A 72089-nucleotide genomic window follows, 5' to 3' on the forward strand; every position below is an offset into this window, starting at 1 on the left:
AATTCTATTATGAAAACATTCTGCATCCCACTTTGAAAGGCAGCGTCTGGGGTCTTAAAATGCTAACAAGCGGCCATCTAAGATGCATCAATTGGTCTCAACCCACCTGGATCAAAGGAGAATGAAGAACACCAAGGTCACGTGATAACTAAGAGCCCAAGAGACAGAAAGGGCCACATGAACCAGAGACCTACATCATCCTGAGACCAGAAGAACTAGTTGGTGCCCGGCCACAATCGATGACTGCCCTGACAGGGAGCACAACAGAGAACCCCTGAGGGAGCAGGAGATCAGTGGGATGCAGACTCCAAATTCTCATAAAAAGACCATACTTAGTGGTCTGACTGAGACTAGAGGAATCCTGGTGGTCACGGTCCCCAAACCTTCTGTTGGCCCAGGACGGGAACCATTCCCGAAGACAACTCATCAGACACGAAAGGGACTGGACAGTGGGTAGGAGAGAGATGCTGATGAAGCGTGAGCTAATTATATCAGGTGGACACTTGAGACTGTGTTGGCATCTCCTGTCTGGAGGGGGGATGGGAGGATAGAGAGAGTTGGAAGCTGGCAAAATTGTCACGAAAGGAGAGACTGGAAGGGCTGACTCATTAGAGGGAGAGCGAGTGGGAGTACGGAGTAAGGTGTATATAAACTTATATGTGACAGTCTGACTTGATTTGTAAACGTTCACTTGAAGCTCAATAAAAGTTAATAATAATAAAAAAAAGAACTACTTCAGGTGAAGGGAAAGACAGCACACAATACAGGAGAGGTCAGCACCACTGGACTAAACCAAAAGCATAGAATTTTCCTGAATAAACTGAATGCTTCAAAGGCCAGCGTAGCACGGGCGAGAGTTTGGGGAACATGGTTTCAGGGCACATCTAAGTCAACTGGCATAATAAAATCTATTAAGAAAACATTCTGCACCCCACTTTGGAGAGTGGCATCTGAGGTCTTAAGCACTAGCAAGCAGCCATCTAAGATGGATCAGTTGGTCTCAACCCACCAGGAGCAAAGGAGAATGAAGAATACCAAAGAGACACGGTAATTATGAGCCCAAGAGACAGAAAGGGGCACATAAACCTGAGACTATATCAGCCTGAGACCAGAAGAACTAGATGGTGCCTGGCCACAACCGATGACTGCCCTGACAGGGAACACAATAGAGAATCCCTGAGGGAGCAGGACAGCAGTGGGATAGAGATCCAAGATTCTCATAAAAAGACCAGACTTAATGGTCTGATTGAGACTAGAAGGACCCCGGTGGTCATGGCCCCCAGACCTTCGGTTAGCTCAAGACAGGAACCATTCCCAAAGCCAACTCTTCAGACAGGGATTGGACTGGACAATGAGATAGAAAAAGATGGTGGTGAAGAATGCACTTTTTGGATCGAGTAGACACTTGAGACTATGTTGGCATCTCCTATCTGGAGGGGAGATGAGAGGGTAGAGGGGGTCAGAAGCTGGTGGAATGGACACGAAAAGAGAGAGTGGAGGGAAAGAGCGGGCTGTCTCACTAGAGGGAGAGCAATTAGGAGTATATAACAAGGTGTATGTAAATTTCTGTATGAGAGACTGACTTGATTTGTAAACTTTCACTTAAAGGACATTAATAAAAAATAAACTTAAAAAAAAAACTGTGGTGTTGGCAAAGAATATTGAATATGCCACGGACTGCCAGAAGAACGAAAAAAATCTGTCTTGGAGGAAGAATAGCTAGAATGCTCCTTAGAAGGATAGCGAGACCTTTTCTCAGTTAGGACATGTCATCAGAAGGGACCAATCACTGGAGAAAACATCATGCTTGGTAAAACAGAGGGTCACAATCACAGACACCAAGGGTTTGGATTTCAACACATGTTTTTGAGGGACACAATTCAATCCATAATGCAGAGAAAGGCAAATTTAAATAATGAGACATCTATTTTCACTCTCTAATTAGAATGTCAAAATTCAGAAAGCTGAAGAATGTCAATTATTGGCCAGAAAGCGAGCTTATCAATGTAGCCATTCTTGTGGGCCATCTGGCAGAGCTCAGTAAAATTAAGTATATGCTACCCATTGACCCATTGACCCTGCAATTCCACTCCTGGCAATTATCCCAAAGCAATTATCCCAAGGGCCCCTAAGGGGCCGAGTGCGCAGATGTTCATCATGGCACTGTTTGTGATAATGCAGAGCTGAACGCCATCTGGGTGCGCAAAACTGGAGAAGTGGATGGGTACAATGTGGATTCCCCACGATGCAGGATTTAGAAACAATAGAGAGGGTGTATTCACATCTAAGTGGATAGGTCTTTAAAAAAAAAAAGTACTGAGGGGAAAAATAAACAATATCCAAAACACAATATGATTTATATAAATTGACAAAAATGTGTGTTATTACAAGAAAAAGTCCATTGCCATCAAGTCTATTCCAAGTCCTAGAGACCCCATATGTGTCAGGGTAGAACTGTGCTCCAAAGGGTTTTCAATGGCTAGTTTTTCAAAAGTAGATTGTCAGGCCTTTCTTCAAGTCGCCTCTAGGCGGATGCAAATCTCCACACTTTCGGTTCACAGCTGAGAGCTTTAGCTGTTTGCACCACCCAAAACCTGTTGGTGTCCAGTCACACCAGCTCAGGGACTCCCTTATTACAAGAACATGTTCAAATAAAACGTGTAGGAAACACTGCAGGCGTGCTGCCCATATCTTAGGTCTTATCACGGCTATGCTCTCAGACAACTTCCTGCTGTCGTTACCTGCATCTCCTTGCCTGCAGGCCTTCTTCAAGCCTCTCATCCCTTGGGCAGGGTAGGCGGAAGTGCTGGGGATGAAAAGTCCCAGGAGCAGACCTCAGCCAATTCCTGAAGAATACTTTGGTGTATAAAGCTGGTTTGTTCCGGGTGAGATAACTCAGAAGCATATGTCCCATGTTGTCCTGTGGGATTGAGCTCCACTTGCCTACATTGGAGTAGGCTTCATGATACATCCTTTATTGGCTGCCTTGCCTCTCCTGTCGCATTTCCTCACTTCCCTTTTGATATTTCCTGCACCATCCAAATATCCTACTTATCCTCACTTCTTTGCTTTGGACAGAACCCAAATTAGGACAAAAGCATATACATCCAATTCCATAGAAAGATGGAGGATCAAGAATGGGAGCAGGGATGGGTTAAAATGGAATAGATTGCAAGATCAAAGAAGAGGTTTTCCCTGACCAATGACCATAGTGTACAAAAACTGAGAAGCACAAGTAACTCAGTCCTCTCATTTGAAGGCTACAAACAAAGGAAAGGAAAAGCTCTTATTTCACTGACTCTCAAGAAGTGGCCAAGAAGGATGCTGGATTCAATTTGAATTTTTAATGTCAAAATTCTTTTCTTCCCCCTCTTCCTTTTTTTATTGTGGTGAAAACCAATACATCTACCACATTTATAACTCAATGACATTGATAACCTTTTTTATGTTGTGCCACCATTTTCCCTATCCTTATCCAAAACATTCCACCACCATTAACACAAACCCAATGCCCCCGCCAAACAAAAGCTTCTCCCTTCCCCCACCCCCCCACCTCTGACAACCATTAATAATCTTTGGTTTCTATATATTTGCTTATTTCATATAAGTGAGATAATACAGTAGTTGTCCTTTTTTGACTGACTTATTTCGCTCAGCATAATGATTGCAAGATTCATCCAGGTTGTGGCATACATCAGGACTTCATTTCTCTTTACTGCTGCATAATAATCCATTTTTTCAGAAGTAGCCTGCCAGGACCTTCTTCCTAGTCTTAGTCTGGAAGCTCCGCTGAAACCTGTCCACCAAGGGTGACCCTGCTGGTACGTGAAATAGCAGTGGCAAAGCTTCCAGACACAAGCAATGCACAAGCCACCACAGTTCGACAAATTGACAGGCACAGGGTGGCATGTTTCCATGTTATCAGAAAGGACCAGCCTCTGGAGAAGGACATCATACTTGGTAAAGTAGAGGGGAGGCGAAAAAGAATAACCTCAATGAAATGGATTGACACAGTGGCTGTGTCAACAACAACAACAACAATGGCAGAGAATTGTTAGATTGAAAGACTTGATATATTGCTTTCATAATTGAGGATTTTAACTTTGGTTTAATTTTTGGAACCTTTTGAATGGTTTGGGGGGTTGCAATTATAAAACACTGAATAAGAAGCACAAAGCTTCTGATAAATTGGAGTTTAACACTGAAATTGCCAAATATATAACAATGTTGTTTGTCAGGTGCCACCAAGTCAGCTCCGACTCAGTGACCCTATGTACAACAGAAGGAAACTCTGCCTGGTCCTGCGCCATCCTCACAATCATTATGCTTGAGCCCACTGTTGCAGCCACTGTGTCAATCCATCTTGTTGAGGGTCTTCCTCTTTTATTTTGACCCTCTACTGTACCAAGCACGTCCTTCTCCAGGGACTGGTACCTCCTGATAACATGTCCAAAGTACGTGAGACTAAGCCTTGCCATCATTGCTTCTAAGGAACATTCTGGCTGCATTTCTTCCAAGACAGATTTGCTCATTCTTTTGGCAGTCCATGGTATATTCAATATTCTTCACCAACACCATAATTCAAAGGCATCAATTCTTTGGTCTTCGTTATTCATTGTCTAGCTTTGACATGCCTATGATGTAAGTGAAAACACCATGGCTTGGGTCAGGCACACCTTAGTCCTCAAAGTGACATCTTTGCTTTTTAACACTTTAAAGAGATCTTTTGCTGCAGATTTGTCCAATGCAACAAGTCATTTACAATAGTAAAAGATACAAATTGAGAAAATAAATAAATTCACATAGTAGGGCTCCAAATGTAGAAAGAGAATTCTGTATTTTGTTTTTATCGTTTTGTTATTATCGGAAGAGTCACTGGGAAATCACGTAACTTGTGCTTTGGGATTCTTGGTTGTGTTCTCCTGAAAGGAAGGCTATGATTTCTTTTTCTTCTCAGATGGCTGGTGTTCCGGCAATGTTGAAAGCCTGAATACTTTAGAGTTTATTCCAAATCACTGGGTACCAAGTCAATTGCAAAAAGAAAAAACAGATTTCTGAATTTTCCACAACAGTGTATTCTAAACATAATAAGATAAAACAATACATAACATAGTATAGTTACCGAAAAAAAGGGAAGATTTAGTCAACGGGAAAAAAAATACTGAATTAATAAGCTCTCACATTAGAGCAAAGAGACCTGGTGGCACAGTGCTTAAGTGGTTGGCTGCTTACCAAAAGGTTGGTGGTTCAAACCCACCAGTTGCTCAGAAAAAATGTGGCAGCCTGCTTCTGTAAAGATTTACAACCTTGGAAACCTTACTGTGCAGTTCTACTCCGTCCTATAGGATTGCTATGAGTAGAAATCCACTCGACAACAATGGTTTTGGTTCGGTCACATTGGAGCAAAGTAAAAAGACATTTAGTAGAGTCTCTTGGTGGTGCAAACAGTTTAGCGCTCCAATTACTAGCCAAAATCAGAAGCACCTTGGAAGACAGGCCTGGTGTTCTGCTTCCAAAAGGTCGCCACCTTGAAAACACTACAGAGCAGTTCTACTTTGCACACATGGGGTCACCATGAGCCGGAATCAACTGACGATGACTAACAACAACAGCAAAGTGAAAGCATCAACACGAATTCATGAAAAACATAGGTCTCTTTTATTTTTAGCTAAGCTGAAATAATTACTCTGACAACTAGAAATGGATCTGTGACAGACGCAGGAACTTCCTTAGGGCAGACGCTCAAAAGCTACAAATGACATTTCCCAGATGCCTTTGTAGCTAGGGTTTGAGATGTCTCAGCTCCTGCCTGTCAGACAAGCTCAAATGGATTGAAGTCGGAACTGACAAAACCAGGGCGTGAAGCATCCAATTTGCAGAGTAAGTCATGAAGCAGGCAGCCTGATTTGGGAACCCTGAAAATGGAGTCAGCAGCTTCCTGACTGGGAGGGTCCTTGTCATAGCACCTTTGGCTGGAAGTTAATGCTACACGCTCAGCCCAGAGCTTCTCTCGGTTTTGATTCCAGAGATCGGAGGTTCCAACCCAGCCGAGGGGATGAACATGATCCGTCTAAACCGAGTTTAAAGTAATCCCATTCCCCTTTGCCACTGATTTCCAGGAAGGTCTGTCTGAGATATAACGGGCCTCTCCTGGGAGCTTCCCTCACAAACTGTAGACGGAGCCCTGCAAAGTGAAAGGCTTTTTCTGACCCTGCCCTTTCCTTCCTGTGTGGGGACGCCTGCATGGATTAGGGTGAAGAGATGAAGAGTCAGCCCTGAACCACCTTTTCTCTGTGGGGATGCCTGTGTGGGTTAGGGTGAGGAGATGGAAGAGTCAGCCCTGGAACCACCTATCTTGTGTGGGGACGCCTGTGTGGATTAGGGTGAGGAGATGAAGAGTCAGCCCTGAACCACCTATCTTGTGCGGGGACGCCTGTGTGGATTAGGGTGAGGAGATGGAAGAGTCAGCCCTGGAACCACCTATCCTGTGTGGGGACACCTGTGTGGATTAGGATGAGGAGATGGAAGAGTCAGCCCTGAACCACCTATCCCCTGTGTGGGGACGCCTGTGTGGATTAGAGTGAGGAGATGGAAGAGTCAGCCCTGAACCACCTATCTCCTGTGTGGGGATGCCTGTGTGGATTAGGGTGCGGAGATGGAAAGAGTCAACCCTGAACCACCTATTCTCTGTGGGGATGCCTGTGTGGATTAGGGTGAGGAGATCACAGTCAGCCCTGGAACCACCTATCCCCTGTGTGGATCAGGGTGAGGAGACAGAGTCAGCCCTGGAACCACCTATCCTCTGTGGGGATGCCTGTGTGGATTAGGGTGAGGAGATGAAGAGTCAGCCCTGAACCACCTATCCTCTGTGTGGGGACACCTGTGTGGATTAAGGTGAGGAGATGAAAGAGTCAGGCCTGGAACCACCTATCCCCTGTGTGGGGACGCCTGTGTGGATTAGGGTGAGGACATGAAGAGTCAGCCCTGAACCACCTATCCCACGTGGGGACGCCTGTGTGGATTAGGATGAGATCATAGTCAGCCCTGGAACCACCTATCCCGTGTGGGGACACCTGTGTGGATTAGGATGAGGAGATCACAGTCAGTCCTGGAACCACCCAGCTTTGCATTTGTCTCTTGAGAGAACGATTAGTCTTTATTGCTAAAGTCGCAATTAGTGGGGCATTCGCCAGGATCCGGATGTGTTTCAAGTGGAAGTCTTCTAGCTTTGTGCCACTACCTTTGAGCAGGAGGCTACTGAATACAACCACTGTGTGATAACACATCACAGAAACGAATCCCGGAACATCTGATGTGCTTGGTGAATAGTCAGATGTCTGAGACAATGTGAAATCTGCGACTGCGTGAGAGAAATACACAGCCGTCTCCATTTCTCTGTGTGTTAGGGTCCATACAACAGAATAAAACAAAGACTTTTCAACATGTAGGACATATTTAACAGAGAATTTTAATATACCACCCAATACTTTGAGGGCTGCATCAGCAGGCTTCTGCGCCCACTGGCTTCCAGAGCCAGATAAGAAATGGGAGCTTATTCCTTCAACCCACTTCCTGCTGGGCCACAGGATGTCAGTGGCTCCATTTCTCTGTCAGACACAGATAACCCTTGATCCAAGGTGGGTAGTATCTTCTCAGTTTAACTCTGCTGGAATCTTGGTAGATATACGCTTCAATAACTGCTCTTCTGCTCCTCGATCACCCCCTTTTGAATTTGCCATCTGTTTTCTGACAGGACCCTGCTTGGTAGATACTGACACGGTCACTGATCCGTTCAACGTTATTACTGAGCAGCTGTCATACGCCAGGCACTGCAGGGGCTTCGAATGCGTCAGTGAACAAAACACATAAACATCCCTGCTCTCATGGAGTTTATATTCTAGCTACACAAGGACACAACTGAATTCACCTGGGGAGGATCTTTTTTTATTATATTCTGTATGAAATGTGTGTTTAAAAGGGTAAGCACATAGGCACAACCAGTTATTAGCTCTGTGACATTAGGCCAAGTAGCAACCTGAGCCTCGAGGCTCCCCAACTGTAAAATGGAAGCCAATACTACCTACTTCATAAAGTTGTTTGTGTGAAGAAAATAGGAAATCACTATTTATTTAGCAGAGTGCCTAGAAAAAAAGTGAACACTAAACACCAACTATGTTATAGCAAGTCCAGCAATACTTTGAGAAAACTGTGGGATACGGTTATGGATTGAGTTCTGTCCCCCCAAACATGTGTGTCAACTTGTCTAGGCCATGATTCCCAGTACTGTGTGGTTGTCCTCCATTTTGTGATCTGATGTGATTTTCCTGTGTGTTATAAATTCTAACTTCTATGATGCTAAGGAGGCAGGATTAGAGGCAGGACACAGTTCACAAGATTAGGTTGTATCTTGAGTCAATCTCTTTTGCGATATAAAAGAGAGACGCCAGCAGAGAGACAGGGGGACCTCATACCACCAGAAACGAGAGCCAGGAAACCAGCGTGTCCTCTGGACCTGGGGTCCCTGCACTGAGAAGCTCCTAGACCAGGGGAAGACTGATGACAAGGACCTTCCTCCAGAGCTCACAGAGAGAAAGCCTTCCCCTGGAGCTGGCACCCTGAATTTGGACTTCTAACCCACTAGACTGTGAGAGAATAAATGTTTGTTAAAGCCATCCTCTTGCGGTATTTCTGTTATAGCAGCACTAGATGACTAAGCCAGATACTGAAAAGAGCAACTGGCTTGGTGCTAAGTAAAAAAAAGGAGGGGGGACAAGCCCAACTGTCTTCAAGAGCCAGGCAGGTGACACAGATGTGGGACGAGGGTAGACAGTCCTCTCTTCCACAAAAGAATACATTCTCTCCCATTTTTCTTGTATCACTCGACTTCCTTGGCCTGTTCTATTTGCCAAAAAGAAAATGAATACAGAGAAACATTGCTGAAAGAAAATAACTTGACAACTGACATTTAGCCTCGTTATGTATGCTCACATAATGTCCTCAAATCACATACGCTTTCATAACTCAACAGTTAGGTTTTCAAACTACGTATGTTCAACTCATTCATAGTAAGAAGTTGGAGGTATATATGCTTCTGTGACACACTCTAACCAGAAAGCATAGTGTTAGAAACTGTAAGTCATCAGAAAGTTATTTAGAAAACTCCTAAATTTTAGAAATTGATAAATAGAAGAATGTGGTAAACCACCTCTAGACACATACTATGATAAAGTATAACTCATAACTAGATTTCTAAATTAGGAAAATTTAAAGTATGTCATAATGATGTAACATAGTTAAACCTTCCTAAATTAGCTTGTTGTGTACATAATGATAGAAATCTCCCTGAGTTGGCTTGTTGCATACATGACATGATAAAGGAATTACGACATAAAATTATCTCCCTGTAAGGTGGCCTTGAGACACCAGGTAAGTCATAAACAACCCCATAGTCTTCAACTTTGAAGGAAAAATGGTGACATACTAGTCTTTGTTAAACTTGACGTCATGTAGCCCTTATCAAGTAAGGCCCGAGTTAAAAATTCACATCCATATGCTGGATTTTGGCTCCTGCTTTGAGAGAAGAAGGAAACCCTGGTGGCGTAGTGGTTAGGAGCTACGTCTGCTAACCAAAAGGTGGGCAGTTCGAATCCGCCAGGCCCTCCTTGGAAACTCTATGGGGCAGTTCTACTCTGTCCTATAGGGTCGCTATGAGTTGGAATCGACTCAACGGCAATGAGGTTTGGATTGAGAGAAGAGAAGAGGAAAGGGACCCTCCTACTTAGAGTCTGACATGCTTTCAAGAGGAGACCCCACCAGAGACTAAGACTCTCTGTCAACCGCCACCAGCCTCGGACCCTGGTTATGAGGGACCTCTGCCAAGTTCTAGCCACGGTCAGTATTCTTCCCAAGAACCTTTCATAAAAGGTAAAAAGCCTGAAGTCTACAGCCTGGGACTCTAACATTGTCACTGCTGATTCTGACTCTCCGCTTCTCAGTGAAGGTCGTGAGGTCTTACTTGAGTGCCTTGCCCTGACTACCTTGCAATAAACTAAATGAGTTTATGCCTGACAAACCTGAGCATTTCCTTACATCTTGAGATAAAATCATACGAGTATCTCTCAATTAATTTTTAAGACAAAATCCTTTAAGACAAGCCTCCACACCGAGGTCAATACAGGGATTGGCGAGGACAGAGGCAAACCCGAGTCCATATTCTAACTAAAGGCAGAAGCTGTTTTTCTACTTCTGATGACTAAAATCATGCGGACAGTTAAGGCCAATATTGCCAGATTTTCTGGTTTTTCAAGACTCAGAAATCCTGATTGTTACACGAAATCTCCCACTTAACATTTGCTCTAATTCGTGATAAACAACATACAAGTCAAACAAAAAACATCTGCAGCTGGAGGGCTGCCAGTTTGCATCCTTTGAGACAGACAGACCCAGATTCAAGCCCTAACTTTGCATGTAAGAGCCGAGGCTCTCGAGAGTCACTTCAACCGTACTGAGTCTCTCTCTTTACTCATCTGTAGGTGGTAACCACTCACAGGGTTGACAGGAGGGCTGAAGGAGGTTAGTGAAGACTCGTAGTAAAGTGCCACACAGATTTGGAAGGTATTAGCTGCCCCTTGGCAATAACAGCACGTGGGATCCTGGATCATACGTTTCAAAAAGCTTTTGGTACCCAACACCCTTGTTTTAGTGTTTGCTACTGAGAAGGCCCGGGTCGCAATGGAGTGTCAACGTGTGGATGAGACCAGACAGAGCAGGTTAGCTGGCATTTTTACGGCACTTACCTGTCTCTTTGCATTTCAGCAACATATTTATTAAGACCTATCAGGGCATAAAGGGTGGACCCCTGGGAAAGTCGAAGTTCTAGTGAACGTCAGTTACACATTAAACTAAATACTTCAAACTCTAAGCTGAATTTTTAACACATAAAGACTTATCAAATTTTGTATCTTCGAGAGAGAAAACATTCACAGTGATAAGGACAGTAAGGTACGTTTATTTTCAGACAGGGACTGACATCCATTTGGGTGCTGTAAACATGAGTTACATCAGTACAGTTCTGCTCGGTTAGACAACACCAGCTCTCTCTGCCTCCTGAAGAAAGGATAAAACTGCCCAGAGAGCAGGCGGCTAGAAAGCTATGGGGTTTTCAGTTTAACAGTCTTAATAGGGGCATGGCTTGCTGGATGTTTTTAAAAAGTTAAATCACTTCTTAAAACGAGATACACAGGTATTACATACCTTTACCTAAACATAACCAATAACCTGTATAGCTTAAAGCATGCATAATCGAAGCACGCTACCCGGATCGCTGTGTGTTCCGTAACAAGCACAACTCACGCATGACCTGCACGACCAACACACACAACGTGTTTTTCACAAACACGTCAACAGTGCCTTCAAGAAGACAGGAGCTTTTTTTTAATTACACACTCGTGGCCACGACAAAATGTTCGTATGTGTCAATAAAATTGCTAAACTGGTGCACGAATTCTACCACGACACAATAAAAATGATGGACTGTGGGTGTCAGCAGGGAGACAGGACACTTTATCAGGCCGTTAAGGAAAGAAGGATCCGACCTCAGCACTCTGGAATCCCACCCTAGGGACTGCTGCAAGGGACCTCAGTGACCCTGTAGCTGCAAGGATAATCTGTGAGGTGCCCACATCTAGCTCTTATCTTGAGGGAAAACGGGATTACTATCTTACCTTGAAATCTGCAGAGAAACACCAAGGAATTAGGGTCGAGTCTGGGCACCTATCGGCAACTTAGTCCATAAAAAACAGCTCTAACGTCTAGACAAACCTAATTACGAAAAACCTAACTTATTTTGTCATACGAGTAATATAAATCTTTGAAATGCTCATTTTAAGATAGCTTCCTTGATAAAAAATTCTTAGAAGACCTAACCTAAATTACCCCACATGCACACATCAGGGTAGGTGAATTTCAAGGCAGGTGTTTATTTTTTCATAATGAGGGTCACGAATCCTTGACAGTGCCTTTATAGGATTTTGCCACTAGATGGCACCATTGTACACATAGTTTTAAAATTTCACTGCACACCAATCAGTACTTTTCCATCTTAGGTCAATTCTTTCCAACAAAGAAGAATATGATTTTGAATAAAAAACACAAAATGTGAACATGTGAACAGAAAGAATCAATGCTGACAGCCACATTCACCAAGTGGGCACTTCTAATATGAAGTCACTTCAAGTATTCCATCAAAGCCGTCTTCCCTCCTTCTCGACAGCTTGCAATGCCTTGACCCCAAAGAGCCCCTTCTTGAAGGAATGCTAAAAATGGTGCAACATGGTTAGGCTTACAAGAATAAACCATAACAGTCAAAGAAATTATGACGGCAAAAATCTCCTAGAGACGGGATCGAGGTTTTAAAAATACTTTGTGGCTACTCGAAAATTACTACTAATGAAATATAAAGTTAGTATTTTGCTTAGAGAAACAGGACTAGACAAACAAAAAACATTTGCTACCTCATTTTTTATAAAATTATTTGTTCGAGGAACTTCATATTATCGCACGTGCCGTTATTTGGGTCGGCACTATTAGAGTCCCGGGTTCCAGAAACACCTACTGCTGCTTCTTCTGGGGTATCTGACCATTGGCCCTTCCTGGTTGACAGCTTTTTGTTTCTGGCTGCGCAAAGTTCCAATCCACTGGACTGAGCAGTTGTTGAGTCTTCTTATGGGTCCAGTATGGATTAATGATTAGTGTGAGGAGGGCCAGTCCAACAAGGAAGAGAGCAAAATGAGGCAGATACAGGCTGTTGACCAAAGCATCCCAGTGCCAAAAACACACCCACCACATGTGGTAGGTTAAAATCATGCGGCAATGGAAAAGGTGGATCATAAGCCACTGATTCAGCTTCCAAAACAGAGACTCCGACCAGCCGGCCTGCAGGGGAGACAAAATAAACGCAGATTTCAATACAAAACAGCCAAAACTGGGTTTTGTTTTATTTTTTTTTTAATTGTGGTAAATATATAACAAAGCATTGACCATTCCAACATTCTTCACACGTACTGTTCAGTGAATTAACTTATTATGTCCATCATGTCGTTCAACCAACACTCCTATCCGTTCCCCAATTTTTTTTCAACATCAAAACTCATTCTTAACATTTTAAAAAAGGGTTTAACTACCATTAATTCACTGAGCGTAACAAGTCCACTTAAAAGCACAGAATTTTCTTGCTCAGGCTTTCATTTCACCGGGGCTGCGACATACTAGCAAATCCCACTCCTGCCGCCAACTTCAAAGATATCAACATTAATTAAATTCTCACTTTTCACTTCTCTGACACCAGCTGCCGATGCAACACTTCTCTCTCTGACCCCAGCCACTGGGAGCTAGGTTAGAGCTCATAAGTTAAAAAGATGCCATTTTTCAGACTGCCAAGAAGGCTGACTCTAGCCGCAAGCCTGGGAGTCTCCTCTGGGCTCCCTTACTTCTGACCTGCTGGCTCCCACTACTCCTTTGGGTTTGATAATTTGCTAGAACGACTCACAGAGCTCATAGAAAGTGCTATGCTTATGATTACAGCTTTAAGTAGGAAAAAAGGATACAAAGAAAGAGATGTATAGGGCAAGGTTTGGGAAGGTTCCCAACGCAGAGTTTCCGTATCCCAAAAAGGGACACACTACCCTCGCCAACCAGGAAGCCTACGGAGCTTCTGTGTTCAGAGCTTTTACTGGGGGTCTCATCCCGCAATGGAAACTCCAGCCCTTCTCCCTTGAGGTCCATCAGTATTACCAAGTGATCAACAGGTACTGCGTGTGGGTCTCCTCAGCCTGCTTAGTCCCCACCTCAGAGTCAACTCATCACCTCACTGAACTCATTAGTTAGGTGTGGCCTGGAGTCTTATGGAAGACACTTAGATTACCAACATCCTAAGGGTCAGTTCTCTCGAACCAAGGACAAAGGCCAACTCGCTTTAGGTAAAGCTAAATTTTTTATCATACAGGGGCTAACTTCTGAAAGAAGGCCATTCTCTCTGTATAAGAGTATGTGTTTCAACAGGTGGCTTGATGCTTGCTTGCTATTCACTTATTACTCTTCTTGATTTTTGCTCCCTAGATCTGTCAACATTTTTTTACCTTGAATTTTCACATAATGAACAAACAAGCAATACCTGTTTACTACAATGAAAAGACCTATGCCAGTCCTGTTATACTTGACCCTGGGAGAAAAGGTAAGTTTAAGATGAGATACATTCCCCCCTGCCTTTCTTCCCCCCCTTTTTTTTTTTATAAAATAAACACTTTACCCTAGTAGCCCTTGAATACAAGCCAAAATGAACTTGTCTTAAAAATTACTCTAAATCTGCATTAAAGGGGTTTCTAGTAGTCATAGTTCAAACTGAATAGGAAACATGAAGACCAGAAGCATAACCCTGTTGCAGCTACAGCTGACTCTTCCCAGAGCGTGGGCACGAAAACCAGGACCTAACGTTGTACGAGTCAGTACAGCCCTGCAGTGGCGATGGGTCACTTTTGTGTGGCCTTTCTTGCAATGGTCTTGGAATTCCTACCCAGGTCATTGGGTGTGACTGTGCAGACAGGGACTGCAAAAGAATCAATCAGTTCTGCCATCCTGCTAGGGCTGAAATGAGCCACCCCAGTGACGGGAATGACAGGATCTCACCATCACCAAGGAAGAATGGCCAGGAGCAGAGTGTGCCCTTTGGATCCAGAATCCCTGCACTGAGATGCTACTGGAACCAGGAGACAGACAGAGTGAGCTGTAACCCTGAAGACGGTGGTAAGTGGTGGCAGGAGAGACCAGCAGGAGACTGTTCGGTGGGCTTCCCAGCCCATGGATCGAGAAAGCTGAGTGCCTCTGGGCAAAGACAGAGGGCCAGGGAGAGGTGTGCCTGTGAGCACAGCTGGGAAGAGGCTGTCCTGATGGAAGAACTGTATCCTAAGGGTTCCTGAACCTGAATTGTAACCTGTTACTTCCCTAATAGATCCCATAATCATGAGTACTGTCTGTGAGTTCTGTGTAGCTATTGCAATGAATTAACAAACCCAGCAGAGAAGTAGTGAGTGCCACAGGAGGGACGGATGGTGTCAGCACTGGTGAAGATGGAGAGAGGAGCCATGTCTGACCTCCCCCTCACAGGAATCAGCCTTGGGCTGTTGATCTTGATCCCCCTGTGAAGTTAGAGGAGGTCAGACACTGTGCCCACACTGTTTTTACAAGCTCAAACCAGTGAGTCTTCCGCACAGCATTCTCTCTAATCTCCCTCTCACTCTGCCCAAATCCAAGCTGCAAAGATCTTCCTCGGCAGCTTCATGCCACAGCGTATCCTTTTCTAGGATGGGGACACTTTCTTATATTTACAGAAGGAAACTTGGTAGTTGGGAATAGAAGGGGCACAGGAAGTAGTGACTTTCTTAAGATCAAGCAAAGCAAAGCTAAGGGCTGGTGCAGGTCAGGGCAGCAGACGACAACACAGAATTCAGAAAGAGGGACTTACTTTACAAGAACTAACTTTGCAAAACCTTAGAAGGGGAATATGACAAACCAACATCTGAGGTATCAAATTAAAAAAAAAAAAAAACCTAATCTCATGATGTCATAAAAATGTGCATGGACAGCTCTGATAAAGGAAAAAAAAAAAAAAAGAATGCAATGGAATCAATGACTTCAGGGATTGTTTTAAAAAGGTACAGAAAAAAAGGAACTTGTTATTTGAAATACAGTAAGATTGCCAAAAATCAGCTTCCTAAAAGTTCTAAATAGATCTGACATACCCATGCTTTTTTCTAGTACTACTGATAATTAAGTTATCTGCATATATATAGCCAAAAGAAATATTCTAACTTGTACTCTTCTTTTGATAAATATTAAACACTTCAGGTAAATTAGGTACTACTAAAAAAATGTGAAGAGAACTAGAGGAAGAATAGGTCAAGGCTGAAAGATCCACTGAAGTGAGAAGCACCTGTGTATTTAACACAGGAAAACAGAAACACGTCTTTGCACGGTTTCTGCAGTGCAACTCCAGACCCCTGCTTGCAGCTTCACTCATGCTCGACGGTCTTCAAGGATGCTCGGAACTGCTCTCTCAGCACACTCCACTTTCAGAAACACCCTAGGCTGCTTTTCACAAACAACCAAGCACTCAGTTTGCCTCTACCCAGATACAAATGAAGAACTACAGGCCTGTGTGGTGCTAATTCAGGACAGACTGCAACCACGTACCTCACAGGGACTCCTGCACTGCCGAAGTCTGACGCACTCAGGACAAGACATACCCAAACCCACCGCCATCAAGTCGATTCCAACTCATAGTGACCCTGTAGGACAGAGTAGAACTGCCCCATAAGGTTTCCAAGGCTGTAAATCTTTATGGGGGCAGACTGCCACATCTTTCTCCAGCGGAGCGGCTGGTGGGTTCAAACTGCCAACCTTTCAGTCAGCAGTTAAGCGCTTAACCACTGAGCCATCAGGGCTCCTGGAGTAACTGATAAACCAAAAAAAAAAAACCTGTTGCCATCGAGTTCATTCCGACTCAAACCCATTAAAACCCGCTGCTGTTGAGTAAATTTCAATCCACGGTGACCCTACAGGACAGAGTAGAACTGTCCCAAGGAGTTTCCAAGGAGCGGCTGGTAGATTCAAACTGCTGACCTTTTGGTTAGCAGCTGTAGCACCTAACCAAAATCCAAAAGCAACAGAAATAAGTACAGCTCCACCAAATTAAAGAGGACAGAGAAATGGAAGAAGGAATGCACTCAAATCGAAAGAATCTGTGTTCACCAGGTTAATGTTTCAGATGAAAACCAATCATGATAAGTTAATACTTTAACATTTTTCCATATTTGTAAAATTATAGGCTTAGGCTAATGGGTAAGTTCTTTGAGGCTCTTTGCATCTCTAATGTCGGCATCACAAAGGTAATCAATTCTCAGTTAGCAATTGATGGCATGTCCTGATTTGCCTAGAGCAGTTCCTGGTGCCCTTTTTCACTCTCAAAAGTGTCACAGTTCGGGTGATAAAAATTTAGACTTGGTATATGCATATTCTTAAATCTCACCACTCACTTCAGACACAAAATGGCGGCAGCAGGTGACACTGAGACTCAGAAGATGGATGAGTGCTCAGTAGCTTTAACGGTGCAAAACGGGCCTACACTTGGCAACAGTTTGACTCTTAAAATGAGTCAAAACAAAGTATATATTTTCTTTCTTTAAATTTATTTTTAGTGCCTATGTGAAACTATTAACTTAAAGGGATACTGACAAGGTATTGAATAAAGAGGGGAATGTTATATTCTTGGTAGAAAAATATTACAGATAGTCCCCGACTTATGCCGTACTGGAGTTACGATCAACCGCATTTAGAGCTGTATTTATCTATTTTTTTTGGGTACATCTTATTAGTAATATTATCACAAGTCGGAATTGACACGACGGCACTGGGTTCTGGGTTTATCAGTAATATGTGTAACACACGACATTAAAATATATCTATAAGGTTATATGTAATGTTTCCAGCCCTCCAAAACAAATAAATACTGGACTTACAAAGATACTGATAATAAAAGGCAATAATAGTGAAAACTTGGGGGAAAAAAAAAGAGGTATTGAACTTATGTCAGAACTGACTGATGACAAGAGTCATTGGAATGGAACCCCATCATAAGTCAAGGACTACTGATACAAAGATGTTACATGATCCCTCCCTAAATTCGTCTACAGATTTAGTCCAATTACTATTTTTATTAACAAAATTTCAAAGTTCACCTGCTAACCCCATGTGCATAAGAAGCCCTGGTGGTGCAGTGGTTAAAGTGCTCAGCTGCTAACTGCAGGGTCGGTGGTGTGAATCCACCAGTCACTCTGCAGGATAAAGATGTGGCAGTCTGCTTCCATAAAGATTACAGCCTTGGAAACCCTGTGGGGCAGTCCTACTCCATCCTACAGGGTCGCTTTGAGTTGGAATCAACTCGCCAGCAATGGATTGGATCAAGGGCACTGATCAGAATTCAAATATAAGTTTCAGGATTTTCTTGAGGAGTCAGGGTAGGTGGTGAATTTCTGATTCAAAAACCTGAACCTCACTTCTAGGAGCAGCCCAGAAAATTACTGAAACCAAATACTATATTATTACCACATTTTTTTGTCTAATTTTATGAACTACACAATTAGACAAAATAAATACATGTTTCTCAAAGACAAAAACATGTAAACTTTGAAGCTTTATATGTCAGATTCCTCACATGGAAAAGGTTTCCCCTTCACAATAGCCAGGAAGCACCGTAAAGGTGCAAACAGTAGAGCACAAGTGTACCCTAAGGCTGCTCCAGGTGATGCTCCTCCCGAATCACCTCCACACCTCGTTCAACGAACAGGAACCAACTTCACCAAGCTTAGCCTTCACTTCACAGATAACATGTACTTCCCTCCACATTTAATGTTTCGGCTTTTCTCCTGGAAAAGCTTTAATTAAAATACTGCCTTGTAATCAACAGCATCTTTGAATAGAGAAAACATAGAACAAACAGCAGCTAATTTTTTTTTTTTTAAATTTGGTGCTGGTGTTGTGCTAAGCACTTTACATGTGTTATTCATTTGCATATACGCTTTACTCATTTCATATTCAAGACAACCCCATTTTCAGTCAAGTGAACAGAGAGTAGACAAAGTAACTTGCCCAAGTCCACAGAGTCAGGAAATAGGGGGGGTGAATGGCCTCCGATGGTAGCCCAGTGCATACAAATGTCTCATTTCTGCCAAAGGACGATCCTGCCACTCAGTTAACGATTCTGTCGTTATAGAATCAACTTATAGTTTTGAAATGAACTCAACAGAAATGCTGAATATTTTAAGGAATGAATTTAACCTCCAGATTAAGTCATGTTTCTATTATATAATCACATGCCAATGACCATGGAATCAATTCTTACTCATGGTGACCCCATGTGTTACACAGTAGAACTGCTCCATAGGGTTTTACTGGCAGCACTCGTCTTCCTTTCACTTAGCCATTCCCTAAAGATTCATTTTTAAAAGGGTACTTTTCCATTATTTTCCTAACTTACTATAAAAGCAGTCTCCTTAAATTATTAACACACACAACAGAAACATCAACTTCTCTGCATGTAATTACATGAAATTTTAGAAAACTCAAAGCTTCAGAACCCAAAGTTCTCTGGTCTTACTCAGGCACTAGAATTTCTGTATACAGATGTCACCAAGTGCTTTGAGGAAAGCTGTTGTACAGTAACAAAATTTGCAACATAATACACAAAGATTTGTATGCTTTGTGTAGATTTATATAGCTTCGGACCTCAGTAGTTAGTATACATATTGCATATGGAAAAAAATATATATATAACTGACAGCGTTTTCACATCATCACATTTGCTTTATGGATTAGTAATTTTGTAGATGAATTATATTTAGATGTTTGAGTCCTGTGTAGTTTTTTTTTTATTTCTAAACATTTCAGAATCAAATCTGAAAAGAAAAAACTACTGCACTGGAGGTATAAACCCATCTTAAATTAGTGATAATATTTTGTCCTGATTTATATTCTTTACTATCTTATCAAACTAGAGTTTCATGGTGGGTGGATTCTTTGGATTCGGATGTCCAGCTATCCAAGAATTTGGCAGCTTTATTAAAAGCTTGAAAAGCCTTCAATATTTTACACACAATCATTTACTTATAACCCTTAGTAGTATCTGAGCTAGAACAAGAACTAAAACTATCTGGAAATGCAGGCCCTAAAGTGGTACAGTGGTTAAGAGCTTGGCTACTAACCAAAAGGTCAGCAGTTTGAATCCACGAGCCACTCCCTGGAAACGCCATGGAGGCAGTTCTACTCTGTCCTATAGGGTCACTCTGAATTGGAACTGACTCAATGGCAATGGGTTTGGTTTTTTTTTTTTTTTAAAGCTATTTAGTTTTTTTTTTGGTCGGGTCTAGTCTCTGTAGCACTGTTGGCTTTAGGAAGTTAACATAATTACTGGGACCAGGAGCTATGACTTGGATGACCCTTTTTCCACTCTGTACAAACAGCATCCTAATAACTTTAGAGAATGTGGCAAAACCCAAAATAAGGTCTCTAACTCTAGTGGTAAGCACACTACCTCGAGCCTTCCTCCTGAGAGATCGGGGTGCTTAAAAGAACCGCCACACCTTATAGAGTAAGAACTGCAGGTAACACCCCTACTGGCCTCTGCTTTCTTCTATTCTGACTACTAGCCCAGCAGGCGGCTGTCTCCACTTTTGGCTCTAAAAGGAGCTAAGATAAAAATCTGGAAAAATGCACACAGAACGTCCAACACTTATCACCCCAGAGGAGTGAAAGTGAGGCAGGAAAGACATCCCCTTTATTTTTAAAAAACTTCCAGCAAAAATACAACAAAACTTTGAGATAACAAACAACCTATTTTCTCAAAACATAAATTATCCAAAATAAGTCCATTTTCTGAGTTTTAGTTTCAAGTCATTACTGCCACTCAGTGATGGCTTTACATTTATTTAGCACACAAATGCTGTGCTACTCGTCTGTCTTTTGCCAGAATGTGCTCCTTCATCCACACTGACTATAAAAACCCTTGGTGCTGTGTTCAACGCTAGAGAAACAAAGTCAGAGTCACAGTCCCTGCTGCCAAATCCTCAAGAAGGTTCCACCTCTGCGGTGAGAACACCCACGAAGACAAAGCTGGGGAACTGTGTGGTGTGGGCGCTAACGAGATGTGGACAGGGTACTTACAGGGGTACCAGGTCACAGCATCTTACCTAAAACGACGCCTGCACAACAACCAGGAGCTATAGCCCACTGCCGTTGAGTTGATTCCAACTCATAACAACCCTCTACAGTACTCATCTTTTTCAGCACAGGAACTCAAAGGGCAGCTGGGTACATTAAGTGACTCTTTCAGTCCATCCATGGTTTCTGTTTACACTTCTTCCTTTCCTCAAACCAAATCAGACCTGTTGCCATACAGCTGATTTTAACTCACAGTGGCCCTGTAGGACAGAGTAAAATTGTCCCACCGGGTTTCCAAGGAGCAGCTGGTGGATTTGAACTGTCGACCTTTTGGTTAGAAACTGCGCTCTTAACCACTGCGCCACCAGGGCTCCCTTCCCTGCAGAAGGCTTACCTAAATCACTCCTGTCCCCAAGAACCCCACATCATCCCCCTAAAACACACACTCAAGATGGTCTCTCTAGGCTCTTAAGTCTAACCAGTTGTCCGTGCCATTTATTTTTCATGGCCGCCCTAGAGCAAGGCTTTATACCGGTAGTGATTTTTGCTGAACTAACCCTTGTATACACTCAGATAAAGCCTCACCTTGGTCCCACAGGCCACACAGGCTCCCACTGGGGACCCTGCACTCTGCACACCATTCTGTTACGGTACGCACTCTACCTGGTACTACACAGGACAGCCCTGGGGAACAGCAGGAAGCTTCTTCTTTGAATTTTCAGGTTCTCGCACAGTGTCTAAGTAGCACTGGTGATGCAGTGGTTAAGTGCTCAGGTGCTAACCTAAAGGTCTGTGGCTTGAATCTACCAGCCGCTCCATGGGAGAAAGATGTGGCAGTCTGCTTCTGTAAAGATCACAGCTTTGGAAACCCTACGGGGCAGTTCTACACAGCCCTACAGGGTCGCTGAGTCAGAAATGACTCAATGGCAGTGTGTGTGGTTTAGCTTAGCACAGTGCTTCATACATAACTCGTATTCAATAAATGCTTCTTATATATGAATGGTCTGGACCACTGATACAGACCATTCGTATTTTTTTATGAGTCAGAATCGACTCAACGGCAGTGGGTCTCGTTGGTTTTTGGTACCACTGATATCACCTTGGATGTACATGGCAGGAACGGTATGTCATACTTCTTCTGTTTCCTCTTAGAGCTTACCACGGTTGGTGTTCTATACACAAGAAATACTCAACGACATAACTTTTATGGAGACTGCATTAAAAATTAACAACCAAAAAAATAGCATTTCAGGTTTCACATGAAATATCCTGTGAACAAAGTAATGTGTTCCAGAAGATGGCAAAAATCTACACTACAAAAATAATAATAAAAAAAAGTTTAACATGGAGTATTTAGACAACATAATGAGAATCAAGGTCATACACAAAAGATCACATTTTAAAAAGATATTTTCAAAAAAAAAAGTAAGTAAACATCACCAAACATGCTAGACAAAGAACTATGCTAGGTCCCCAATACTTCCAGTCACTAGTAAAATAGCCTTATTCAAAAACAAACCAAAAACACATGTGCGTATGCTTAAACATTAAGATTTAACAAAAAAGCATGTGAAAGAAAGTTCATGTTTTCTAGGGCTTACGAGCACCATCTACTAAATTATAAAACCCACAGTTTTCTTTTTTTATGGAGCTGGAAGCCTTAAAGATTCGTTTAAAATTAATAAAATGGAATTCGGCCAGAATGTGTTCACTACTGAATCTGCCTACTATGATTTGGTCTGCTGACGAGTTTACAGCATGGTCCACAACAGAGTTCTAACCACTCACACAGACATTAAATGAATACTCAGCCCTTCAAGTTCTGCCGACAATGCCAGAAGCAGCAAATGAATCCCATGTTTTATGAGAAATGCTTACCTTTAAGAGCATCCAGGATATGCAGGTGAAGGGTGTGCTCATCTCCAAGAGCAAGGTTGTCATCGCTAGATAGTGGCCAGCTTTGAGATTGACAGCTAGGCCAAGAAATCCAAAAAAGGCAAAGAGATGGTGGGTAGCTAAAAACAAATCAAAGGTCCGGAAAAACAAGTTGGACAGGTGAACTGCTACGTTTTCAAAGAAGAAGAATCCAGTGGCTGTTGCCACACTGAACCAACTCCAGTTCTGCTGGTTAAGTGCTTTATCAGCGTGAAGAACAGGGTCCACCAGCAAAACCCACAAACCTGCGGCAATACTCTGAATGCCAAAGACAGCGCGAGTGGCTGCCAGATTCCAGAAGACCTTTTCTTTGGCCACTAAAGAGTGGTAAGTGGCATTCAAAGAGGAAGACAGCTGGTGGCACACTATGAAGACACCCAGGTAAAAGAAAAAACCAGCTACCGCTAGCGTTAAGCGAATTTTCCATGAAGCATAGTCCAGATCAAAAATGCTCTTGGATGTGGCTCCACCGTTTTCAAGATTCATTGTCCTAAATTTTTTATCAAAAGAGTCTTTGGGTAAATACAGGGCTTTGGGGCCCTAGACTACGTCTTATCCGAGAAAAAAAGTCAGAGCAACTGTTTCTGTGATCTTCAGGCATTTGTCTTTGATCTGAAGAGAGAAAAGATAATTCACTTTATGTTGTGTAACAGAAGCTAGAACACATCACTACCCCAGTACCAAAAATATTTTCACAAAAATATATTGTTGTTAGGCGCCGTTGAGTTGATTTAGACTCATAGCCATCCCATGTGACAGAGCAGAACTGCCCTATAGGATCTTCTCAGGTGTAATCTTTACAAGAGCAGATCAGCAGGTCTTTCTCCTGCAGAGACACTTAGGTGAGTTTGAACCACCAGCCTTCCGGTTAGCAGCCAAGTGCTTAGACGTTGTGCCACCAAAAAAAACTCCTAAAAAGATATTAAATATATATCTATATATTCAAATTCTTTACCTTACTCTTACATGTTTACAAAGACACATGAACCTAACAGGATAGCATTCATTAGCAGTATATGAGAATGAATGAAGAAAATAGAGATACAGCCCTCAACTACAGGTATGAATGTCACTACCACAAACACGAGGTCTTCTACCCTCCGCTATGCTGTTGTCGGCTGCTGTTGGGTCAATTTCCACTCATGACTACAGTGTTACCCAAATTAGTCTCTAGCTTTCATGACCGTCTGTTGATTAGTTATACAATCCATATTTTCTATAGGATAGAAACCATTTAAATAACCACACAGAAATACACTTTGTTATTTTACCTCCAGAATCCAAGAAAAGAACATTGCCTTGGCACCCTACAGTCTGTGTGGCAAAGATATTTAGGAACGTACCAAATTTCAACCACAGCACAAGGCAAAAATACAGGCAGTGGTGCAGGTACATGTGGGTTCAAATCCCTGCTACACTGCTTATTAATTATGTGGTCTTTGAATTTCTCTGAGGCTGTTTCCTCACATATAAAGCACCACCATGAATGGGGCAGTGTTTTGTTCTGTTGTACACAGGGTCACTATGAGTGGAAGTGACTCAGTGGCACCTAACAACAACAACATGAACTTCAAAGGTAATTATGTAAAAGAATTACTAATACAATGTCTACCATAGTAGGTATTCAAATGGGTGCTTACGTATTATAACCATCATTCAGATGTCCTTATTAAAAATACCCATTGCCATCGAGTCAATTCTGACTCATAGCAACCCTACAGGACAGCGTAGAACCGCCCCATAGGATTTCCAAGGAGCGGCTCGTGGATTCAAAATGCCGACCTTCTGGTTAGCAGTCATAGAGCTTAACCAGTGTGCCACCAGGCCTCCAAATATCCTTAAACAATGGGGGGAAAAAGAAGTCCCCCGTTCTAGTCTATTACCTTGCATAAAGTTTAACTCCTCTGACTTCAGTATTCCCATCTGAAAATGACAGCACCGGATTAGATCTGAGCATGGTGATACCACGTATGTAAACCCTGTCGGCACCATGGTTAAGAGTTTGGCTGGTAACCAGAAGGCTGGCAGTTCAAACTCACCAGTCGCCCCTTGGAAACCCTGTGCGGCAGCTCTGCTCTGTCCTATGGGGTTGTTATGAGCTGGAATCAACTCGATGGCAATGTGCTTTTGATTTTTATGCCCATCTTCAGACAACCAGGACAGATATCATTAACTGCTCAAGCGCTCTATTAAATCCACATAGCACCTCTCTTCCCATGAAGCTCCAGGTAGCTATATTCCTAGTCCATGAGAGGTACACTGCCAGGAGGATCCTATTTCCCATCCCTGGACTAAATAATCTTAATGGCTTTCTCTATCTCTCACTTTCAAGGTGGTGACTCTTCTAATTTTAACCAGGAAAAATGAAATCCTAAAATGAAAAACACATACATGACGACTGAATAGAGGGAGGGCCACAGTACAGTTTATCGGTACGCTGTTTTAAAAATTCCCTTTACTCCTAGTAACAGTCACAGTCTCCAAGGAAGGAAAAGACTGTGAACCAGACGGATGTAATCACCTATTCAAAAAATAAATCCCATTAAAATAAATCAGTAATTTTTCTCTGCGATGATGCAGAAATCATGTTATGGTTTGTTCTTTTTTTTATATTTCTGCTACTCATGACCAATCCATTTCTTATTCTAACTTAAGTTGGACAAAATTAGATCATGTAAAACGCTTCAAGTTTTATATTCAACGAACTCAAGAACCTTCCTGCCTCTACAGTCATCTCATTTGTTTCATACCAGTTTCTTGTAGTAACACTAGGACAACGTTGTAAACAGTTTGCTTCTGTTCTTCATTTCACTTTTCTGACTGAAGCCCGACAACGACTTCCCAGCGCCACTAGAAGGAAGTCTGAGCTCCTGCTGCAATCCCCACCTACCTTCTCTCACCATCCACACACCTCGCTCTCTGCTCTACCCTTACTGAAAGCCTTTCAGTTCTCTGAAAATCCCACATCCTCCCCTACCTCTGGGACTCTGCACACGATGGGCCTTCTACTTAAAATGTCTTTACTTTGCTTCCCCTCTTCCCCTTGGTCAATCCCTTGTGGCCCTGCAGGTCTTAGCTTAAATGCCATTTCCCCCAGAGCCTTCCCAGTCGAGAGAAAGTACCATTGACTAGGTTAAGCACCTCTGCTACAAGCTCCGAATGTATAACCCTGTATTTTCCCTGTTACAATAGTTTACATGCGCTCTGATTGCTTATTTAATTCTAATCTTCATTAAAGAGCAAGCTTTCCGAGGGCATAGGCTCCACCTGCGTGTCCGTCACTGCCTGGCACAGGGTTGGCACTCATCAAGGGACATCTGTTGGATAAGTGAACAGATTTTACCAAAAGGTCAATGGTTTGAAACCACCCTACATTCCGTGGGAGAAAAATCTGACAGTCTGCTTCCGTAAAGATTTACAGCCTTGGAAACCCGATGGGGCTAGTACTCTGTCCTAGACAGTCACTACGAGTCGGGATCGACTCCATGGCAGTGGATTTTGTTTCCATTTTTTTTTTCTTTTGGTCCGTTTTATGTAAGTTTGAACTTGTTTGCAAAACTGCAAAAACCAGAGTCTCAGATTTTCAAAACCGGAAGCAATCTCTCAAGTTATGCATTCCAGCCTTTTGACTAATAGGGAGGAAACCAACACACAGCATAGAGAGCCCAGAACCAGAGACAAAGCAGCACTAGGAGCCTGGCTTCAGACTGGCCACTGGGTCCCTTCCCCACCCACTCCCCTTCTCACTTCCCACCAGTTCTGTGTGGGCTCACCACACACCGCACACTCTCCATCCACATCGAGTGAGTAAAGGGCAAGCCTGGAGAGGAACAGAGCAGCCTACTATGCAGATCCGACCCTCAGGTCCATGGGAGTAGAGCCCACTCACCCCAGCTCAGGCCTGACTGAACTGTGAGGCAACAGTACAAAGCGCCCCCAGCCCGAAGCCAGCCCCCCCAGGGACTGCACTCTGGTTCCCCTTTTCCACAAAGGCACAAGGCACACCCACACCTCTCCTCTGTGGTACAGGTGCTTCTCTCAGATGCTACTGACTCACTCCATTCATTAAACTTGGGGATAACCTATGTGAAAAACAATAAAGTCATTGTTCAGCTGAAGTGGCCACTGTTACCACATTTTCTGCTCCAAGGATACAGAAGATACTAACCTGTTTAAGCATGTGCTGAGTCTGATTTCAGGGGCCTAGCGCAAACTATAAAGGAATTCTTTTTTTTATAACTATCAAACTTTTAGATTTCATAATGGTCATATAACCAAAGGCAAAACAGTAGATGTGTTTATTTTCCTCTGTTTCTCCATTCTGGCTTCGATATAGTCGAGACCTTTATGAGGGTCAGCAGAAGAGGAAGATCCTCAATGAGATGGATTGATACAGCGGCTGAAACAATGGGCTCAAACACAGCAATGGTGAGGATGGCACAGGACCAGGCAGTGTTTCATTCTGTTCTAAGTAGGGTCATTATGAGTCAGAACTAACTGGTGGCACCTAAAAGTAATGACAAAGGCCTCCATGCATATGAATGACTGCCTTAGAAGAAAAAGATGTACTTTTGTTCACATTTCTAGCCGAGAATTCTGATGGCTTCAATGTTATTTTACCTCTGGTGTATGCTTTCAGTGTACACTGGAATACCTGTGTACAGATGTAATAGATGATACTGATAGGTAGCTACTGCGGTATTAAAATCTCTCGGACCAAGTCTGCGGTCACGTTAAGTAAAGCCTCCAGTTTCCTTACACACCCTAAAATGCACTTAAAATTTAATCTGTAAATGAATCAAGCTTAACACCACATTAAGAGGCTAACAAAAGCACTTGCCTCTGGTTATCCAGTTCTATAAGCAAGTCAGCCTTCTCATCTCACCAGCACGGGTTTAGCACTTTACAAGTGCAGATCAATTTCAAGTGAAGTCTAAAACTGGGAGGGCAGATTAAAAGATTTTGTCAGAGTGAAATAAACCCAGGCTGGTAGAAAGGAAGCCCCACTATTAAGTATTCAGTGGCAACCAGTTTGTAAAACTGTTAAAATATGGCCTTGTACTTTTTCACATGTCCGTCATGAGATCTGGGTTACAGTTCCCATTTTGCCATTATTGCATCAATATCCTCTCAGCCCAGTCACTTAACTTGCTTGGGACCTTTGCTTCGTAAAGAGGGGTCACTGTGGGCTATGAAAAGTTCTGACTGCAACAATGAGTCAAATACCTATCAACGGAAGTGACTGTACAGATGCCCTTTTAGGAAGGTACTGGTTGGGGATGAGAGAGGAATTCCAGGGCACTAGGAAGAGTATTACTGGGTTCTGATGTTGGTTTTGTTATTTGGAAGCTAAGAAAAAGTTTCTTAACCATATTGGGGCCCAGTGTCTGACTATGGGAATGAAAGATATACATAAATACAAAATAATGGGATCCTGGCTACTATATCTGTACCTACTATGTGCTGGACACAGTCAACTGGTTCATTTAATCTTTAAAATAAAATACCAAGCCAAAAAACCCATTGTCATCAAGTGGATTCTGGCTCATAGCAACCCTATAGTACCGAAGAGAACTGTCCCATAGGGTTTCCAAGGAGCGGATTGTGGATTCAAACTGCAGTTCTGCTCTGTCACATGGGGTCATTATGAGTCAAAAATCAACTCAATGGCATCTAACAAGAGAAAATTGGCTCCGAGAACTCAGAAACCCAGGAAAAAAACAATCACCCTCTAAAACTGACACTAGGATTCCAGGTTTTAAGCCTTCTAGAGGAGCCACTGGACGGAGCAAATGGTTAGGTGCTCACTACTGGGCCCAAAGGTTGGCAGTTTGCATCCACCTAGAGGTATCTCAGGAGACAGCCCTAGCTAGCTGCTTCTGAAAAGGTCACAGCCTTGAAAATCCTACGGAGAATAATTCTACTCTGCCACACCTGGGGCCTCTGAGCCAGAAGCTGTGAGTCAGAATCGACCGGACGGTAATTATAACAATAACACGTCTTCTAGGTAACCTTTAAGAGGTACTAGAGCCCTGGTGGCTCAAGGGTTAAATGCTTGGCTGCTGGCTGAAACGTCAGTAATTTGAACCCACCAGTGGCTCCGAGGGAGAAAAGACCAGGTATGTGCAACCATGAAGATTACAGCCTAGGAAACTCTATGGCCCAGTTCTATTCTGTCCTATAGGGTCACTGTCAGTCGCAATCAATTCGAAGGCATACAACAACAAACAACAACCGTACCTAAAGAAAGAACTTTGGACAAGTTAAGGTCAGCTACTGAAACAATGCTACAGGTGAGCTAGAGGGGAGAGCTGAAATCTGGCAAGCCCACCTAGGCAGTTAGAGTCGTTGTTGTTAAGGGCCACTTAGTCAATTCCAACTCACAGAAATCCTGTGTACAAAAGAATGAAACACTGCCCGGTCCTGTGCCATCCTCACGATCCTCATTATGTTTGAACCCATTGTTGCAGCCACTGTGTCAACCCACCTCATTGAGGGCCCTCCTCTTTTTTGCTGACCCTCTACCAAGCATGATGTCCTTCTCAAGGGGCTGATCCCTCCTGATAACATGTCCAAAGTATGTGAGATGAACGCTCCTTGCTTCCAAGGTGCATTCTGGCTATACTTGTTCCAAGACAGATTTGTTTGTTGTTCCGGAAATCCATGGTATATTTAATATTCTTTGCTAACACCGTAATTTGTCAAAGGCATCAATTCTTCTTCGGTCGTCCTTATTCACTTTCCAGCTTTTGCATGCATATGGAGAAAACAAAAACCAAACCCTTGGCCATCGAGGTGATTCCAACTCATAGCGACCCCACAGGACAGAGCAGAACTGCCCCAGAGGGTTTCCAAGGAGCGGCTGGTGGATTCAAACTGCCGACCTTTTCATTAGCAGCTGAACACTTACGCACAGTGCCACCAGCGCTCCGCGTGCATAGGAGGCGATTGAAAATACCATGGCTTGGGTTAGGAGAACATTAATCCTCAAAGTGATGTTTTGCTTTTTAATACTTTAAAGAGGTCTTTTGCAGTTGATTTGCCCAATATAACACATCATTTGATTTCTTGATTGCTGCTTCCATGAGCATTGATTGTGGATTCAAGTAAAATGAAATCCTTGACAACTTCAGTATTTTCTCCATTTATGTGATGTTGCTTATTGGCCTAGCTGTGAGGACCTTTTGTTTTCTTTATGTTGAGGTATAACTCATACTGGAGGCTGTCGTCTTTGATCTTCATCAGTAAGTGCTTCAAGTCCTCTTGGCTTTCAGCAAGCAAGGTTGGGTCATCTGCATATTGCAGGTTGTTAATGAGTCTCCCTCCAATCCTGATTTTGAGGCAGCCATATAGCAGGTGCCAATTAGAGATACTGACGCAACACCGTAAAAACCCAAATGCCTGCTACCCCTTCAAACCCTATAACCATCTCCCCTTGCTCTGATTCCTTGGTTAAAACCTCCTGATAATTCATGTTCCTATCAAGTTGTGTGTAGTCCCTGGGGTGGTACAAACATCTAATGTGCTCAGCTATTAACCAAAAGGTTGGAGGTTCGAGTCCACCCAGAGGTGCCTCAGAAGGCCTGGTGATCTACTTCTAAAAAAACAAGCCACTGAAAACCCTATGGAGCACAGTTCTACTATGACTCACATGGGGTTGCCAGGAGTCAGAACTGATTCGAGGACAACTGGTGGTTACCTCGTTGTACGCACAGAGACTGCTTCTGGGCAAGCTGCCACTGTTCTGCTTTTATCTGTTACTGGTAGTCTGAGTTTGTTTAGCATCAATCAGAATCTCCCAACTCAAAATGAAGTGAAGCCAACCACCTGCATCATGAAGGTAGCAGTCAGGCTTTAGGTAGTGGCTGATCTGAAGGCCCGTCGGCCTGCCCAGAAATTCTGTAGAGGGCACTGCTGCCTTCGACAACTTCCCAACTTTACCTAAATACCTGCTCAAACCAGAGACATCCCAAAGACTGATAATAGCTGACGTTCACTGTTTCTGCTTACTGTTACCAGGCTGTTTACCATCTCTGCCTGACCTCAGGTGCCTGCCATGCTCAGCTCTCCCATTTTCACAGCCACAGAAAGCCCTGCTAGACCTCCTTCCGGTGAGGTAGTGGCTGCCAGGTTTGTGGAACACAGTTTCAGTTCTCCTCTTGCCTCTCAATCTGCCCCTCGACCTTACCACATCCCTGTCACCTTCTTCAGCCCCTCCAGAAACCCCAGCTCTTCCACTTCTCTTCTTCACTTCAAACCCCAGACCTAGTAACTCCTTCCTATTACCAGAAGCCTAAAATATAGCTCATAGCTGAAGCCGTCGTTGCCTTCCATGTGTAAAACTGGAGACGGAATAGCACAGGCTCAACATGTTCTTACAACCTAGAGTCCTAGGGGCACCATAGTTAAAAACCATCTACTGCAGCTCCTTCATTTCAGTAGTTGAAGAAACCGAGCCAGAAGACAAATGAAACGACTCACCGAAGGGCGGCCAGTCATAGCCAGGCCTAAAGCCCCATTTCTGTATTTAATTTTCTCTGGGAAAAATGTTATCTACAAACCTTATTCTTTTGTAAGGTTCACTTGTTCAAGCTGCTGTACTGTATCGAACTTTAAAAAAAAAATTTTGAATGCAAAAAAATTAAGAATTTTAGTTCCAAAGCTACAGTGTGACCAAGCAAGCCATAAAAATTCACCTGTAAAACTGGATCTTGGACTCAATGACCATGAGGACTCTTTCCAGCTCAATTTGATAATCTATTGGGTTCTTCTACTCGCCGTAGGCTAAAACGGTGATGATTTTTGTTAGGGTAAGATAATTTATCCAAAACTTGGAAATGAAATAAGAGATAGAAATGCCTCTGTATGTCACACTAGAACAAGCTTTACAAACTTCTTTAAGGATCATTTGACCAGGGGAAAATAACTTTATTTTACCATTTATTAGATTCCACTTATTTTACAAGTCTTGCTATGAGTCAGAAACAAGTCAGCAACTGGTTTTTTACTGGGCCACTTAAAATTAGACACGAACTTACAGAAAACTGATAAACCAAAACCCAAAAACCCAGTGCCGTCGAGTCGACCCTGACTCATAGTGACCCTATAGGACAAAGTAGAACTACCCCATAGAGTTTCCAAGGAGCGCCTGGCGGATTCGAACTGCCAACCCTTTGGTTAGCAACTGTAGCACTTAACCACAACGCCACCAGAGTTTCCAAGAAAACTGATAAGGGGCAATAATTTTTCTTTTTGTCCAGAAGGAAAGATAATCCCAAAGGTTATGGTTTCACTGCATGGTGGGACACGCAGCAAGTTTCCTTGTTCACACGCACTATGAATATCCCAGTTTCTTTGCACTCTCTTTTGGACTGGCTTTGTCATCCTGTTGGTTCCCTTACTTACCAGGTAAAGAAAACCCAATATGTGCTGACCGTGTGCATGAGAATCAAGCTTCCAACATCTTGAAAACTGTACTGACAGTTTTTAAAAATGATTTTTCCAAAATCAACAGAAATACATGCTCCATGAACACTCAGAAAACATAAACAAGCATTAAAAATACAAAAATAGCTCTTTTAAGATCTACAGGGGATCAGATTGACAACAGCAACTTGAAAGATTAGACAGGAACCTGGGGGGGCAGTGAATTTATGTTAATGAGGGAGGAACAACTCAGAAAAGGTGAGAATGGGTTGCACAACTGGGAAGAATGTAACCAATGTTACTAAATTGTACATGCAGAAACTGTTAAAAAATAAAAAGGAAATGCTGACAGATTCTGATAAATGTAACTAATGTCACTGAACAAACTGTGGAAACTGTCAAATGGGAACCTAACTTTCTGTGTAAACTTCCAATAAAAACTCAATAAAATATAATTAAAAATAAATAAAAACTTATAAATTTCCCTCCCTAGCTCCAAGCACTATTATTTTTTGGTACCTGCTGAGTTAATCATTTTTCTAAAAGTGATAAAACTATACTATATATGTGAAAAATGTTGGACTGGCAAATATTATATTATCTACACTTTTACAACACAAAAAAAGGAATACAATTATACACGCTAATTTGTGGTCTTGTTTTTTTTCTTTCAGAAATACTCTGTTTTCTCATATGAAACGTCGTCTACACCATAATTCACGATTACGGAGATTCTCTTATACTGCTATCCTATCATTTACTTGTCCAGTTCCCTATTAGGTTTTTGGTTTTTTTTCCCCCCAGCTTCTCATTATTATAAAGCATTCTATGGTAAACATCTTTGAGGATACCTAAAGGATCTCTTATTTTTAACTCTCTTTAGGGTTTAAGAAGTCACTGAGAACTTCGTAACAACTATGGCCTGAAGACCACTGCGAGGATATTAGTGTTGTGTGGCTAAGGAATGCAAGAACCTGTCAAAGCTCAGGGCATGATATTCCCCCGATCATTGATATCTCCTTCAATCCTTGCTTTTCCTTCTGGTAGTCTTCATGATAAAGCTTTAAGAATCAGGTTAATAAGGTTAGCAGAAATGGGGCAGCTGCAGATTTCACAGAGAAGGAAAAGTCAGATAGGGGCTGGAATCCACCCCACCTCCCCACCCCCCACTTTGGGAAAGCAGACACAACACAGGCAGCTCCACCTACCTGGCCCACCCCAGAGCAGCTGGTCTCCCAGCCGGCGAGGTGACTAGCTCAGGGTTCCATCGCTCCCTCCCACCCAACCTGCTCGACTGACCCCGTCGTGGACAACATCCCACTCTGCGGTACCTCCTACTTCTGCCCGGACCCCATCTATAAAAACAAGCTGAGCTGTGCAAGAGAGGCCCAGGGGCTCATTTATCTGGTTCTGAACAAGTCCCCTCCACTCCCCGTCTTCACAGCCTCATCTGTGAAATGGGGTGAACAAACAATACCTACCCAAGCCGGTCCGTCAGGAGCAGCGCAAGGAGCAAGGATGAAGCACGCATCCGCCTCCAGCCACCTACATTCCCCTCCTGTCATCCCTGCGACTTTACCAACTCACGCGAGTTGAAAAGGTGATTTTCCAAGTTGGGAGGTCTCCACGCGCGCTAAGCCACCCGTGCCATAATAAAGCCAAACAAAAGGCGGGCCGCCGGGGCTCAGGGAACTTCAGGCCCGAAGGGCGCTCGAAGCCCACGCCCTGGGGTGCACGCGTCCCGAGGACCACTTCGGGCTCTGGACGGCAGGGCCCAGGTGGCCGCGCGCGCGCACGGGCAGAGGCACTGCGGACTCCCAGAGGGGTGCACCCGGCGGAGTGCAGGTGCCCAGACCGCCGTGCAGGCGCCCAGAGCGGTGCAGGCCCCCGGGGCGGTGCAGGCGCCCAGACGGCGGTGGAGGCGCCCAGAGCGGCGCACCCGGACGGCAGTGCAGACCCCCGCGGCGGTGCGGGCTCCCGGACGCCCTGCGCGCACCAGGGGGGACCCCTCCCCGGCCCCGGCCAGGCCCCCGCACTCCCCGCCACCTCACCTGCGGGCGCCCTGGCCGCGGCTCCGCGCGCCTCCTCGCTCCCGAGCGCGCATCTCCCGGGCCCGGCGCCGCTGACCACACCCCGGCAGTCACCTGACTGCGAAACTGCAAGGTCACCACTTGGCAGGGCGCGCGCGGAGCGGGCACAGTCCGGGGCGTCAGCGCGCACCCGCCGGCCCCGGGGCGGAACCACGACGCTGGGCCCCTCCCCGCGCGGCTGGGAGCTACCACCACGCGCGCCCGGGCGGGGAGAGACAGGGCCGTACCACGCCGCGGGTGGGGGGGACACTGGCCTGAACCCGCGGCCGGTGAAATAAAACCTGGGCTTGCGGCGCTCCCACCTCCACGGTGGAGCTTGGCCTCCTGACCCCGCAGCTTGCTTCGTTTATATTTTCTGCACCTGCTAAACTTAATACGCTCATCGGGGCTCAATTTGATAGCTAAGGAAATCCAAACCCCAAATCGGTTGCCCTTTCTTATGCACGTAAATGGCTTTTATAACATAAACAGTATTATGTATTCTGCAAATGACTTCTTTCCACTTAACAGCACATATGGGAGGGTTTTCTATGTAAGTACATATACTCTTTGAGGTCAAGTAGATTCCAACTCACAGCGACCCTATAGGACAGAGTAGAACTGCCCCATAGGACTTCCAAGGCCGTAAATTTTAACCTTTATGGAAGCAGACTGCCACATCTTTCTCCCGGAACCTGAGAAAAGAGAATTTAAACAAGGTAAAAGTAATATCCAAGCAACATTATCATCGTGATTCTACAATATAGGGAAAAACAAAACAGCCTCCTGAGAACTGCTCAGAGATCTCTGGATGAGGGGAGCAACCCGAGGCTTCCCCATGCCTTTCTCCCCTCCTCCTGGCTCCCCACAGGCCTGGTGCCCGGCAGACGGGTCACTGTTCTGGTGGACTCGAAGCCGGACAGCTGAGGGACCTGCCTGTGCGGACTCCTGTCTGGAGCGCTTACAGGGCCCTTCCCTGGACAGTCTTTTTTGTTTTATGCCTATGCCCTTGCCAACAGCCACGTCCTAATAGGAAATTCCATGCCTGGGATTGGACTTCGGCTACGCCTGGACCCGGTCTCTCCACAGGAAGCCCCCAGCAACTATGGAACGAACAAGAGCCTTGGAACAAGGAAGACCCAGGTGAGAATCCTGGTTTTACCCCTCGACTGAGCGACCGGGAAGATTTCCATAACCTCTCTGAACCTCAAATGCTTCATTTATAAAAATGAAATGAGAATAACCCACTGTCAGAAAGGTGATAAAAATGTTTATTTCAAGCATTCAAATATCAGTTTCACTTCCTCAAACTATCCCTTAACCACTAGCAAATTAATTCTTTGCATTTTAGTTTCTTCATCCCCACCGAGAAATAAGAAACCCTGCCCTTATTTATCCATCCCAAGGTTATTAGTCCTTAAGTGTAATTATGTGGAAATAACTGATACTAGTTATTATTGTTATCTGAACAATTCCCTACCCTCTGAACTAGCCCCTCTCCCAGGACCCTGCGGAAAAAAAACTAAACATGTTTATATTAATTTATTGTTGTTAGTTATAGCAACCCTAGAGGACAGAATAGAACTGCCCTAGGGTTTCCAAGAGCGGCTGGTAGATTTGAACTGCCAGCCTTTCTGTGAGTAGCCATAGCTCTTAACTACTGTGCCATCAGGGCTCCATATTGGTTTACGACTGTATATTTATTGATAAACAGCAGGGCTGCAAGCTGATAGTCAGGACGCTGAGTCTAGGGGTGCTGCCTCTCCGTAGCTGTGTGTCTATGGACAAGTCACTGACTTTTCCTAGCCGCAGAATCCTCACCTTTCAAGTGGAAGATGTGGATAGTATCTACCTGATAATTCTGCTGGGAGAAGTCGATGAGCTCACGGTATGACATGGAACACCGCCTGCTAGTGTGTTATCATCCAACATGTGTTTCTTAAAGTAAAAAGTCTTAAAAAAAAAAAAAAAAAGAGTTGATGCTTTATGAACTGTGAACTAAGTTGGAAATATCAAGTGTTGTTATCTCTGCTTTACAGATGAGGAAGGCAAGGTTCAGGTGTGTGACTCCTCCAAGGTCACACAGCAAAGTAAATAGAAGTTTGCCCCTCTGGCCACCCCCTAGAATACTCCCTACTCTGTTATCCGAGGTGGCTTCTGCGGGAGCAGTCTGTGGAAGGGGCACAATTTTATTCACCTTGCCTATTCCATCCATTTATCCCATGCTGTCCTCCCTTCTGAAAGGTCCCAGGGTGGCTCAGAAGGGTTGCACTCACTGCCAACTGAAAGGTTGGTGGTTTGAACCCACCCAGCAGTGCTACAAAAGAAAAATCGTGGCAATCTGCTACTGTAAAGATTAAGCCGAGAAAACCCTGTGAAACAGTCCTACCCAGTAACACGTCGGGTCGTCCTGAGTCGGGCCAACTTGAAGGCAGCTAACAACGGCAGCAACCCTCCCTTCTAAGGATCAGGCGCACAGAAGATGGAGTTCAGTGGCCTAGAACTGGGGGGTTTGTTTGTGAGTTTATATTGCAATTATTTGGAGAACGAGGAGCAACCTAACTCAGCATAAAAAAAGCGGCTTTGAGTCAGACAGACATGGGCTGTCTGCACACCAGCTGTGTAAAATTGGGGGTGTACTTGATTAGCCTCTCAGCCATGGGTCCTCAGCTGTGAAATCGGCGTGGCAGTACCTGATAAGGTTGCTTTGAAATTTCCTAAGGTGCTTATTGTTTGGAGCACTCTCAAACACATTTCAATGTGGCTCACATACACTACAAAGAGCCCTTTCCTGAAGATCCTATGATCCCATGAATAGCATGCCAGCCTCACCCTATAACCCCTTGTCCCAACCCATAACCCCTTGTACTGCCTCTTTTTTTTCCCTATTGCACTTCTCACCGTTAGATATATTCTTTTTTTGTCTGTTCATTGTTTATTTTAGTTATTTTTTATTTCCTGTCTCTTCTGACTAAAATGTAAGCTGTACGAGAGTTGATGCTGTTAGTTCTGACTCACAGGGACCCTATGTACAACAGAACACAACACTGCCCTGTCCTGTGCCATCCTCACAATCCTTGCTGTTTGAGCCCACTGTTGTAGCCACCGTGTCAGTCCATCTCATTGAGGGTCTTCCTCTCTTTCGCTGACGCTCTACTTTACCAAGCATGATAAAGGACTTGATAAAGTAGAGGAACTGATACCCCCTGACATGTCCAAATTATGGAAGACAAAGCCACCATCCTCACTTCTAGGGAACACTCTGGCTATACTTCTTCCAAGACAAATTTGCTCATTCTCTATTTCTTCCCAGACAGATTTCTATGAGGCTAGTGACTTGATTTTATTCACTCATTTATCCCCACCACTTAGAATAGTACCTGGCACATAGTTGGTGCCCAATCAATGTTTGTTGAAAGAACAATTGAAATAAGATATGAAAAGCACTATAACAAGTTACCTTTATCCACCCTGCCTGCCCCACCTCCCTGGGCCTAATATATGAGAGGTTCTCAAACTGTTCATTGAGTTGAATTAAAAATATGATAGACCCCGAGACACATGCTCTGTTTGTTTGTTTTCCTATGAAGGTGAAGATAATCTCTGCCATACCTACCTCTCGGGACTATTTGAGGAATTAAACCTTGTTATTAGTTGCCCTCGAGTCCATTCCAACTCATGGCGGCCCCATGTGTGTCAGAGTAGAACTGCACCATAGGCTTTTCAAGGCTGCGATCTTGAAAACCAGGTCTGCCTTCCGAGGTGCCTCTGGCTGGGTTTGAAGCACAATGTTGCAGCTAGTAGTCAAGCACTTAACCGTTCACACCACCCAGGGCCTCCTTGGGGATTCAATAGGACATGCAAATTGTGAAAGCCTTTTAAATTACTTATCTTTTATACATTGTGGAAAGGATTTTCATTCACATTCAAGTTTAATTATTTTTTTTTGATGCCTCACTTAAGTTTATTGAAACCCTGAGTCCTTAGTAAAAAAAAAAAAGATATAAAAATACATGTATTGTAGAATACTTACTATATGCCAGATGCTGTACCCGCAGCCTTCAAGGGTTATTTCAGTTCGTTTTCATACATGTTATTAGGTCTGTCCTGTAAATAAGGCACTAAGGCTTGGAAAGATTGAATAATTTGCTCGGTCTTATAGCTGGTAAGTTCCTCAGCTTGAGTTTAAATATTCAATATTATGTCTTTCTTTTATGCCATCTTTAAAGCATAGTGATAAAAATCAATAATGAAAAGAAAAATTGCAGGAATAATGGATGATAAATATCCAGGTGGAATTTAGATGACTTTGAATGAAATGCAGGCCAATTGCTGCCCAGGAAACCCTGGTGGAGTAGTGGTTAAGTGCTATGGCTGCTAACCAAAGGGTCAGCAGTTTGAATCTGCCAAGCACTCCCTGGAAACTCTACGGGGCAGTTCTACTGTGTCCTATAGGGTTGCTACAGGCACTGGGTTTGGTTTTTTTTTTTTTTGTTTACACTCAGCCCAGATCAGGGCAGTGGTGTTTACAGGCTGGTTACTCACTTCCGGCCTGCCTTGGGCCACTCTGCCCTCACTGCCTCCCTTCCACAGATGTTTAAGTTTCCTGCATACCAGGCACCATGCTGAGCATTTTTTTCCTTCCTTTCTGTGAACTGGTTCATTTAAAATTCGCAGTGTTTGCCTGAGGCAGGCATTACTATCTATATTCATAGATTAAAAAAAAACAAGGTTCAGTGAGGTTAAGTCACTTGTTCAAGGACAGGACACCAAAACCAAACTCACTGCTGTCCAGTCGAGGAGCACCTGGTGGATTTGAACTGCCAATCTTTTGGTTAGCAGCCAAGCTCTTAACCACTGCACCATCAGGGCTCCAAGTCAACATGTAACTGGTAAATGACAAAGCTGAGTTTTAAACTACGGTACCTTAAGGTGCTTGGAGAAGGTGACTGAAATTGACTTTTTAATGCAAGTGGTGAGAGACAGTTTTGACATGACCATTTTTTTTTCCTGATCATAAAAGCAATACATATGTATTATCATATTTATTTCAGAAACAGTTGTTTTAGAAAGATATTAGCAAAAATATGGTCAGATTGCTTCACTTCAGCCTTTTTCCTTCTCCTAGAACTCAGCAAAATGACTCAATCCCCAGAGGGATGGATAACAGGGTGAGAGAGGGAGGAGAGAATTTCCCAAAGTTGAAATCCATAGTGTTATTCACCAGAGCAATCGTTAATTCTGTAGGAGAGCTGTATCACACATTATACTTCCAAACACCTGTTTTAAAGCATAGGACCCCAAGTACATCATTGCTGACAACGAATCAGCAACAAACATGTGATTCTTTGGATTTATGCAATTCAAGTGAGCAGGTTCTTAGCCTATCTATGGCAAAATGCAAGCTTCTTAGAAAGGAAGAAAAAACATTTATCAGAGAAAAATGTTATTTTCCTAGAATCCATCCCTGCTTATATTAGCATTCATTGTATCCATTTCTTTTTCTGAAAAGCATATCCCTCTTATAAATTGAAAAATTTTGAGCCACAAAACACAGTGCCTATGTCTTGGACCCAAAATACTCAGAATAAAGTACAGAGCCCTGAACTCAGGGGTCTTGAGACTTCATTTCTTGCCAAGGTTTTATTTCCTACTGGCTTTGTAACCTTGGATGGGTTGCCTAACCTGTCTGAGTCCCAACTGTGAAACGATGATGTTGGTCTCTAAAGCCTCTTGCAGCGTTAAAGTTCTGTGATCCCAAGGTTTGTGCTGCTTAAGGGTCAGATAAACCACTGTGGTCAGGGCTCTCTCTGTTGAAAATGACGTCACAGGAGCTAATGTTTGTAATTATCTTGACACCAATGAATCCTTAAATCTCAGTTGGCCAAACACATTAGCATAGCAACCAGCATCTAAAAAGTGCCCTGGGGGGAAAAAAAAACTGCCCTGCAAGATTACCTTGATTCAAGGGCTACAAAGCTGAAGCATTCTTGTGGGTCCACCAAAACACCTGATCCAGAACAGAGGTTCTCACCTGGGGAAAGCTTTTGCCCCTCTTTCCCAGGAATGCTTATTAATGTCTGGAGATGTTTATGAAAGGGTGGGTGTGGGGGGTGGGCATGCTACTGGCATCTAGTGGGTAGAAGCCTGGGCTGCTTCTAAACAACCTACAGTGCACCAGCCAGACTCCGACAAAGGTGAATTACGGAGCCCAAAATGTCAATAGTGCTCAGGTTGGGAAACCCTGATCTAGACAGAGGAAATGCCTCCTATTAAAAAACAAAAATATGCTGGCAAGGAACACTGTAATCTAAGTGGGCTTTCCACTGCCCCCAAATCAGTCTTACTTATTCAGTTACACCTCTTAGAATTCCATCAGGTGGTATTCAGGTGGCCTAAAATATTTTTGTGCAACTTCGAGAAATGCTTAGTTCTTATCTAGAGAGATAAAAAACTGCCCCCAAATCAGTCTTACTTATTCAGTTACACCTCTTAGAATTCCATCAGGTGGTATTCAGGTGGCCTAAAATATTTTTGTGCAACTTTGAGAAATGCTTAGTTCTTATCTAGAGAGATAAGAGAGATAGAATCCCTTTATTTTTCACAGCAGTTACTATTTTAGGAGCAAATTTACCATCTGTAAACCATCCTCCTCCCTCCTCCCCTGACCCAACAGATAGCATAATGTGGTGTAAATCAAATAGGTAGTCAGATAAAAGAAAGCCAACTTCAGAGGTTTTTTTTTTTTTTTCCTTTAAGAATTGGTGCATCTGCTAAATTGCCAAACAATGAAAATTTACCTCAGGTTTTTCTTTCCAAGTTTTCCTCCCCGGCAACTGCACTGAGTTTAATTTATAGATGAGGATGTGAAACTTGAGATCAGCTGACCAGAAACCACAAACAGTAATTAAGAAACAAAGCTCCCATTCTCATTTTCTCCCTCGCCTTTAAATAAAGTAACTAAATTGAAATTGTTGTGAAGAAACCAGACTCCAAATCTTCTGGCTCTCACTACCTTTTGACGGTCTCAGTTAATCAGAATATTAACACAACTCAGGAATCTAATTACTACGTAGAGAACAAGGTGGGGCTACCTGTAATTTTAATGGTAAAGTGGCAGGCGTGGCGTTCATTACAAGGAAGGTTTGAGTCACTAACATGAGAAGAGGGGTGTAACAACATTTCTAAGGAGCTAGGACTTCCACGCTCCATGTGATGTCAGTCATTCCAGTGGTACATGGCCATGCAGAACTGCAGTGTTCCTAATTGGCAGACATGTTATTGCGTAAATTGTTTCAAGGTAAAGAGGCTGCCAGGTGAAGTGCTAATGCAGTCATGAGCCACATAACATCCGTTCAGGCAACGTCCAGCTGCATGTATGTCCGTGATCACTTACAGCTTTGCTAAGTATATACATAAAATACGTCCAAATCACATAACGTCCTATTTCATGGAACGTATCGTGGATGTTAAGCGATGCATGACTGTATTTATATGATACAGCATAAGTGAGAACATAAAAGGAGCAAGCTGTCTTACTCAGGGAAAACTTGATCATATTAGTATAAAATTTTACTCACACTGATCTATAGATTAAGAGCCATATGTCTTGAGCAAAAATGCAGCTGGGGTCCCTTTATTTCCGCACGCTAGCAGTAAGGCCCTATGTTCTTCTCTGCCAATAAATATTAGCCAAGGGGATCAATGAGCTACTGACTTCCAGGCGTCTAGGAGATTGCTGCTTCAGGGCACTGCAGTCACATCTCCGTTACATAGGAACTTATTTCCCACTTTTTTTATTTATCCAGGTAGGAAATTTTCCTTTTTTTTTTTTTTTTTTTCGGTTTATTGTATTTTCACTAGAAGGGGATCATCAGAGGAAAATTGCAAAAAAAAAAAAAAAAAAAAAATTAAGCTCATATTAGTGTTTCCTGTTAGCAGCTGCCTCAAAAGATTTTAGGGGTGTTGACTGTACTTAGGTCCCTGGGTGATGCAAAAGGTTTGCTCTTGGCAACTAACCTAAAGGTTGGCAGTTTGAATGCACCCAACGGCGCTGTGGACAAAAGGCCTGGCGATCTCCTTTTGTAAAGATTACAGCCAAGAAAACGCTACGGAGCACAATTTTAGTCTAACACAGGGAGTCGCCTTGAGTTGGAATCAGCTTGACAGGAACAAGTTTGGTTTTGGCTTGGTTGATTGGTTGAGTTGGGATTGGCAGAACATTGCTGACTTTTCTCTGTTTTACCTTCTGAAATATATAATTAAAATACTGGTGCAAATTAGATATTATCAGAGGGGGAGAGGGGCATATCAGAATCACTTGAGGACTTTTTTTTACCTCATATATCCCCTTCCATTGATCCATTGTCCTATTCTGGAAAATTCCATTCCCAGCTTGGCTTCCTTCCCTCAACCCCTTATATTGCGCCATGGTTATGAATGAGAGACTGTCATATAGCTTAGGTGTATTGGGGCAGAGAACAAACCGGAAATTAGTGTAAATTTTATTCAAAGATCTGAGCAAAATTCTTATTAATATATTCAATTTACTTAAAGAAAAGAAAAAAGTTATTTATGCTTCTGTTTAAAACACCAGGAAAGAAACAGTGATTAACCTTAGGGTAATTACTACAGCAGAGAAAACAGTAATACCTACTTGTATCGTGTTTTAATTTATAACGTAGGCCTCATAAACATTATTTCATTTTAGTATGTGCTCAATGAATATTAATTAAAGGAAATAAGTAATTGTGGCCATTTCAGTTAACCTTGGTATATTCCAAAAAGAGAAGAGATATTGCTCTCAAAATAGAATGTATTCTTAGAATAATTGCGAAAATAAACCTTGGTTTCAGCATTATGTGTATGTTATGTTTGCTGGAATTTACATCCACATCTTCAGGGGAATGAATAGTTCTTCCACCCCTGCTAAAAGCTTACAAACAGACAAAAAAAAGACAAAAACAACAGCGACAACAAAAGCCCTTGGAATTTGGAAGGTGCCTCTGTTAACATTTTACGTATAAAAGAAGATAATGACAACAGCATTTCCCATTGTTTTAAAATAGTATCCAAGTCTCAAAGTGGGGGACATGATATTTTACATGTCTCATAGTCTAAAATGGATAGTAAAACCTGAGGTTAGACACCTCTCCCAAAGGACAGCTGGACAACCAGTCCTACTAACACCCATTGCCGTCAAGTCGATTACAACTCATGTTGACCCTATAGGACAGAGCAGAACTGCCCCGTACAGTTTCCAAGGAGCACCTGGTAGATTCGAACTGCTGACCTTTTTGGTTAGCAACCATAGCTCTTAACCACTACACCACCAGGGCACCCATTTATTCCCATAATCACTTATTCACATAGGAGGAAGAAGAAGGAAAGGAGCCTGTGTGTCATTGACCTGGTGAGCCTTGTCCACTGTCCATCACAAGCACTTACTTGCTCACCTAGGTGAGGTGGAAGAACTCCAAGAAAGTCTTTCATAGAGACTGGGGTACCTGCAAGAAAGGGGGGTTGGCGTCCCGTTCCTAGCTGGATGCTTACTGAGCTGAAGCCCTTCCTTGGCCCACCCTGTTGTCACCATCAAAGAAGACTGCACTGAGAGGATTCTTGGAACATGGGGTTCTGAAGTTTTGGGGGTCTGCTTCTGGAGATCTCTGAAAGTAGAAGGTCCTCAAAAGTAGCTTATTCCAGCAGAGTTTGGAGAGATTCTGGTGTGGTTTACCTAAAAAGATGGTGGCAATGACACCCATGTTGTCTTTTCGTGGCTTTCACAGGGTGTGACAGGACACTCCAGGGATGCCTGGGACTGCATGTGAAGAAATGAAGCTAGAAGCGGAACGGGAGCTGTGTGACTTTCCAGGAGGCTGCCAGTCCAGGTTGTGAGATGGGGAAAGGGGACTGGGTATAGATGTTGGCAGCACCAAAGAGAGACTTCTATGTCCCTTTCTGAGGGGCTCCTCAGCATTGTAAAGGGCTGGAGTGAAGCTGAATGCCACCCCCAGGAAAACTATGAGTACCACCTAACGAAGATCAGTACAGTGGAAGTACAGGCCTCTGGGAACAGACAAAACCAGGTCTGATCAGAGTAAGGCCAGGGACCCCTCCCACCACGGCGTGATTTGTAAGATGACCTGGTCTCTCCTTGCTGTCCCCAAGACCATAGCAGCTAGGGGCTGGAAGGAGGAGGAAGCAGAGATATGAAAACAGTGTATTACCCATCCCCCCCGCCACAAGCCCACCTAGAGGACTCCCCAGTTCCACTGCATCCTCAGGGGGAGGTGGTGCGTACGGGAGCAGTCTGAGCAGGCACCAAAGGTAGATTTCAAGAAAGACTTGTTCACAGTCCCTGTGCACTGCTTCCGCTCTGCTTTCTATTAAGTTTTCTCCTGGACCCTTTCCTCTGACTAACTGAAGATGAAAAAATGTGGGATCAACAGCAGATTTAGATGGTAAACAGTTTTTGAAAGGACGTATGTGGACGTGGATCTTTCAGAAGGGTCCCAAGTTCTGTGTCCCCTGCAAATGCGCACCAACCAGTCACTGTTGAGTCAACTCCAACTCACGGTGACCCCACCAGTGTCAGAGCAGAACTGGGCTCCATAGGGTTGTCAACGGCTGATCATCCCAAAGTAGATTGCCAGGCCTTTCCTCTGAGGTACCTCTGGGTCTACTTGAAACACCAACGTTTTGGCTGGCACATTAACCGTTTACACTAGCCAGAGATTTCGTGAATGCTCACTAGAAGGTCCTTACTACAAAAGGTATATTTCAAAGCAGATAGAGTCGCGGTTGATGAGGGATGCTTATTTTTACATAGGACTCAAGGTAATAAGTATAGGCCAAACCCATTGGCGTCGAGTCGATTCTGATTCATAGAGACCCTAGAGGACAGAGTAGAACTGCCCTATAGGGTTTCCAGGGAGCACCTGGTGGATTTGAACTGCCGACCTTTTGGTTAGCAGCCATAGGTCTTAACCATTTCACCACCAGGACTCCTAATTAGATGATATTAGGTAATTGTTAATTTTCTTATACGGGTTAAAGAGTTATCATGATTATGTTCTTTTATTTAAGAGAAGTGTGCTGAAGTACTGGGCCCAAGTTTAATGACAGTGGCAGCTTAGAAACAGCTCAGCAATGTGTTAATGTGTGTATATGTATATAACGCAGTGACATAAAGTAAATACGACAAAACATAAAAATAATTGTTGAATCTAGTGTTTGGTATTTGAGTATTTTATTATTTTTTAATGTTTTCTATGGTTTGAAAACTTTCATACTAAGTGGGAAAAATGCATGGATAATTAAAACAATATTTTGACCTATTGAGACAGCCCATTTCCAGTCTTGAAAGCAGTATGAGCAGTATAGAGGTTATGAGCTCAGTTGTGGAAGCCAGACTAAGCCACTCCTTCTACACACTTTCTATCTGCGAGATCCTGGGCAAGTTGCTTAATTTCTGCATGTGTCATTTTACTTTAGGGTTGGGCTAAGAACTGTGCCTGCCACCAAACGCTGACATTGAAGCCGCACACGCGCACCAGTGTGGCTACACTGAGTTGTTAAACGTTAAAATAGTCCCAAAGCACTTGATAAATAGCTGATTTTCTAGAACTCCCTGGGTGTCCCCGTGATCCAGCAATTCATGTTGTACTGAGCTGGTTACTTTATATTTTGAATATTGCCTCTGTTTATCTTCTAGGACTCTTGTCGGAATTCGCTGAGTTAATATATTCAGTGAACAAAGAACTTAGAACTATGCCTGCCACCTAATAAGCACTATTTTTTTTTCCAAGTGTTTGCTATTATAAGTAAGTCTTTTTGTTTTTACAGAAGACTGGCTACCAAACCTTTGTTTGCTTTATGCTCAAGGTAGATTGAAGTTCAATGTGGAAGCAATTAAGTCCTTAACTAAAGTACATAATTAACAAATAATTGAAAAGAATAGATAAGGTCCACAAAAGAGTTTCATCTCTTTGTACTTCATCCTGAAATATTACTTGTAAATTTAAATCGTTACTTTGAATGTACTTGTTATAAATTAAAACCTGTGTGTACAGAAATCCGAAGGTTAATAAAGTAAAGCTGAAAAGCGGATTTAAAAGCCGTCGCTATCAATTTCAGATGCAGGCATTTTATTGAGCTTCGTAACTGTTTTGGTAAAAACAAAGATATTAAATTATCAGGGGCGTTACGCGGAAGGTAAGTAGGAGATTTGCAGGGCACAAAAGACCGGCTTGAGATTTGGGGTGGAGGGTATGAGAGGAGATGGCAGCAGGACTGGTCTGTGCAGCACCTCGGAAGGCAGCGAGGTCAGGGGAGGGGAGGGGAGGGAGCTGCTGGAAATGAAACGGAAAGGTGGCACGGATTAGTGTAATGGATTTGAACTGTGTCCCCCTCCCAAAATATGTGTTGTAAATCCTAACCTCTATGCCTGTGGTTATAATTCCATTTGGGAATGGGTTGTCTTTGTCATGTGAATGGAACAGGATTAGTGTAAGGAGGGTCTTGAGTCCATTTTTTTAGCTATAAAAGAGATTAAATGAGCAAGAGAGGAAGCAGAGATGGGGAAGAGAGATGCCAAGCCACATGAAGATCGCCCAGGAGCAGAAGCTCAGAAGAGACAAGGACCGTCCTCCAGAGCCCACAGAGGGAAAAAGCTTTTCCCAAGAGCCGGCACCCTGAATTCAGATGTCTGGCCTCTTAAACTCTGAGAAAATAAATTTGTTAAAGCCATCCACTTGTGATATTTCTGTTATAGCAGCACTAGATAACTGTCATGGTTTGAACTGTATCCCGCCAAAATATGTGTTGACTTGGCCAAGCCATGATATCCAGTATTGTGTAATTGTCTTCCATTTTGTGGTATAGCATGTGTGGTAAACCCTAAACCTCAGGATTACAGTGGAGTGCATCAGTCACACCCTTACTAAAGGTTGTGGCTCAAGTCACCACCTCACTCAAGACATACCCTTGCTTGAGTCACACCTTTTATCTTATAAGAGATAAAAGGAAAGAGAAGCAAGCAGAGGGAAGAGGGACCTCACCACCACCAAGAACGAGCTAGGAAAGGAGCGCGTCCTTTGGACCCAGAGTCTCTGTGCTGAGAGCTGCCTAGACCAAGGGGAAGATGATGACAAGGACCTTCCTCAGAGCTGACAGAGAGAAAAAGCCTTCCGCTGGAGCTGGTGCCCTGAATTCGAACGTCTAGCCTCCTAAACTGTGAAAGAAAAAATTTCTGCTTGTGAAAGCCATCCACTTGTGGTATTTCTGTTATAACAGCACTAAGTAACTAAGACAATTAGGTTGAAATTGTATTCTAGGCTGATGCACTTGAACACAACCCTGTAGGGCGAGTACTGATGAATTTAAACATTAAATTGTAAATTCTACATATTAAAAAAAAATGTCTTGAGGGCCATAGAACTCCCAGCAAGGTGGGGAATTCATGGTAAGCCACCAGCACTGAATTGTTCACCACAAACAGTGCCTGGTGGAGAGTGTGCCGGCAAGTTTGCTCCATGCAAGAGCTCAGAGGAGCAAGCAAGTGTTAAATTGTACGTGGAGAGGTCCCCTGGGATCATATTTATTCATTTAATGAACACTTATTGGATGTCCACTGTATGCCTATGGTAAGCTACATAACTGGGTTAGAAATGTGAAATGATGTGTTATCGTCTTCACTACTCTCAAAGAGTTCATAGTCTAGGAGAAAGAAGGATAGTCAGCCTTTATTTATCTGTCTGTCTAATCTATCCAGCCTGTCTATACTATGGACTGTCAGAAGAACAAACCAATCGAACTTAGAAGAAGTACAGCCAGAATGCTCCTTGGAAGCAAGGATGGCAAGACTTCATCTCAGGTACTTTGGGCATGTTATCAGGAGGGACCAGTCACTGAAGCAGAACATCATGCTTGGTAAAGTAGAGGATCAGCAAAAAAGAGGAAGACCCTCAATGAGGTGGGTTGACACAGTGGCTGCAACAATGGGCTCAAGCATAACAGTGATTGTGAGGATGGTGCAGGACTGGGCCGTGTTTCATTCTGTTGTACACAGGATCACTGTGAGTCAGAACCAACTTGACAACACCTAATGATAATAATCTAATTTATTTATTTTGGAAATAAGCTCAGTGTGGCTCTGTGGTTATACTGCTAATGAGTCTAAGGACTAGAAATAAAATTTGGCCTTCAAAGGCAGAATCCACAGGTCAGGCAGCAGACTGCAGACTTCTGCAGGTTTTCATGTCAAGATCCCTATATCAGGAGATGGGAAGAATGCAACGTGGAGAGAGACAGAGAGTGAGTTCTGTCAAAATACCGATTTATAGCCTGGAGGCAGACCACATCCTAAGGAACTCCTCCTCCCAACTGATTGATTGATTACATTAAATTATACAATGGAAAGTGGTTACATTACACTACTTCATATTATGGAACAGCAACTAGTCTAGTGTTTGGCTAAGCCACTGTGACTCATACCCTAGCTGACACATGAAATTAACCATCACAAGGTCCCTAGCAGAAACCCAGTGGTCCCACTAAATCCACGTGCCAAGTCTCTTACTGCCTAATTCCACTGACTCATTACTAAATGATCCTAATAGCAAAGGTTTCTCATCCAAGAGAATTGTTTCACCATTGAATTTTTGTATTTGTATAAATTTGGCCAACTTTAGAAGCATCATTATTGTGTCTCAGTTTTATGATTACACCCTCAAGAACTTTAAACTATTGCTTGCTAGTCTTGGGGTACTTATTTTTTGTAATATTTCTTATTTATATACTATCAGGACCTAAATTAAAGCAGTAATAATACTTGTTATCCATATAGCACATTAGGGTTCTCAAAGTGCTTTGACATGAAGTCATTCATTACTAACAATAGTTCTGTTAGGGAGGCAAGGCAGAAAGGATCATAGACATTTACACATGATAAAACGGAATCAGTGATAATAAATGGCTCACTCCCCGAGTCACGGGCTGGTAACAGGTGGAGGAGCTAGAATGAGAACCCAGGTATTCTGTCCCTCTACAACCTTCCCTTACATCCTCCTCCCTCACGGATTCAATATACCTGTGTTTATTGTCCATTTATTGTATGTACTTTGGACATATTATCAGGAGGGACCAGTCCCTGGAGAAAGACATCATGCTTGGCAAAGTAGAGCGTCAGTGAAAAAGAGGAAGACCTTCAGCTGGATGGATTGACACAGTGGCTGCAACAATAGGCTTAAACAGTAAGGATCGTGAGCATGGCACAGGATTGGCCTGCGTTTCCCTCTGTTGCACATAGGCTCTCTGAGTCGGAACTGATGCAATGGCACCCAACAACAACAACAACAACACTGTTCATATGGGAAAGAGAAGTTTGGCTAGTAATACCTCCAGCTTCAGGCAGAAAGCACTTGTAATCAAGTCATGGAAAGTAAGGCACATAAATTGTCTTAACGACATCGTATAGCTCTGGGGAACATAATTATTAAACTCTTTGTATTGTGTTTCTGCCCTCCGCAGTTTCTTTGGTAACCTTATGTTCTTGATATTTTTCATCATTTGGAGTGGACAACGACGATGGGTGGAAACAAGAATGAGAACAAGGTGAACGATAGAGGCTCAGGAAGAATATTCCCACTTTCAGAATTTTTGCTTCAGGACTACACTATAAAAGAGACTGTAGGTTAATGAGGTGCTTTGGATCACAAAGGAACCCTACTTATCCCACCTGTCTTAGTCATCTAGTGCTGCTGTAACAGAAATGCCATAAGTGTATGTCTTTAACAAAGAGAAATTTATTCTCTCACAGTCTAGGAGGCTAGAAGTTTGAATCCAGGGGAAGGCTTTCTCTGTCAGCTCTGGGGGAATGTCCTTGTCATCAATCTTCTCCAGTTGAGGAGCTTCTCAGCTCAGAGGCCATGGGTTCAGAGGATGTGCTATTCTCCTGGCTCTTGTTTCTTGGTGGTATGAAGTCCCCATGTCTCTCTGCTCCCTTCTCTCTTTTATGTCTCAAAAGAGATTGATTTAAGACACAACCTAATCTTGTAGATTGAATCCTCCCTCAATAACATAACTTCCACTAATCCCACCTCATTAACATCATAGAGGTAGGATTTATAACACATAGGAAAATCACATCAGATGACAAAATGGTGGACAAGCACACAATACTGGGAATCATAGCCTAGCCAAATTTACACACTTTTTTTGGTGACACAATTCAATCCATGACACCACCGGTAGATAATAAGGTTACAGGGAAGTTTTAATTTAGGAGGGGTTAGGTTTTTAAGGCTAAACTTTGGTCAAACTTAAACTCTGGCAACTGAGTTTCTTGCGTTCTGTTTAGGCATGCCTCGGTTAGTCAGTGTTCAATAAAACCTTGGGCCTCTGGCTGCTATGACAAATCCCGTGAACCGACAGGTAAATTCACCCAGAAACTCTCCTTGGGACATCCAGGCATCACACACTGAAAGAGCAAACAATGAATAAGCTATGACTTTACTCTGGGGAAAATCAAGATTTCTGATGATGACAGACAATGCCACAAATACTGTTAAAGTCACTGTTGCCAAATGAACTGAACAATGGAAGTCAGGCATGACAGGTTTTTGTTGGTTTGTGTTTTGAAGAAAACAGTAGGCTGGGGAGAGTTTTTTGTAATGTCTGATCAGAAACATAAGGTAAACGTTTTTATACATCAAAACAAATCACAACAACAATACAAGAGGCAGCCTCAGCCTACACATCTGGACCATCAACTAACAGATAGTCCACAAAACATACCGTTCAGAAGGAGAAAGATATCTGTTATGGATGGAATTGTACCCCCTCAGAGTATCTGTCAACCTGGCTGGGCCGTGATTCCCGGTACTGTGTGATTGTCCACTGTTTTGTCATCTGATGTGATTTTCCTGTCTGTTGTAAACCCTACTTCTATGATGTTAATGAGGCAGGAGTAGGATTAGGTTTGGTCTTAAGCCAATCTCTTTTGAGATATAGAAGAGAAAAATGAGAAGAAGAGAGGAGACCTCATACCACCAAGAAACAAGGGCCAGGAGATGACAGTGTCCTTTGGACCGGGGTCCCTGTGCTGAGAAGCTCCTAGACCAGGGGAAGATTGATGACAAGGACCTCCCCCCAGGGCTGAGAGAGAGAGAAAGCCTTTCCCTGGAGCTGGCGCCCTGAATTCCGACTTCTAGCCTCCTAGACTGTGAGAGAATAAATTTGTTTGTTAAAACCATCCACTTGTGGTATTTCTGTTACAGCAGCACTAGATGACTAAGACAACATCAATATTAATAATTGAGGAGAATTTCATCAGCCATATTAATTTCTAACGAGCAGTATGTCTTTGTAGCTGCATCTGTACAGTACCAGTCTCATAATTTAGGATTAAAATCAACAAGTGAACGTTTCTGTGACTTCCTGCCCACCTTAGAGCATTTGTCTACATGGTAGACAAATGTTTTTTAAACATGTAAAAGAAGAGCTGGTGAGTTTCATTTATTAACTCATTCAGTCATTCATCCAATGTTTGCTGAATACATACTATGTGCCAGGCTTAGTGTTAAGTGAAATTGTTTTGTTTTACTTGATAATTTTTTTTTCTTGAGACATTCAAAAAAGCAAACCAATCCTGTTGCCATCTAGTTGATTCTGGCTCATAACAACCCTATAGGACAGAGTAGAACTGCCCCATAGGATTTCTAAGCAGCAGCTGGTGGATTTGAACTGCTGACCTTTTGGTTAGCAGCCGAGCTCTTAACTACTGTGCCTTCATTGATAACTTATGCATTTTGTGCTGGGCCCTATGTTGCATACTGAGGATAGTAAAAAAATGATTGCTTGGCATACCCTTTAGTCCATACATTTGATGTTTCATCAACTTCGTATTGCTCACAGGCAATATCACGGTCTGTCCCTGCTCCCATTCTCCTGCACATTACCTTCTCTCAGGAGATCTCCCTTGGTGCCATGCCAGTTTGACCACTCTTTTCCTCACCATTGACTCTCACCCCCTATGCCCTTGCTCGTGCTGTTGTCCTCCCCTGATATCCCACTCCACTCTGCCCATTTCCCACCTGGATAACTCCTGCACATCATTTCAGACCCAGCTTGAAGCATTACCTTCTTTTAGCCTTTCATCACCTATCCTCCAGCCAGACTGCCTTAGTCATCTAGTGCTGCTATAACAGAAATACCTAACCAAGCTGAGACATTTTTGGGGACGCAATTCAATCCATGACACAGACACAATGTTCCTTCAATACGGTTCTCATACCCCTTTAATGCCATTGTAAGTGCCTTTACCAAATCTCTATGATTCTTCACTATCACTATTTCTTTGTTTTTCTTCCAGGGGTGACTTTGTACTGTGTCAGTTTAGCTAAACTGAAATGTTGTTTCTCTGAATTTCCTTCACTGAATGGTTCCAAGTTCCTGTGGAAATAAGAGAAATTTATACAAAATTTGGAAGGTGGAAGTGAAAAAGCAACCATTTTCTAAAAACTGTATCATGTATTACAATATTTATTTAGAAACATTTAGCTTCAGTAATCCCCTTCTAACGATGAAGCCACCCTGATCCCTATGGATGCAATGAGATCCTTTGTAGAAAAGTTTTAAACATTGTATTTTTAGAGTACCTATTGGTTCATTTTACTTGGGTCCACAATCAATACCCATGGAAGCAGCAGTCAAGAATCAAATGACGTATTGCACTGGACAAGTCTGCTGCAAAAGACCTCTTTAAAGTGTTGAAAAGCAAAAATGTCACTTTGAGGACTAAGGTGAGCCTGATCTAAGCCATGGTATTTTTAATCGCATCATATGCATGCAAAAGCTGGACAATGAATAAGGAAGACCGAAAAAGAATTGATGCCTTTGAATTACAGTGTTGGCAAAGAATATTGAATATACCATGTTCTGTGGTTAAGTGCCACGGCTGTGAACCAAAGGGTCGGCATTTCGAATCTGCCAGGCGCTCCTTGGAAACTCTGTGGGGCAGTTCTACTCCGTCCTATAGGGTCGATATGAGCCAGAATCGACTCGAGGGCACTGGGTGGTTTTGCCAGGAGAACAAACACGTCTGTGTCGGAATGAGTCAGAATGCTCATTAGAAGCAAGGATGATGAGACTATGTTTCACATGCTTTGGACACATTATCAGGAAGTACCAGTCCCTAGAGAAGGACATTGTGCTTGGTAGAGGGTCATGAAAAAGAGGAAGATCCTCAGTGAGATGGATTGACACAGTGGCTGCAACAATGGGCTCAAACATAACAAGGATTATGAAGACGGCACAAGACCAGGCAATGTTTTGTCCTGTTGTACATAGGGTCACCATGAGTTGGAATCTTACGTATAATAGAATGGAAAGTTGCTGGTCTTGCACCATCTTCGTGATCCTTGGTATGTTTGAGTCTGTCGTCGTAGTTGTCAGTCCATCCATTAAGGCTTTCCCTCATTTTCACTGACCCTCTACTTTACTGAACATGATATCCTTTTTTTTAGCAATGTCCGTTTCACCCATTTCATTTATATTTATCTGTAATGACAAAGATTATATTTTATCTATTGGAGTACTGTCTCCTTTCTGTCCTGCCCCTCCCATGTCCCAAGAATGTTAAACTCCTTAAGGGTAGAACTTCATCTTTCTTATCCACATTGTTGATTCTGAAAGAAAAAAAAGAGAATTTTCCCTCCAAACTGTGAAAAAATTATAAGGCAGGTTTTCTGCCTTCAAGGAGTTTACATTTTTCACACTGAAGAATGAAGAAATGTGATTAATTTGCATGAAATAAGTAGGGTACAGTTACATGTTAAAGCATGAGATGCCAAAAAAAAAAAAAAAAGGTAAGCTAAATCTGGAGAAATGAAGACTGAGTGTGGGCCGGTGTTCATAGAAAGCACTGGACAAGCTGGCTTGCGTGAGGCTGGGAGGATATGGAGAGGTGAAGGGCAGAGGGAGTTTGAAATGAGAAGACCTTGGGTTAGAGGCTGTGTGGGACACTCAGAAACATGTCTGACTGTAGTAGTTTAGCGAGCAGTGGTAAATAATATTGATGGTTAAACTGGATGGGAAACTCAGGCAAAGAAATTCCAGTTTGTCCTCAGTGGTTACTTCAATTTTAAGGAAAAACTTGTCTTTTTAAAGGAATTTGTCAATATTTTGCATAATCATATGAAAAACTTTCATACTGGCAGGAGTAAAAATGTACACAAAGTTTCTCTGTCTACGGTTTACAGTGTCTCCATTGTATTTTCATACCGGGATAAGAGAGAGCATTAGAAAGCTGGCATTGTCTTTGTTACAGCTTTCGTGATGCCCAAAAAAGTCACAAAATATTGCTGTTATTTGCATATTCATTCTTAAAAGTATATTTAGAAGATAATATAGATGGTAGACAATGATCGAGGCTACCAGTTCTGGCAGGAACTTCTCCTTTCTTAACATGAGAAAATAAAGACAGGGAAATTCCGTTCTTCCAATGGTCCACGGGTCTGAACAACATTCTGATTCATCGACAATATGAAGACGACGCCTATTCATGCCTTTTCTCTAACACTTTTTGCTCTCCCTTTTGGGAGTTAATACAGCTGGAGATGGAGAAAATCTTAATTCGGTCCAGTGTCTCGGCATCTTCTTAGGCCTTTTAGTTAAACTGACATCATAGCTGTCCTTCACATTTCTTCAGGCACAGAAGGGGACTCCAGCAGATGCCAGCGTCTTTCTTTCCACAGAAGTCCTGAACAATTAGTAAGTTAAGGGCCCACAAATGTGTGAGGAGTAGGAGGCCAAGGGACGGTCATCAGGGTAAGTAAATCAGAGAGTGTCTGTGAAGTTAGCTGGGCCAGTGGGGATTGTTACTGCATATTTAGAGTAGCTACAGGATTGAACCTTCAGACAGAGCCAGAAAAACTCTCTCTAAAGTAGTGAATCCATTTCAGGAGGGCTCCACCTGTGAGTTGAAGTACAGAAGCAGAATAGAGCCTGACAAAAACACCCAGATTCCACCACTGACATGTAGAGAGGAAGAACAAGGAAAAGGCAGCATCACCCAGGAGTTACATAAACCCATTGCTGTCAAGTTGATTCTGACTCATAGCGACCCTATAAGAGTAAAACTGCCCCATAGGGTCTCCAGGGAGCACTTGGTGGATTCAAACTGCTGACCTTTTGGTTAGCAGCCAAGCACTTAACCACTGTGCCACCAGGGCCCTTATATATACGTATATGTTATTGTTGTTCGTTGCTGCCCAGTTGGCTTCAACTTCCTGTGACCTTATGTATAACAGAATGAGAAGTTGCCCCTTTTTGTGCCATCTTCACGATCGTTGGTATACTTGTGTCCGTTATTCCCACTATTGTGTCAGTGCATCTCATTGAGGATTTATAGGTATGCATATAAATGTTATGAAGCATATATAATATGTCTTATAACCATTATTTGCTGCAGTGTTTCTGCATCTGCTGGACATAACATTTCATGCACATCACTGAGTGTGTTACTTATAGTGGAGTTTTTCTGGTTTGTTTTGCTCCCTGCGTTGTCTGTCTTTCCACAGGTTTCCTTATTGTATTTGTTTGTGTTGGTCTCTAACATGTTGGAATTTCTTTTAAGTGTATGTCTTTGGATCTTTGTTCTAATTTAAAAGTAAGTTTCTAAAAATCTATTCGGAAGCTCCAACTGTAGCTTGGCTTGTTGATTGATAGGGTTTACTACGAGGAGAGGCATGGAAAAGCCTTTATTTTTGAGAGATCCTCAAATGTCAGTTTCTGGAAATGCCTCCTGTATCTCCTCCCTGCCCCGCCCCCTCCCCGCCCCGCTATTCAGCTTTTATAAAAAAAATTCTCCAATCTCCCATCTTCTGAGAAGAGAGGTGGCGTGGGAGTGGGAAAGAAGGGATCTGAGATTCCACTCTTCTGTGGCCACACATTTATTCACTATGCCACTGGCCGACCTGAGGCTCATTCCTACCTTCTGTGCTCCATCCGTCTCCAGGGTAATAAACGTCTGTTGACAGTGGAGTGATGAGTTGGAGGTGCTGCCTGGCTGCAGGGCCTGGGGGTCAGGAAACACGCATCCAACTCCTCCGTGTAAAGCCTCTCAAACTTCTGTTTTCAGCTTCATGCCTTATTCTACAGCACGTGGTACCTCAAAATCCTAGGCCATTTCAAGTTCATCTGGGTGACTAATGGTTCATTTTCTTGTTGGAAACCCCCTCTTTCTCCTTCCCCACTAACTGCTTTCCAATTTGCTTTCTGGTCCTCCACATTGAATAAAATCTCTCTTCTGCTATTGTTTCTTCTCTCATTATCTTTATGGGTTTCTACCTTTCCCATTCTTTCCTGTATTTTTACCAGGGCTCCCGCAGAGTGAGGATATAAAAGTTCATGGGCAATCTGTCATGTTTAATGGGAAGTCTGTATTATTTTTATATTCACCCAAACTATTTAAAAACATTTTTAAGAAACTCATACTTGCTGTATTCCTAAAACTTATTCATTTCTCCTAATTCATCTTTGGAACCTAAATAGAAATCTAATCTCCATTCAGCTCCTCAATTTCTTTAACCAGTTCTCTTATGACATGGTTTTCTGCTCCATAACACCCCCCCTTTTTTTTTTAACACCCCCTTTAGGTAGAGTTGAGTTTACTAACGTCCTTGAAGTATTGTGTTCAGAGCTGAGTCCACTCAAGATCTGGACACAGATTTAAGAGAAGTAGGATCTTGATGTGTTTATCCAGGTGGCTGCCTGACCTTGTTCCTGTTGCGGGATAACATTGTGGGCTGTCAACGTCCTCCCTGACCGCCAGCATCTCATCACTGTGTGCCTTCTTGACTTTTATCCCTCCACCACCGAGTCACTGACATTCTTTACTTCCGGGGACATTTTCTGAAGGAAGACACAAAAGGACTCAGAACGGAAGTCAATTTTTTGGCTTTGAATTTCCAAAAAGATTCTTGAGTCTCATAGCAGAAAAAAAAATCTCGAATACCCAAGTGTTCAAGAACCAGCCATTTTGAAACTTAAATGACTAAGCTCCTTGGAAACCTGTCAAAGAATCATTCTATAAACAGTAGATAAGATGAGCAAATGAAGGGGTTTTAGAAAGTCCACGTATGCACGCTGGATAAAGGTTATCTGGCCTGGAGTAAGTGGAATAAATTTAGAAGTGGTCTGAAAGCCCTGAGCTCTGCCTCTCTCCCTTCTGGCCAGCCCTCCTTGCCCTCAAGTGCAAGACTTAGAGAGAATTAAGGATGGGCTCTTCATCTCCTAGAGCCTCTGTGCTTTGATTCTCAGATGGAGCCAGGGTGTGACAAGCCTTGTAAAGCAGGCTCACCATCACCCACCTAGCATGGCCACAGCACAGGAGAAAGAGTGGGACTTTGGGGGCAGCGTATAATTCTCACAGTGGAGGTAGCTGCATCTTGTGTTGAGACAGATAGCCTGGGGGCAGTGTCATACAGAAACTCTGCTGCCTCAGGGGAAGCAGCCAAATGTGTTCCCTGTGTTGTCAAGGGAGGCACACAGGAGCTAACGCTTTACTGAGGGAACACAGTCGGTGAGGGCACACGGACTTCTGGGACTGGAGGGCAGAGAAGGCAATGAAAGCCTAATACTGTGTACCTCAGAGCACTTTAAATTTGTATGATACTCTGTGTATATATACATACATGAATATTTTATACATATCTAAAATATACACACACACATATATATATACAATAAAACCGTAGATTTATTTAGGCCTTGCAATTTTGATTGCATTTTGGCAAATCCCCTCTGTAGTTTTCAAGGGCAATCCCAGCCCAATCCCTGCACTTACTGTGGGAGATTACAAACATCTGGGCATAGTGGACGTGCTTGTTCAATGTCTCTTGCGGAAGGAATAATGCACTTAACTGATTAAAAAAAAAATTCCAAGGAGACATTCCTTATTTGACTTTACACCTGAAATGTTTGAGGTGACTAAATTCCTTTTGCTTCAGATATATTATTGATTTTTAAGAATTAAATTCAGATGTAGAAAAATGAATTCATATTTTAGCACATCTGTCTTGTGATCTTGAAATTCACCCCGTTTTTCTGTTATACATTCACCCACAGTCTTAGAGTAAGGATGTCCAGCCACCAAGTAGTTCACCAAATCACACTGTCGTTCAGCTTGAGAGCATATAGATATCAAAAATAATACATTCAAAGCACACAACTTAAGCCTAGAGCTAATGAGAATACCAGCTAACACTTTTGAAGCCCTTAGGAAGTACCAAGGAGCCCTGGTGTTACACCGGTTAGGTGCTTGGCTGCTAAGGAGCTGCTCCTTGGGATAAAGATGTAGCAGTGTGCTTCCATGAAGATTACAGCCTTGGAAACCATATAGGGCAGTTCTACTCTCTGCTATAGGGTTGCTATGAGTCAGAATTGACTCTATGGCAATGGGTATGAAGTTGGCAGGCACATTAACCTAACAGCAGTAATAAAAGTTATGGTGATTTCAAAGATGAGAAAACTAAGTGGAAAAGGGCAAAATAATATGACCAATGTCATGCTGCTACTGAATGGCAGAACTAGGATTGGATTTCAAGTCATAATGACTCCCAAGTCTAATTTTACCTACTTCTCTACCACTCCAAGGAAGCCATTATACCATATTTAAGTTCTGGTCCCTTTCTTTTCACTAAAATTCCTTTTAGCACAACACTAGGTTGCATCTTTACTCTTTTTTCAAAGGATCTGAAAAACTCATGACTATTCTATTGGAGAAATTACCTTGTTAGCATGCTTTGATTTTTAAAAATGTGCCTCTTCACATTATAGTTATATCTTATTTCACATAATTAATGGTCTCTGATGTTTTTTAAATAGATTGAGTTTTCAAACACTGCAAAGGGATTCTGTGCACCAGTAAAACTGAACCCAAGTAAAGGGGCTTTTTTGGCTCAAAGGTTTATGTTAATTCTAGACGACACTTCTCTCGGATTATGCTTCAGGATGGCTTCCCATGTAATCTGCATTCAAACCATGGCATCTTTAGCAACTTTGAACGGCTCCCAGTCTTCCTGCTTATCTGCAGTGTCCCATCAAGTCAAGAAAATAAATCAGATTGTTTAACTTTTCATAACAAAATGCCAATTTATTTATTTCTTCAATTAATTGGGCCCACAGATTCATATTTATACAAAGGGTTAAAACTTATTATTTTTCTACTCAAGTTCTCCCAGAGTTAGCTACTGGGACCCTTTACCTGGCTCCCATGTCTCTTTGATACCTCACCATTCTATGAATGCTGCCTTCTTTTCTGGTACAGTAAGATGTCCTAGGTTAGTCTTACATTTTCTCTGCCACAGCACCGAGGTCAGCCACTTCTCCAAGGATCTGGTTCCTTTTGGTTGAGACAGGTGTTTAGAAACCAAGATCTGGGTGGCAGGTAAGGTCACTGCTACTGAAGGGCCATTCCTTTGAAAACCTCTCAACAGACAAAGCCAGGATGTGTGTGTGTGTGTGTGTGTGTGTGTAAATAAATAGACATTTATGCATATACAGATACACGAATGCACACACAACTAAACTGTTTCTATCCAGCTATCCATCCACCTACCTCCTAGCTAGAAGCTTAGCACTCCCTACCTCTGAGAGACAGAGAGACAGACAGGGAGGGAAGGAGGGAGAAGGGAAGTACAAAAGAGGAAAAGCCAGTTACTTAGAAAGCCCCACTTCAGACAGGCTGCCCTCCTAGCATCCACTGGGCCCAGCTCTGACAAAAGGGAAAGGGAAGGCCAGGGAGGGCAGTTGGCTAGGTCTGCTCTGGCTATTGAGGCCCTGCCACACCCTCCAGCACTGTGTCAGCCCAAAGCTGGGCCCCCACAGGCTGGGCTTTCCCCTTCTGGGTGTGCTAACCAAAAGTCTGGCCGCAATAAATGGGTTAGGGAAGAGGAGGAAGGAGAAAAGAAAAGTACATGTTAATTTTTGAAGAGTATTTTTTTTTTTTTCTCATAGATTTTAGGTTGGTATTCTCCCCTCCTCCCCCCACACCCCTTCTGTAAATGTATCTTCTGGCTTTTCCGGTATTTCTGTTGAGAAATAAGCTCTCATTGTTATTGGTTGCTCCCTTGAAGAGAATATAGTTTTTTAATTCTGGCTATGTTTAACGTTTTTCTCTTTAACTTTTGTTTTCAGCAGTTTTTACTAAAATTGCCTAGGTGTGATTTTTCTATTTACTCATTTTAGTGATCACAGCGGTTCCTGAACCTACAGCTGGATGTTTTTCATCATTTTTGGAAAATTCTTGGCTGCTATCTCTTCCAATTATTCTTTTGCCCCATTTTCTCTCTTTCTCCTGAGATTCCGATTACATTATATTTTAGACTTATTCACCTGTCCTTTAAGTTCACACAACTCTTATGCTCTTTACTGTTTTACCTTCTTTTTCTCTCTATGCTTCAGTCTGTATCAGTTCTTCTGATCTACCCTCCAGTTTCCGCATTCTTTCTCCTATGTATAGATTTCTTTAGTGTTTATATTTTTAGCTATTACATTTTCCATTCCATATGGTTTCCTAATCCATAGGGTTTTCATTGGCTAATTTTTGGAAGTAGATTGCTAGGCTTTTCTTCCTAGTCTGTCTTAGAGTCTAGAAGCTCCTTTGAAGCCTGTGTACCATGGGTAACCCTAGTGCTATTTGAAATACTGGTGGCATAGCTTCCAGCATCATAGCAACACGCAAATAACCACAGTATGACAAACTGATAGACAAGTGGTAGAATGCTGTTGTTTTCCATCTGCTACTAAATCAGATATTGAGTATGTTTTGTTTTTAGAATGAATCATGGATTAGAAATTACTTTGTGCTGATTTGCAAAACCTTGCTAGAGAAACTTGATTTCAAAGTTTAATATTCTTCAATCATGGTAGCAAATAAATCAATAAAAAAAATAAGCCCTGTTATCAGAGTCCTGAGTAAGTGGAACCAGTCAGGAACAGACTTGCTTTTGATGTAAAGAAAGTTTTGGTGAGAGTAGGGGATGAGAGAGGGTGTGGAATCTGTGGAGGGGTAAAGCTGCCAGAGGAGAGGCCAGCTATGGGAGAAAGCTGAGCCCTTATCAGCAGGACGGGCTCATTTTGCTTTTTCGTGTGTTTTACAGCCCAGCAAAATTCTGTGTGATTTCTTTTATAAGAACAAACCTAATAAATTAAAAGTGGAGTGGTCTTTTGATCATCTCCTGGCTTGAGATCCGTCATGGGCTAGGGGTGAAAGGAAAATAATCAAACCCAAAACCGTCACTGTTGAGTCAATTCTGACTCATAGCAACCCTATAAAACAGAGTAGAACTGCCCCATAAGGTTTCCAAGGAGCAGCTGGTGGATTCAAACTGCAGATCATTTGGTTAGCAGCCATAGCTCTTAACCACTGTGCCACCAGGGTTCCTGAATAGGAAATAGGTGTCATTTAAAAGTTTTCATTGTGTATAGCTCCTAAATAAATTGCATCACTCTTTCGCCCCCTCTCTTCCCCCCTCCTTTTTTCCTCCTCTAGTAAAAGGATTAAAATGGTGGAAACATCCAGGTAGATTCAAAATAATTAAAATAGGAATTAAAACAAAAGTTAAAACAAGAATTAAACCTGTAAATTATACAAGTTGGCCCAGAAGCTCTTGTGGAAAACTCCCCAAGTAGGTGTGAACAATACCTGTGTCTGACTTACATGGCTGCTAACCAAAGGGTCGTCAGTTCAAATCTGCCAGGTGCTCCTTGGAAACTCTGTGGGGCAGTTCTACTCTATAGCGACTACCCTATAGGGTAGCTATGAGTCGGAATCGACTCGACGGCACTGGGTTTGGGTTTTCGGATCTACACTGCCCAGTACACAGACTTCTTCCTCTCTCTCGATGCTCTGTCATTTCCTGCTATTGGGGTGTAACGATAGAAGAGGAACATTTATGGGAGAACCCATGTGTGTGGGATCACTGTCCAGTGCTAACTGATAGATATTTCACACTCAACAAATGCCTGGGAAGATACAAAAATTGTTGGTTGATTTTCACTAAGAATTAAAAGATTGCCGTCACTTCCTATGCTATGTAACATACTATTTTTTCTTATTAATCCAACATGGTGGTCACTTTTTGAGTCATATCCAATTAGTTCAGCATTAGTGTAGAATTGCTAGTTAAAGAATATAATATTTTGTATTTAGCAGGGCAGCTATAATTTCTGTGACAGCTTGCATTAAACTGCTCATATTTTGAGAACAATGTTGTTTTACTAATCCCTATTTGCTCAACATCCTTGAACAGAAATCAATATGTAAAGATAACATTGCTTTTAAGTGATTAATTTAACTTAAACATTGGTGTTTAATTACAGTATTTATAGTTGTCAATTGCAATTAGCCGCGAGTCCTGTAGACTATCTGCTGTGCCAGTATGTTAACACACTGCCCTCTTGTGGAAGGCCTTTTCTGCTGCAAAGCTTTTGAATTGGACCTGATCTGGTGAATCTAACATCATTTGCCTAAACATCAAAATATTCTTAGGCAACTATAACAAAATACATCTTACTTTGTTTCTAAAGTTTGTTAGCCGTTTGTAAGTCCTTATTCATGCCTGAGTCAGTGGAACAGATTGGCTGGGTGTCAATTACTTGATTCCAATGAAGAACCCCTGTGCAATTTCTTCATGGTTATTATTATGGCCAAAGTAGGCTGGTTCTTTAGGATTGAATATGTGCAGGGAATTGTTAAGCTCAAAAGCCAACTTCCTAACTCACCTCTGGAAACTTCAGTTAGTCACGTTTCCAAGAGAGATGAGGCAACAGTGCTTCACAGGGAAATTGCTAATTCCGGATTAGGGATGCAAATACCTCTAGAATTTTAGTGTTGTTTGGAGTATTTGATGAAACTACCTTCTTAGTCAAATACAGTTAAACAAGCTCATATTAGAGCTAAACATTTAAAATACTTTATAATTTTTTTCAAAATTTCAGGCCAAATATCTGCAGTGAGCCAAGTAATACCTTTGAATGGCCAGTCTTGGAGAATTTAAAGAGCTTCATAGGTGTTCAAAGATCTTTTTTAGGAATTAGATTCTAGATTTTAATAAATGAAATTACCTGCAATAGCAAGTGCTGTGGAGAAGGAGTACTCTGCTCTTGTCCTGGCCTGGGGGAGGGTAGTCCAGTTCTGACAAGCTGACTCATCATAAATTCAGAGGCCCTGCCTTCTAGCCTTGTGGTTCAAGTTAGAGTGTCACCAGCAGATCAAAGCTGCTGCCAATATTAGCGGCATTTGAAGGAGAGAAGGATGACTTGGAAATCATGGGGTAGGGTCGGGACTGAGACCAAAAAGAGGCCATGTTGAGATGGTGATAAAGAAAAAAAATGGCAGTTCAAGAAAAAAGACCTGAAAATCTGCTCCCATAAAGATTATCACTTAGGAAACCCTGTGGGTCAATTCTGCTCTATCCTATACAGTCGCTATGAGTTGGAATCAACTTGACAGCACACAATAACAATATACCTCGTTAGGTGTGCCAAGAACACAAGACCCTGACTTCTGTTCACCTGGGCCACTTCTCAGGGCTGTGCTTACTGTTTCCTGTAAAACAGTAGAACAGAGAAAAATGTAGAACAAAATTCAAACTCACAAAAAAAGACTGGACTTACTGGTCTGACAGAGACTGAAAGAGCTCCTGGGACTATAGCCCCTGGACATCCTGCTAACTCAGAATGGAAGCCACTTCCAAAGTCCACCTTTCAGCCAAAAATTAAACAGGCCCGTAAAACAAACAATAATACATGTGAGGAGTGTTCTTCTTAGTTCAATCAAGTGTACAAGTCCAAATGGGCAACATCTGCCCAAAAGCAAAGACAAGAAGGCAGAAAAGGACAGGAAAACTGGATGAATGGACACAGGGAACCTGGGGTAGAAAGCGGGAGAGTGCTGACACATTGCTGAGATTGTAACAAATGTCACAAAACAATTAGTGTATAAATTTTTGAATGAGAAACTAATTTGCTCTGTAAACTTTCACCAAAAGCACAATAAAATTAAAACAGTAGGTCCTCCAGGCTTAGTGGTCCTCAGCATAATGCATATCTGCCATGTTCCAAGAATTTGTCTAGGATACATGACACTGCCCCTTGGGACATACTTGCTAGGGGAACCAACACAAATATTCTGATGCTCTTGGTTTTTGCTGTGGTGCATCGAATGATAAAGTCCTTTGTCTCTGATCAGGAGTCTCGTGTCTTTGACCAGCATCCATGGTATAGTAACAACCCAGTGGGACCTGGACCCAAGGTCAGCCACATCTCCAAGAGACTGAAGACAGACTCTGGAACCAGCAGTCATGGCATATAGTTTATTAAAAATTAGGGGAGCTTATTTACAGGACAGTTAGCCCAGGGGGGCAGCTGGACCAGTTTAGTGCTCTGCAACCACCTAGTAGGGGACACAAGCTTATATACTGTTCCAGCTAGGACTGAGGCTCATTTGTTTTTCTCCTGAGTCCTTGGACAGACAGTGTTCCCAGGGACTTCATGCCCAGGCCCAGATGTTTTTCTTCTTGTTGCTAAGGTGTTCCTTGGCCTTGGCCACTGGCCCAGTCATGCCATTCTTGGCCTCGTACTTTAGCCCGAGTCCATCCCAAATCTGTCCCCAGCATGCTTCGGGGAAGAGCAAAACTGACTCCGTGAGGAGGGGATGCCTATAGCTGAATAGCATTACCCTACAAGGCTAACTTACTTGTAATTAAATAAAATATTGGACCATTCACAGACCTGATGCTGTCTTAAAGTATACCTTCTACCTGGAAGTTGAACATAAGTGCAGGATCCATTATATTTTCCTAACTACAGAATCTCCAGCACAGTTTCCAGTGCATAAATTGTTGCGCAATAAATATTTCATGAACCCACGAATGATTAATGGGTACACAGAAGAGTTGAATTTACCAATTTATCCCATCAGTCATCTATAAATATATGTAAAAATACTACAAGTGTATAGCCAGCATCATGCACTTCGTTGGGAGTCAGAGATTGAAAGATATAGTTCCTGCCCTCAAAAAGCTCACTATCTGGCCACAAACCTATTAGTAATAAATACATTCCACTTAATGTGACATAATAAATGTATGGTTGAGCATCATTTTGGGAGAAGAAAGTGATCAGTTTACCTTGAGGAGCACGAAGGAGACACTCAGAGGTGGTAGCTGAGTAGCTTAAAGGCTGGGATAGGTTCTGTAAGTACATGGGGGTGAGGGCCGGGTGCAAAGCGTCTCAGAGTGAATGGCGAGTTCTGAGGCAGAGCTATGAGACCGAATGGTGCACAAACCTGGGAACTGCTAGTAATTTGTTACGGCTGGGAACTAGGGGCAGAGCAGGCTGCAGTATGAGACGAGGCAGGAGAGGGAGGCAGAGCTCAGATTATGAAGAACTTTGTGCCATCTACAGGAGTTTGAACTTTACTGTGAATGTTATAAGGAACCATTGCAATGCTTTAATCAAAAGCAGCCACTGGAGGAATTTAAATTTTAGACGCAGCATTTTGGCAGTGATATAGATAAGCCTTATGGAAAATTGATGTTGTGTGAGCTCAGGAAGAGAGGATCCTGTAGGGCGATACAATTGACTGTGACAAGGAGGGTAAACGGGAGTTAGAGAAGAATGGCTACTTGCCTGGCTTGTAATCAGCCCCAGGTGCCTCACAGTGCTCACACCAGGGGCAGAGTCTCAGTTTCCAGAAAGACCTGTTGCTTACGGTAGGGTTCTGTGTTGTGGGGAAAAGGGGGAAGTGTTTGGTAGGAGCAGGGGTGGATTAACCACTAAGCAAGGTACGCACAGGCTTACAGTAAGCAGGCACACCTGGGTGTAATTGTGTTTACTCAATAACCTGTAGTGCGCAATTTCACATGGGTTTCACTACATCTTTGATGAGGTGAAAAATAGGTGAAATTTTGCACTACAGATAAGTAAGCAAGCACAAGGCAGGCCGCATGTCTTGCTTATTGGGTAATCCATCCCTGGGGAGGGGGATGGAGGGTGTAGAGATTCAGGAGCAGTAGTAGACCTGAAGGGGGACCCTCAGCGAGAGGAGGCTCATTAAACAGCAATATTCTATTATAGGGCTTTTCAAAATAGTGAGGCATTCTGTCCTGGAGGCCGGGAAACCCTGAGGGAAATGGTGATGAAGAGCAAGGCTGAGCCATGGAAGACCTACTGTTGAGTCGAAACTTGGGGATACGTGCAAAGCTACACGTTTGAAACATGGTCTATATCTTCACGAATCGGGGCTATGCAAACTGTGTTGATGGCATAAAATTTAATTTCTCACATTCTAAATTGTGAGAGACCATAGCAGTGTAATGAGGTTATTTGGAAATGGATTATCACCTGCTCTGGACCTTAATTGTCCAGAGAAAATCCATTTCGTCAATTTTAAACAATAATAAATTTGTTATGAATCACACCCAAGAATTCAAGGTTGACGTTATTTGGCTAGAGGCTGGAGCTTGAAGTAGTGCATTCTAAAATCTTGCTTCTTTCCTGTTACAACATCTGTGTGTTACTACCTACCTTAAGTGATGCTAACTTAAGAGCTCACAATATACAAATAAACAAAAATAAGAACCAGAAAATTGTTCAACGTTCTAATTTTCAAAAGGGAGCTCATTTAAAGTTTCAAATAACTGAAGACGTCCAGATGGCTGCATCTGACATTTTCTAATCAGTGCCTCTTGCATTCTACTTTAAAAGGTTCAACTCAATCAAATGTTATGATTTAAAATGAATATCACATAGCTTCCCTTGCATTTTTACTGACCTCTGGAAAATAGTGTTAAACCACTTGTAGATAAAAAGTGTAAAGTTTTAAATGAAGTGCCATGCAATTAAAACTTTTACTAAAGGATTATGGGATTTTAAAAGAAAAATACATGAAGCCTTCCTTTTGCTAGATATGTGTGTTATAGAAATAGGGTAAGTGAAAGACTAAAATATTAGCAATGTATTCTTGATTTCTTTAGAAATTGTATCTCAACTGAAAACTTTTATAAATGATGATTGCAATAGAGTTAAATAAAGGACTCATAACCATTTATGGGTTCAGTTTTCTGAATAGACCTAATACACTGGTATTCACGTACTTCAACAAGAATTCTCAACCAATTATATATGCCGCACTGGAGGAAAATTAGAAAATGTTCTTACCTTTAGTAACAACATCATGGACCAGCATCAAGGCTGGTTCCTATGAGGTGGAGGTCACTTCTTCCCACTTCTCCCTTATTTCACTCTCTACTTCCCTGCTGGGTGACATAAGTTGCCGCAATGGCCACACAACTCACAAGAGCTCACAGACTAACTCACAGTTAATTAGGGTAAAAAGACAAGTAACAGGATACAATTTGGGATGCAACTCAGGGTCAATGTCAAGAAAAGAGCTCAGGGAAAGCCATATGGGTTAGGTCTAGGAAAATCCCAGAAGAACAGCACATGTCTCTCCCTTCATCAAGCAGGGCAGCTTCAGACAAGAGCCCTGCTGGACTCTGGGAAAACCCACCAACAACCCTCATCTACATCAGGACAGCTCTACCCTCAGGTTCCCCGGTTTTTATAGACCAGCCCACATGCTCCTTGTCAATTACAAGGCAGGCTCCCTAAACAATCTGGGTAAAGGTCAGCCACTGGGTGGGGCCCCAGCCAATACCTTAGGTAGGTCATAAACCGACAAATCCATGCAAACCACTTAGGCTGAGAGCAAAGCAACCAATCCTTTGTCAAATGGCCACCTATCCAATCATTTCGGGAGAATTGCAAACCCCAGGCCCAGAAAGGCCACATAAAAGAACCCTGTTTCCCACACCTGTCCTGATATTCCCTAGGGACTGTTGTTCTTCACCTCCCCACCTCCATCACATACACCCATTGCCGTGGAGTTGATTCCAGCTCATAGAAACCCTGGTGGCCTAGTGGTTAAGTGCTGTGGGGGATAATCAGAAGATCAGCAGTTCACATCCACCAGGCGCACTTTGGAAACTCTATGGGGGCAGTTCTACTCTGTCCTGTAGAGTCGCTATGAGCTGCCTCCATAATCTAACCTCAGAGCTGCTCGTTGCCAAGCAGGTAAAGAGAAAAAAAGTGTGGAAAAATGCACGAAGCACATCTATGATGAACATTTGCAGAGGCACTACTGGGTATAAGGTGGCCTTCCTCAAGAATTCTGTCCTCGCTTAACTTTTTTTTTTTTTTTTAACTGGGGGACTAGGTGGGGTGGGGGTGGGGCTCAAAACAGGAAGGCCCAACAATGAAGAAACAAAGTCAGAATTAAGGTAGTGAGTCTAGTTGACAGCAGGAAAGTGAGGGAGCCACAGGCATGGTGGAACAAGAAATGAGGAAGGGAACAACTGGTCAGCTAGAGCAGTGACCATCTAGAGTCCGCTCCTGAGGTGCTGACTGACGTCACTGCTGGGCAACTGGAGGGTCTGTCGTAATTGGAGTGACGCTTTTCTGCCACAGGAGGCCTGGATGTTACACTACTAAGCTGACATTCAGCCTTGTTGTGAATTGAATTGTGTTCCCCAAATATGTGTTTTGGAATCCTAACTTGTACACCTGCAAAGCCCTGGTGTCATAGTCGTTAAGACCTCAGCTGCTAACCAAAAGTTTGGCAGTTCGAATCCAACAGCTGCTCCTCAGAAACCCAATGGGGCAGTTCTCCTCTGTCCCATAGGGTCGCTATGAGTTGGAATCCACTCCATGGCAATGATTTTTTTTTTTTTTTTTTAATACCTGTGGATGCAGTTGTATTTGGAAATAGGGTTTTCTTTGTTGTGTTAATGAGGCAATATCAGTGTAGGGTGTGTCTTAAAACGAATCACTTCTGAATCATTAAAAGAGCAGAAGCGAGAGCACAAATGGGGGGAGGGAGATAAATGCCACGTGAGGGCCACGAAGGAACGGAGAAACGCAGGGGCTTTGGAAGCTGCCTTCACAGATAGCCGGTGCCCTGAATTTGGCCTGTAGCCTCCTAAACTGTGAGAAAACATATTTCTGTTAAGGTCACCACTCTTGGTATTCGTGTTACAGCAGCACCAGAAGTGAAGACAAGTCTGTATTGTTAATATGACTGTCTCTTGTGACGTGTGTCTAGTTTTGTTGCAACTCAAGAGTCCAAAGCAACCGTTAACTAAATACCGTGGGATTTATTGATTTTAAACTCATTTGAGTCTCTGTCATTCCTGCATACATATTAAATCCGTAGCCTTAATAAATGTCCATTTGTCCTTGATATAGAGGGAAATGGAGGCTATTTCGACAATAAAATATATGGTGGAGGAAGAATGTAATTTTTTCTGGATAAAACTCTTTGGTCTATGATTTTTCTGAGTTTAAAATAACACGAGAATTCACTCCAATAAAAAGTAAACATCACTTTTCTCCAAAAATTTAATTGCAGAAGTATTTACAGGAGATGAGTATCAGCAATACAGAAACCAAGTGAAAGAGGCGTTATCATAGAAGAGTTACGGAGCAAATGGTGAGGACATTTTTCTTACAATCAGCTGAGAGTGAAAAATAGAGTCATGGGAAGAAAAAAAAAAAGGAACTCGAGTAAAGCAATCCTTCAATGTCTTAAAGGAATGACCAATATTCTGATAAGAAGTCATTAACAAGAAGCAAGAAACTGTTGTGATGATGGTGGATAGCACACTACATTCTAGTTAGGTATCCTGCATGCTACTAAATAGCATTTATCAAAGGAATCATAAAAGCATGAGAATTACATAAAATAGTATAATTCTAGTGAAGTGTAACTTTGTACAGATGTTGAATATTTGGCACTCAGTTCATCCCCGATGATATGATTTCATATGTATATATTTATATATATATTTATATACTTTTTTTTTTTTTAAAACTTTAACTAAACAGCTAATTTCCTGGTTCTAACTTTCCTTGAATTTCTATAGGAGGCATTGAATTGAGTCCTTAGGCCACACCTGGGTATTTTGGTAGGTACTATGGAGAATGCGATGTGAACTGTGTCTCTAGACAGGAAGAATGTATACAGAGGAAAGTGGCTTATCTTTCGGAAATAAGAGTTTGAAAGTAGCCTAGGTCTTCCTACTTGTAAGGGGAAATCTTTTTTTAGTACAGCACACCAGTTATAAAGTGGAGTGAGAGAGACATACATGCTGAGCCCTTTAAAAGTGATATGATCATCTTATTAAAATGGTTGGGGCTGGGTCACGGTGGTGGGTCAGGGGATAAATCAAAGAATGAGTAAGTGGCATTCATACGGTATCACAAACCAACTTAGAGCTTCCTTCTCGTGGATTGGCAGACAGAAACCAACATACTCTCTATGGAGACCAGGGTCTACTTGAAAGAGATTAATTTATATTTCAAGAAACTTTGCATAAATCTTTTTTATTTCCTTATTTCCTCTCCTCCATTGAGTACAGGAAAGACTGGACTCACAAGTCTTTCAGGTTCAGAATAAGCACCAATGATGAAGAGTCACGTAAAATCTAAGAAACTAGGGAGGTAAACCTTTGTTACCTTAGTTTGTATATATACAAAATCTTTTAAAAAGTATTTTTGTAGTATGTTACTAACATTTCCTCTGCAAAGAAGTCATCTGTCAAGTGTTTAGATTGAAACTTGGAATACTTTAACGCTGGGTGGAAATGCCAGTGTTAGGACAGCAATTGATAAAATTATAGACATTTTCCAATGCTGCAAGGATGAAAAGATTTTTTTTTTTTTTCTTGAAGCATTTCCATGGACCACGTCTGCATTCCCTGAAGTGTGAAATGGAATAGTTACAGAAAGCCGGAACGAGAGGGGTTAGACTCCACAAGCCTCCACAAGCCTCTAGCCATTTTGGTCAGTATGTCTGATTCCATTCTTGGCACTCCCCAGGTGCTCGGTTTTCTGCTTCCAAATTATTTTTTTCTTAAGTTTAGTTTAATATCTCTCCATTTAATTTAAGAGGCAGCTGAGTTCAAGTAATGGTGAAAACATTGCCTAATTCTAGTGGGTACCCAGTTCTGGTTCACACAATCATCCTAGAAACACTTGAAATCAAAGGCAGAAGAAAAGGAGAAATGCCTCTGGTAGTTATTTCTCTGTTTCCAAACCGTCATGAAATTTCTCTGCAGTCTGCTGCCTAGACGAGGCTGTATTCCAAGGAAATGTCACTGCATCTGGTATATCCTGATTATTTTTGAGATAGTTACGACCTGCCTTGACCTTTGCAAGCATCTGCAACAATGGGATAAAACTTATCCACACAGTTGGGATGACAGCATTCAAGGACTATGAAATTAAATTGTGGCATGTAATCCTTAACAATAACTTCTACTTTTACCACCTGTGTTTAAAGAGCTCAGAGGACTTTGGAGCCAATACGCCATCAATCCTCACAGTCTATATGTGAGGGAGATAAGGGACGGGAACTATAATCCCTGCTTTATAGACAAAATCGAGACGTGAAGTTAAAATGAATCGCTGGCTGATGTATGAGTAGAAACCCAGGTTGCTTGACTAGCTGGCTAAGATTTCTGGCAACTTTTCCTTAGTTTCTAAAATATTCCGGAGCCATTTGTGCTAAGGAGGACTTAGCCTAAAGGGTAAGAGCTTACTTTTTCCTTTAGTACTTTGTTCACTGCCTGCAATGTTGCGGTTATCGACGTAATAGAAGTGACGGGATGGACCTCTGCTGTGTAGGCACCAGGATCCAGTTTGACCTTGCGCGATGTGTTTTAACGCAGGTGGCAAAGGGGTATTAAATGAAGAAAATTTCATTGCTCCAGTGCATAGAAAGATACTAATGAACCAGCTGCTGAGTATATTCTTGATCTGCTAAGCCTG

The 72089-nt window shown here is 42.6% G+C and overlaps 1 protein-coding gene across 1 annotated transcript; it reads right to left on the reverse strand.

Moving 5' to 3' along the window:
• Positions 1 to 11990: 11990 nt before the first annotated feature.
• CLN8 (CLN8 transmembrane ER and ERGIC protein) lies at positions 11991 to 34324 on the reverse strand. The gene is made up of 3 exons (XM_049904131.1): positions 34179 to 34324; positions 22645 to 23313; positions 11991 to 12933 (listed from the first exon to the last, which is right to left on the reverse strand). The coding sequence occupies exons 2-3, from the start codon at positions 23185 to 23187 to the stop codon at positions 12610 to 12612; spliced, it is 867 nt and encodes a 288-aa protein (XP_049760088.1). The 5' UTR covers positions 23188 to 23313; positions 34179 to 34324; the 3' UTR covers positions 11991 to 12609.
• Positions 34325 to 72089: the final 37765 nt, after the last annotated feature.

Source organism: Elephas maximus, chromosome 12, assembly GCF_024166365.1.
Source record: "Elephas maximus indicus isolate mEleMax1 chromosome 12, mEleMax1 primary haplotype, whole genome shotgun sequence".
Lineage (NCBI taxonomy): Eukaryota > Metazoa > Chordata > Mammalia > Proboscidea > Elephantidae > Elephas > Elephas maximus.

Coding starts and splice junctions, on each gene's coding strand:
- CLN8 (XM_049904131.1), bottom strand. CDS start 23,187: ATGAATCTTGAAAACGGTGGAGCCACATCCAAGAGCATTTTTGATCTG. Junction 12,934..22,644: donor TATCCTGGATGCTCTTAAAG/GTAAGCATTTCT, acceptor TCTCCCCTGCAG/GCCGGCTGGTCGGAGTCTCT.